Consider the following 72,089-nt stretch of genomic DNA (forward strand, 5'->3'; position numbering starts at 1 on the left):
AGGATTAATTAAGTGATCAAAAGAAGACTAATTAAATATATGGGTTGATTGTGTAAATCATCCATACTTGTATAGTGGGCTAATGCTCCATGGATAATCAAGTTGGGCTAAAACCCATAGGATGGTCCATGGATGCTCCATGGTGTATTTGTACCCATGGATCATGGAAATGAAAGGCCATGTCAATTAGGGTTTACATGGTGTAACCCTAACTATATAAGCATCTTATTCTTGACCAAAATCGGCCACTAGTGTGTGAAGTGAAAGGGCTAGCCGATTTCATGAGTTGTAGAATTCTCTCAAGTTATTCTAAGTGTTTTGGTGATTGTGATTCCATTTGAGGCTTCCACACTATTGGGGCTAGGCACTCAAGCTTCATGAAGACTTTCTACATCAAGAGGTATGTATTCTATCTTGTTACATTCATTGTTTTTGTATGCTAGATTAGGATAATACCTTGGAAGTTCTTATTTGCATGTATAATAGAGAAAACATAGCTCCAAGGTATTTAGGGTTGCATGTACACTTAGGAGTGTTAGAATGCTCAAAACCCAACAGTAGGAAGATTTAAGATGCTATGATGCGATCGAGGTAGTGAGTATCTTAGTATCTAGTTCCTAGACTATCTTAAGGAGTGTGGAATTATTTCACAGTTGACGCCAGCCATGACACCACAACTTAATGGTGTGGCTAAGAGGCACAACCAAACCTTGTTGGATGAGTCGAGCTTCGTTACCAATCTCATTATGGGGTATGCCTTAGAGACTGCCGCTCATATACTTAATCGAGTCCCACCTAAAAAATTTGCCAAAACACCTCATGAGATGTGTACAGGGAAGGTTCAGCACACATCAAGGTTTGGGGTTACGAGGCTTTTGTGAGGGGCGAGACTCACGAAAAGCTCGAACCTCAGAGTGAGCAGTTTATTTTCATCGGCTACCCATAAAAGTCCTTTGGTTATCTCTTCTACAGACCGAGTGACAATGTTGTCTTCGTTGCGAGTAGAGGAGTTTTTCGAGAGAGGGAACTTATATTCTAAGGGGACAGTGGGAGGAAAATTGACCTTCAAAAACTTCAAGCGTCAAGCGGTGAGGGAACCTCAAACACTAGCGATCAACTAGAGGAGAAAACTCTTGTTGAGCCGATTGATGAATCCATACCTCTAAGGTGTTCCAGTAGAGTTAGAGTTCCACCTATGTTTTATGGTTTCCATATTACTGCAGAAGGTGATACATTTATCAGTGATAGCACATTGGTAAACTTGGATGAACCTATTAACTACAAGGAAGTCGTGGCAGGCCCCGTGTCTATTAAATGGAAAGAGGCTATGGACAACGAGATTCAGTCCATGTATGAAAATCAAGTTTGGAACTTGGTTGACAATTTATCGGGTCATAAGATAGTCGGGTGCAAGTGGATCTTCAAGAAGAAGACCGACATGGATGGGAAAATATACACATACAAGGCGTAACTAGTTGCGAAGGGCTTTACTCAAACTCCGAGAGTTGACAATGATGAGACCTTCTCACCAGTAGCAAAGATTAAGTCTATTCGGGTTATGCTAGCCATTGCTGCATTTCATAACTATGAAATATGGCTAATGGATTTCAAAACCTCTTTCCTTAATGGAAAGTTGGCGGAGGATGTTTACATGAGTCAGTTAGAGGGTGTAGTTGATGCTAAGTACCCTAATAGTGTGTGTAAGCTTGAGAAATTCATTTATGGATTGGAATAAGCATCTCGCAGATGGAATCTTTGTTTCGATGAGAAAGTCAAAGAGTTTGGCTTTTCGAGAAGCGAGGATGAGTCCTGTGTATATGTCAAAGCTAGTGGGAGTATAGTTAGCTTTCTGGTGTTGTATGTGGACGACATACTTCACATAGGAAATGACATCCCGACCCTGCAGGATATTATGTCCTGGCTCGGGAAGTGTTTCGCTATGAAGGAGCTCGGAGAGGCTGCCTATATTCTGGGTATAAGGATATTTATAGAAAGGAGTAAGAGACTAATTGGACTAAGTCAAAGTACCTACTTGGACAAAGTGATGAAAAGGTTCAACATGCATAATTCCAAGACAGGGGACTTACTGATCCAGAGCAATGCCAAACTGAGTTAAAATTAGAGTTCGAGTATAGAGGCTGAGATAGCTGGGATGAGTCGATTACCATATGCTTCCACTGTTGGCTCAATCATGTATGTTATGACTTGTACTCGCCCTGATGTGGCCTTTGCTTTGAGCATGGTTAGCAAATATCAAGGGAATCCTGGCAAGGCTCACTAGACTACGGTGAAAAACATTCTCAAGTACATGCGGAGAACTAAGGACTGGGTCCTTACCCTTGGTGGAAGTGATGACTTGAGAGTGGTGGGGTATAGTGACACCAACTTTCAAACCAAAAAAATAATTTCCGATCTTAGTCGGGCTGGGTGTTTATCCCCAATGGAGGAGAAATTACTTGGAAAAGTTCCAAGCAAGAGACGATAGTTAATTCAACGTGCGAATCAGAGTACATAGCACCAAGCGAAGTTAAGAAGTGTTGGGTTATGAGCATTCTAACACTCCTATGGTGTACATGTAACCCTAAATACCTTGGATCTATGCTTTCTCTATTATACATGCAAATATGAATATTCCAAGGTATTACCCTATCTAGCATACAATCTTTGAAACTTGGGTAATAAAACAAGTTAGAAAACATACCTTGTTGACGTAGCTTGTCTTCATGAAGCTTGAGTGCCTAGTGCCCCAAGTGTGACACCTCAAATGGTTCACACAACACCATGAACACTTGGAATAACCTTGAGAATAAGGATACTTTGATTCTCTCTAATGAAATCGGCTAGCCTTCTTAGTGTACCCACACTAGTGTCAATTTCACCAAACAAGGACATATTTATATGGTGTGGAGATTAGGGTTAAAACCATGACCTTTTCATTTCATATGATCCATGGGTTAAACACTCCATGGACTGTCCACGAAGTCTTAGCCCAACCTAAATGAACTTGGCCCAACACACACATACACACACACACACACACACACACATATATATATATATATATATATATATATATATATATATATATTTATATATATCTAAGATTCCATATTTAAATAGTTCCTTTCGATCACTTAATTAATTATAAATTAATTCTTGATCAATACTAATTAAATAATATGATTATATATTAATATATTAGAACTTATAATATGTTAATATAAATCACTAGTATCCTTTTTTTCCTCATCTTGTCAATCCAATTGTCCCGATGCCATGCAACCCAAATGGACCATGCCGGGTCGGGTCAAGTCTTACCAATTATAGTTATGGACGTAGACATTAATCCAACAGTCTCCCACTTGGATAAGTCTAAAACTATTATTGAGTATGACTTCAAAACTTTACTAGCAATCGTAGCTCTCAAAAGCTTCTGTCGAACTCTGACCTTGTCGATGACTTGTCCATTAGATAAGTGATCATATATTCCTCCATGCTATATATCATATGGACTGAGACATGGATCATAAATCATTCTCTCTGTCCATTTGTTGTTTCCCGATTTCCGATTTATGATGAATGACTGATTAAACAAATCAAATCAGTCCTAGCTTGGCCAAGCACTCACATGTGTCATCACTAAATCATCGAGGGGCCCACAGATATCGCTTTTATCCCGAACGTAAAAGGAATGGATAAACTTTGACTCATATGGCTTGTTCTACTACTTGTTGAATCATACACAAAGGCATCATTTATAACATCAAGTTACCAATTCGTTTTCGTGCAATCAATGTATAACCAACTCATAGTAACAACTCATATCTCTAGGTTTGAAGAATATAAGATATTATCATCTCATGATCACTCGTGATAAAATCCATGAAGTGATTCAAATGAGCATGGGTTGAATCCAATACTCAGAACTTATGAGCACTCGTGAATGTTGTAGCACCTCTTGGCTATGTCCCATACCTTAGACATCTACAAACCCGATTCATGACAGTCTTGATTCATATCTACTTCCAACATATGACCAACTGTGGATAGTTTGAATAACATAGTCATTCGAGAAGAACGACCTAGTTATTCTGGAAGTCAAAACATGCAAATTGAAACACAAGAATAATCGACTCCAATATGGTCTCAGAACTTATGAATATAAATAAAACACCTTTTATTTATCACCATATAATTACACATTATTCATTGCATACTATTTCAGCTATCAACTTTATACTTGAATTAAAACAATAGTTGCCCCATTCTCCAAGCATGTACACTATGTTTTCTAAACACTAGTCATGCCATACACCAAGTATGCACACTATGTTTGTCCAAACATTAGTTATGTCATACACCAAGTATACACACTACGTTTGTCTATGATCTTTAGTTTGTGAAATAGATCGATTGAACATAATCCAACGATTCTCATTTCACAGTCCCAAATCCTTATTGCAAATGCAAGAATTCCAAATTTTTGCCACTTACCAAAACCTGTTAGATTTTAAACTTATATGCGTTGATCTTCTTGTAATGATTATGTACAAAGTCACAAAGGCTTGTCAAAAAACATTACAGAGTATTCCAATGGAGATCAACTCCCTGGAAACATCCTTGTTACTTTAAGTTTTCTAATCTTACACATATTGAATAATTTTCAACTTGAAATATTTCCATATTCCATTTTGACTATCATTTCTAAACAAGAGTTGCCTCCTCACAAAATATGTCAATACGGTCCTTCCAAAATTAACATTATACTTCCAACTGTCCTAGAGCAAACAATATTTAGTAAACCTTAGATTGTCCTTGACAATAGCTTAATCATTTTAGTCTTATCAAATTCTAGACTTTTCCCCTCTTAATGCTCTGAGCATTTGGAAAAATTTAGAAAGGATGAATATTATAGCGCATGCAATCGATCATATATCCAAAGCATATGGGACACGATTCATGATGTCTCACATAAAGACATGATACTAGACAAGTCTTTTGCTATAATATTTCTATTTCTATTTGCCAAGTTCTCATAATTCAGATTATGAAAAGGGATGCCGTAATCATAATCGAATTTAGAACGCAAATAATGGACCCATATATAGAATTTCCTTATGTTGAACCATTCCAACACAAAATTCATATATATATATATATATATATATATATATATATATATTCTTGACTAAAAATGATTAAAACCTCAATCTAAGCTTTTAGAATTGAAATCAAGTATAATCTCGCCTCCCTTAGTTTTAGCAAAACAACTTTTCAACCCCTGAACTTTTGTTTTTCTATAATTAACATTGCTAACTTGCAATACTAATCATAATTATCATGCTCCCAGTAACATGATGATTATTAGCATAACACTTATGCTCCCACTAGCTTTGACATGTACTTAGAAATCAGTTGGACTTCTAGAAATCAATACTTTATTGACTTCCTTACCAAAGTTCGTATTTCTGATACGAGATGCTTTGATAAACTTTATCAAAATCATACACCTCTCCTTAGATAGCACACATGTGTGTCTAAACGGTTTCAGAACTATGAAAAGGGATGTCGTAATCATAGTCTCAATTGTTTAGACCTTTTCCACTTCTTACAAGTTAATGTTAGTGTGCCGGTTAACCACACACGCTCCACTAACAACTTTGAGAATGCAAATATCACAATTGCTATCTACTTAAAATCTACTTAGTGAAAGTGTTTCCTCACCATCATTTTCATGAATCCAAGATAAACCTTATGAAACATAGATTTTATGGTGTATGTGTTCCTATCCATGTGAATTTGTCAAAAAACCATAATCCCAAGACAAGGTTAATGACAAATCCAAACTCATATGGATTGAACTTGTGTAGTCTTAAATTCTTGCCACCTGGCAGCTCAAGGGCCTACCATTGCTTCCACGTAGCTGTGCAACCAATTGAGAACTCTCAGAACTCCTATGCAAAGCCAACTTTAACTGGAATAGGCACAAAAATGTCAACACGATAGGTTATAAAACTCAAGTCGTGTGCTAGTGAAGAACTTCAGGTTTTATTCTCGATTAGTTCTTGAGACTTTCAAGACCTTTAAGAATCCCACTATCCTCTTGACATATAAGACTCTCTTGCCAAATATTCAAGAGATAGTGCGGATTCTCTATCAAGACAAACACTTTACACAATTGGCCTTAGTTGGTCTTTGTTTTATCCAAAACATCACAACTTACCAATTTCAAATGTATACGAGTAGACAACATTTTACTCTTACATTTTACTAGTGTTAACAAATCTTCTTTAAGATATGTGACTTTACAATCTTGGAGTATGACTCTATGACTTGTTTTGGAACGAAGTATGACTCATCTTCTTGATTTAACCACTTCAATAATTCATGACTCCTCTATTTAGTCCTAAGAATGCCCTTAGATGTCCGTAGAGGATGAATTATGATATGGTTTCTTAATCATTAAGATGATCACAAACATGATCCTAAAGTACTCTCCCGTCTTATCAGATTTGAGAAACTTTTTTTCTTTCTGGCAAATTTGATTATTCTCATTCGTTCTGCCATACATTGAAGGTTTTTCAATGTTTCAGAATTATACTTAAACTTGTAAGTATAACCATATTTACTAGGCCTTAGTAAATTCATAATGAATAGTCTTTGTGGTGGACGTGATCAGCACACACCCAAGTGTACCCGATCCCTTTCTCCTTCTCTTGACTCACATATGCATGTGAACAAGGAATTAGTATTAATATTCCAAACATGAAAATTCTCATTCATCATACTATACAACTTGCATGATTCCATGTTTCGGTCCAATTTGAAACTTGTGTGATGAAATTTTTTCCTTATTTGGAAAATTTAGACACTACCACAAAAAAAATCAAATTCCCTTTCCAATATTGCTATTACTGGAATCATATAAGCAACAATTTTTCACAAATGCCATTGTAAGGATACTTAAAATAAATAAAATCAAAAAATTTCCTTTTGTTTTAAAACTTTGCGGAAAAACTTATCCTTACAATCCATTTGAAAACCTTGTTGTTATCTATTCGTAAGCAATATATATCATAACTCTTAAGTAACAGCCCAAAATTCTGATCATCGAATCATGCGAACGAAATCCATTTTCTCGAACAGAATTAGTATATACTTCCTTTAAGTTTCCTCTCTTTTCTTTGATTCTTAAAACATCAACATGTGACCCAGTCACATAATGTAATAAGAATCTCCAAATAGAAAGTTAATAGAGTTAGACATTGGACTTTACCTGAAGTAGAGTCAAAGTTTTGACTTTACCTTCCTTATAATCTTTCAGGTAAATTTGGCAGCTTCGCAACCAATGCCGCTTCCTTTGGCAGTAAAGACATGTGGACCTTTTGGAAATAGTACATGGGACTATCACAGACTTAGCATTTCTCTTTACCATTTGGTCAACCGAGTTGACTATGGCCGATCCCTTTCCATTGGCAAGAGAAAGCTTTTTCCGGATTTCTAATGTTACCATTGCCAAATTCCATTGAAGGTTTCGAAAGTTGTTATTCTAATCAAATTTGCTTCACAAGTCCTCATATCATTGTTGATTTAGCATCACCAAGCAAATAGATAAGATCATTAAGGGTCTTGTCATAGTTTATTTCATAGGATTCCCAAAGGAATTCACTATGTGACTTAGAAAGTGATTGAACATCAACTTTCTATAGACTTTGACACCCAACTTTCCTGACTTGTCAATATGTGACTTCATCTCCAAGATGTGATCACACATAGACCTTGCTTGCCAATAGGGCTTGAGTGACCTTAAACTTTTCAAGAACTTGTGGGTTAGGTAGAATAACTAGAGGAGGTGAAAGAATTATGATTTCCATGAGACACCATCTTCATTTATGAAAACTTGTTTCAAGAGATTTGGGAAGATCATGGATGTCTAATCCATACATCTTTTGGGAGATATTCAAGTAAGTTGATTTAAGTCCTTAGTATAACACACAATATGAAATATTAAGGCTAGGACCCGACACAATATTTTTATAACTTGGAAGAGGGATGCCGTAATCCAAGCTATAAAATATATGAAGGTAGGTGAATGACGTGTCACCAATTTCCACCACGAAAATGAAATAATTTATTAGGTTTCACTTGGATTTGAAATTCCTAGATCTTTTGAGATTCATTGAACTGTTCAATGCCATGTTTCAATCTCGAGTGTGCCATCTCAAATTTTGTGAGTAGGATGCCGATCACAAAACAAGGTGTGAATAACCATGCAAATATAGTTGGTACCCTTTTACCCCTTAATCGATGTGCCGATTAACCACACGCGCTCCACTGATACTATCATAAACATTAAGTCACCCTTTTCCTACCTTGTTAAATCCACGTTAGTATGTCGGTTAACCACACACGCTCCACTAACGACTTAAGCAAAGTGCAAAGTGTAATTTCATGGGTTACTACCAAATTCACATTTTCCTAAGTAACTAAGATTGGGAATTAATAAAAGGTTTAGTTACTTAGTATTTATCATTAATAATTTTAAAGAAGGGAGAATTATAGTCCTTGTCCTACCTGTTCGGCTAACGACCCTCCGCCAGTCACGGAAGAGGCGGGTGAGAATGGACACCCATTAAGCTGCCATTTTATAGGCAACAACCTTATACCCACCCCCCTTATAGACCGGCTTCGTGAATGAGGCCTACTAATCGTAACACTGACTTGCTCTTATACTTACATATATATATATATATATATATATATATATATATATATATATTATTAACTTATAATATTATAAAGAATAACGGTTGAATTTGAACTTTTAAAATTTTAAGGGCTTAACTTGGAACTAAAGTATTCATGAGGGAAACTTTACAAATTCCAAAACTTGAGGGCAAGTTTTGAAAATATTCAAAACCGTTTAATTCCGTAACTTATGTGTTTAAAGTAGTTTTAGTTAAAAACTCTTCAAGTTCCATTACTTTAGGACAATTTATGGAAGACTTTAAACTATTAAAGAATGTAACTCTTCTTCTTTTGTAATTTATGGAACTAATTAAGGTTACACATTTTCATTATTTAATGAAGAGACTCTTGAAACTCCATAACTTGAGGACAAGTTATGGAGTCATAAAACCATTTAATGAGGACAATATTCTTCATTTTGTAGCATTTGCTAGCTTTTTATGAGTTTTTAGAAACTTAAATGTGACCTTTCATGTAACTTGAGGACAAGTTACACAAACACATTTTAGAATCAAGTCTTAGATTAAAATGGATTAAAGACACATAATCAATTAACTTTTTTATTAATCTAAGCAACTCATATGAACAAAGATAATTCACATCAAACATTTTCATGTAATTATCATAACTTTTAACCTAATACAAAACATGAATCTATTGAAAATTATCTTTGAAATTGGATTAGCATGAACATTACCACATCAAAAAACAAGTTTATAACGTCAAAAAAAGGTTAGGGTAATGTTCCTAGTCCAATTCCAGCCAAAACAGTCGAATATATGTTGTCTAGGGGTCCAAGTCGTCGAGTGCATGAACCAACTCGGTGAGTTGGATGCATTTTGCATTGGACTCATCGAGCCCCTTCATGCACTCGGCAAGTTTGCTATGCAAACAGCAACAATACTCGATTTTTTAGCTAAATTTGCAAGTGTAACAAGAAAACAAGCCTGGGCTCTGATACCACTATTGGGTTATGAGTATTCTAACACTCCTATGGTGTACATGCAACCCTAAATACCTTGGATCTATGGTTTCTATATTATACATGCAAATATGAATATTCCAAGGTATTACCCTATCTAGCACACAATCTCTGATACTTTGGTAATAATACAAATTAGAAGACATACCTTGTTGATGTAGCTTGTCTTCATGAAGATTGAGTGCCTAGTGCCCCAAGTGTGACTCCTCAAATGGTTCACAAAACACCATGAACACTTGGAATAACCTTGAGAATACGGATACTTTGATTCTCTCTAATGAAGTCGGCTAGCCCTCTTAGTGTATCCACACTAGTGCCAATTTCACCAACCAAGGACATCTTTATATAGTGTAGAGATTAGGGTTAAACCCATGACCTTTTCATTTCATATGATCCATGGGTTAAACACTCCATTGACTATCCATGAAGGCTTAGCCCAACCTAAATGAACGTGGCCTAACACACACACACATATATATATTGATATATATATATATATATATATATATATATATATATATATATATAAGAGTCCATATTTAAATAGTTCATTTTGATCACTTAATTAATTATAAATTAATTCTTGATCAATACTAATTAAATAATATGATTATATATTAATAGATTAGAACTTATAATATATTAATATAAATCACTAGTATCCTTTTTTTTCCTCATCTTGTCAATCCAATTGTCCCGATGCCATGCAACCCAAATGGACCATGCCGTGTCGGGTCAAGTCTTACCAGTTCTAGCTATGGACTTAGACATTAATCCAACAAGAAGGAGGCGATATGGCCAAAGAACTTCGTCGGAGACCTTGGAGTTGTACAAACTATAAAGGAGGTTGTGGAGATTTTCTGTGACAGCGATAGTGCTGTTGCCTTAGCCAAGGAACCAAGGGATAACTGGAGGTCCAGATACATCGACATGAAATATCACTTCATAAGACACAATATCGAAGAAGGACTCCTCGTAGCAAAGAGGGTATCATCAGATGAGAACCCGACAGATCCCCTCATGAAGGGACTGAGTATGGTTATGCATTTACAGCATGCGTGGCGCATTAGGCTGAGGGATGATATTAGCTTTAATGATTAGATAGCTGTTTCGAAACTTGTAATAGATGAACTGTAATTGACATTTGATGCTTAAATAAATGGTGTTATTTTATTTACTAGTACGGTACTATCTCATGTCAATTGTTTACTATTGTTTCATTTTGCATGTTTTGACTTCCAGAATAATTGGATTATTCAAACCATCCACAGTCAATCATACTTTGGAAGTTGGTATTGAAGCAAGACTGTCATGAATTTGACTTGTAGATTGTCAGAAATGGTTAGGCATTTCTATTACATTCATGAGTGCTCATAAGGTCTGAGTATTGGATCCAACCCGCGCTCACTTGTATCACTTCACGGAATTTATCTCGAGTGATTGTGAGATGATAATGTCATATAATCTTCAAACTTAGATATATGATTTGTTGTATAAGTTGGTTGTACATTGATAGTAAGAAACCGCATTAGTAAATCGATGTTATAAAACGTGTTGTTGTGTAAGGTTTAATGAATAATTAGTACAAGCATATACTGTCAAAGTTTATATGTCCCTTTTAGTTCTTGGAGGATTAAAAGCGTTATCTTGGGCCCCTCGATGATTTATTTTTGACTTATGTCCCAGGCCCGGTCAGAACTAAATTGATGTGTTGATTAAGTTCTATGTCAAACGAATCAGAAATCAGGAAACAAACTGCTGGACAATAAGACTGACTGCATTCCATGTGTTTGTCCGAGTGATATCTTGAGAACAAAGGATTCTATGATCACTTATCTAAAATAGTACATCTAAGTTCGACAAAGGCAATTAAAGAGACATGATTTCTAGTCGGATCCTGAAGTAATACTTACAACTATAGTTATTAGACTTATCCAAGTGGGAGACTGTTAGATAAGGTGTCTAAGTAAATAATTATATTTGGTATGTACTTGACCCGCGAGTGGCATGGCCCATTTGGGTTGCATTTCACCAGAAAAATTCATATGGATGGACTTTTGAGAAGAGGTTATTTATGATTTATTACTATATTATAAGTTCTAATATATTAACATGAAATCATATTATTTAATTAGTGTTGATCATGAATTAATTTGGAATTAAGTTTGTGATCAAAAGTGACTAGTTAAATATATAGCGGATTGATTGTGTAAATCATTCTTTCTTATAATGTGGGCTAATGATCCATGACTCCTTATGTTGTGCTAAACCCATGTGGTGAACCATGGATAATCCATGGAGGTTTAAACCCATGGAGCATGAGGAATGTGGAGAGTCATGCACATTAGGGTTTGCATGGTGTAACCCTAATCTAGTCACACTATATAAGAAGCCCTCAATTGCATGAAATCAGTCACTCGAAGAAACACGAGAGTGCTAGCCAAAAATTGAGTGTAAGTAACCTCTCTTTAGTTCTTCCAATTGTTGGTGGTGATTTATGGCTCCATTTGAGGCATTCACATTATTGGTGCTAGGCGCTTAAATCTTCAAGGTTTCAACTACTCCAAAAGGTATGTCTTCTAACTAGTTTTTTGTAGTATAAATACTCCATAGTATGCTAGTTAGGATGATGCTTTGGAAACTTTAAAGTTTGCATGTACATTAGAGAAAACATAGATCCAAAGCATCTAGGGTTGCATATACAACATATGAGTGTTCATTTGCTCAAAACCCATCATAAAAACCAATATTGAAGCTTAATAACTCATAAATAATTGAACTTGGAAACACATAATTGTCTAGAATGTGTGAAGATGAATGTTGGTGAGGCTTGAATTCTGAGATAGAGTACTAGATGCCCTTCCTATTCTTTTCCTTTGCTATAAATCACCACAAATGAGCGAAAATCAATTATTGTGTGCTAGGTTTCTAAGGGGAGTATTAGGTGGTGATTGAGGTTAAGGGTGGGCTAACCTATCCCTCACTTCCTTTAAATACATAATAAATCACCCAAAATTAGGGTTTCCTCGTAGCCAGGTCTCACATTGTGACGAATAAGGGATCAATTCATGAGTCACAAAGAGATGCATGTTTCTTCCAACTAGGGTCATGTCATGACTAGGGTATAAACAATAAAAAGTAATCAAAATTTTCCAAAACGGTCTTTACCTTGAACTGCATGTTACAGGTATAATCCCGGCCTATTAAGGGTTCGGGTGGTTTAGAACAACCACTTCAAGTTGTTATATCATGGGAAACAAATAACCAGTAGCGGATAGATTTGTTTTAAGGAAAATGTGTTAAGTCCAAATCATTGCTAATTTAGATAACTATTGGCCCAAAATAAAGAAAGTAATGATTTTTATGGCCCATTAGGGCTTATTAGGTTAGTTATGGCCCAATGAGGTTCATTTAAATATTTTGTTTCATTCTAGGCCCAATATGGCCCAAAATATTAAAATAAATGAAAGTGGGTCCAATTATAGCCCATTCAAGAGCTCTAAGCCCATGATATTCCAATTGGAAGCTTATGGGTCCATTGGGCCCAATAAGGAAGTCCTAGTCCAAAATGGACTTAAATAAGGACTTCTAGGGTTTCCAATTATTTGTTGACTATTTGTAGTGCTTTTATGAAGTGTTTAATTGAAATTCTGTTGTCATAGACTAAGCATCATGCATGTTTTCATGTTTTTGATTCATAGTTGACATAAGTGTTGTGGTTACATGTAACAACCCGAAGTTGTTCATCGCCGAAAAACCCATTCTACCCATATAACTCGTCGGAGATCGAAATGTCCCGATATCGTTTTTGGGTTTAGTTAACTAAAATTATGTGTTTATTATCATTCAATGAGGGTCCAAATCATTTAGGAACTCATGAATTTAGCCCAAATTATTTATTTCATAAGTTTTAGAAATATCCTCGCCGGGTGACGGAAACTCAATCGGGTGCGACCTAAAGCATCGTTTAAGGCCGGTATCGGGTAGAATTCTTCCGTGTCCAAGTTTTAGGAACTATATAAACGTGTTTAACCTTTCATTTGAAGCTTTTTCCTTCTCTCTCTACTCTCTGTCTAACCTCTCTCCTAAATCCAAAGATTTGGGGTCCAAAACTCAATTTTAAGGCCTCAAATCCCTAAGGTACCTTCCTAGCCTTAATCTATATCATATTTGGCTTCCAAATTCGACATTTAATCATGAAATGGGACAAAATATATGAGTTTACTGCCCAGGAGGCTGCCTAGGCCGTAAACACCAATTTGAAGGGTTTTAAGCCCTTAAACTCCTTCCTAAACTCATTTGGACTTTAGATATGGCTAAGGGACTTCAAGATATGGACTTAGAACATTTAAAACATGAATTTTGAAGACTTTGAAGGAGTTTACGGCCAAGGCACAAGCTTGGGCCGTAAACTCATATTTAAGGGGTTTTCTTGACCTTAAACCCTTCCAAATCACTAGTATGGCTTAGATATGAATTATAGAATATTGATTCTAGCATTTGGACACTTGAAACATGATTTTTGAGGAGTTTAGGTGAGTTTACGGCCAAGGCATGTGCTTAGGCCGTAAACTCCTCAAAACATGGCATAAATTCAATTCTAAGGTGTTAGAAAGCCATCCAACACTACCAAAAGCCTTAGAATAAATCATAGGACCAACCAAAAATAGTTTGAGGGCCTTAAACACATTATTTGTGGGATTTCTAAGAGTTTACAGCCAAGTCTTGTGCTTAGGCCGTAAACTCCTTGATTCATGGTGTTAGAATGCTAACTAAACACCCCTAAAGCCCTTAGATGAATTTTAGAAGTCCTTCCATGCAAGTTTTAAGCCTTAAATCATATTGTATCACTCTATAGAAGATTTTACGGCCATGAGGGGGTCTCATGGGCCGTAAACTCCATAAACTCCTCAAATGTCCCATACAAACTCATGTTAGGCCTTGGAATAATTCTATCAATCACATATGATTTGTTCTAGCTCCATTTAACACCATTTTCATGGAAAAATAGGAGTTTACGGCCATGAGTCCATGCTAGGCCGTAAACTCCCATAAGAGGGTCTATTTGATGTTTTGAAATCACTTCAAGTCCTTAAACCAAGTCTAGAAATTATCCCCTAAGTGTTTGAAGTCATTTAGCACCATAAACCACCCCCACCATGAGTTTACGGCCGTAAACTCATGGGGAATGGGTGTTTTAGACCAAAAACTCTTATATTAGTTTACTCATGGGGAGTAAACTCAAGTCCCAAGTCCCTAGTGTGATTTCACGTCCTTAAACGCCACCCGGGTCCCTCCAAACACTTGTATCGGAGTGTTTTCGTGACTTGAAGCAAGTGTCCCTAACATATAAATAAACTAAGTCCTAATTAGATACAAATGTGTATATTTACATTATAATTAGGAACCTCTTGTATTTACAAGCCCCAGATCAACTCTTAGCGTCCAAATCGTCATACTTCTCGTCCGATGAGTTCATACCCCTACCCTTTTTCACTGTTTTTAACTGTTTTCAGGGGGGGAATACAAGCAAACCATAACTGTTTTCAAATCATAACACTAATATGTTTCAAATAATATCTGGCAAATTTATAAATACTTTTACTCCTTATGTATTATGTTGAGCATAAGGAATGATTTATCAATTACAGCTAAATGGATTTTAGTTAAGAAAATAACCAAACTAATCAAATTATTATGGGAATAATTTGGGGTTTTATAACGCTTGTTTTATATCTATATAAAGTTATTAGATAAACTATGTCTGATTCAGTTTATCTCTGTATTATTTGAATATATTGCCAGATAATCTCATTGTATGTATCTATTTTCACTGTACCATGTTTCATAATCTTTGTATGTTTAGTATCGTATGAGAATTCTGTGAATAGTTTAATACTAGCTTGTGAGATAGTCACTACCCTTTATGGATGATAAGTAAATCCTCTCCGAAAGTGTAACCAGAGTCTCCTGGAGGGAGAGCGAGGAGTTTGTGAATAGATCTATTCGGGACTGACAATCGCACACCTTAACTGCTAGCTACAGTTAGGCGGGCACGCCTGGGGTGACAAATTTTGTATATCGTCCGACGTCTGACTAATGTCAAGGAGGTCTCGTTGTCGTATCAGCATGGTTACCCGACTCACAATACGTATTAATATAAATTTATTCACAGCTAGGATTTTGTTTTGTATCTATATCTTGTTCGGGATAATAATCCCATGGTTTTGTATCTATATCTTGTTCGGGATAATAATCCCATGGTTTTGTATCTATATCTTGTTCAAGATAGTAATCCCATGGTTTTGAATCTATAACTTGTACGGGATGATAATCCCATGACTTTATTCAACTATCTTATATCAAATTCGGGATAGCGATCCCATGGTTTTATCAAACAATCTTATTCGGGTTAGTAGTCCCATGGTTTTTAATCTATATTTTCTAGTATATCAAACTATCTTGTAACTGGTTCAGGATGTTAGTCCCAAGGTTTTCAAACTATTTTCTATCTACAATATGTGAATATTAAAGTATTTCATATTTATTTCGGGATAGTAATCCCATGATCTTCAATATATAGTTTTGGATATTAAACTATACTCTGTATTATTAAATCGGTCTTGAGATTAGGAAAATATGGGATTTTCCTGGGGTAATGTATGTCGCATAATTGAACTGTAACGAAAGATAACCAAACTAACTATCTAATATAAGAAAATATGGGATTTTCTTGGAAAACGAATCTTTTTGGAAAACTAAAGGAAACCGATACATTTTCACAAAACAAACCGCTTATGAACTCACCAGCTTTATGCTGATTTTCAAACTGCTTGTATTCTCAGGTCCAAGTTAGACAGGTACCCAGTGATCTATTTTGGTGAAGACGGAGTGCACGGAAGACTCGTCTCTTTTGTTCATATGATATATGTATAACTTTTGTACAATTTACTTTTGAACCAAATGTAAACTTTCAGATATATGTAATGTAATGGTTGTTTACTGTGATTACTATGTATATTGGATTTGATACACAACATGGAGTCAACCCCGGGAACGTTTCCGCCTTTGGTTTTCGGTGTGTGACATTACAAGGCACCAAAAATTTCTAGTTGTGACATCATCCCCTCGTTAGAGGGAATTTCTTCCCGAAATTCTTTTGAAAGCCAGATTTGAGAAGGCTAGAATAGATGAGGGTACTTTTGCTTCATTTGGTCTTCGCGTTCCCATGTGAATTCTGGCCCACGCTTCATGTTCCATGGAACTTTCACGATCGGGACGCGACTTTGCTTAGTACGCTTCACCTCCTTGTCCATGATTTCGACCGGTTCTTTGAAGAACAGGAGAGTCTCGTTGATTTCAATTTCGTCAAGGTGAATGATGAGAGTTTCATCGGCTAGGCACTTCTTTAGATTGGAAACATGGAACACGGGGTGTACACTGCTAAGCTTCGTGGGTAGTTGCAGTCTGTACGCCACTGGACCAATTCGGGCAAGGATCTTGAAAGGTCTAATATATCGTGGGTTCAGTTTTCCCCGTTTTCCAAAACGAATGACCCCTTTCCAGGGTGAAACTTTTAACAGTACTCGATCCCCGACCTGAAACTCCAATGGCTTTCACCGTCTATCAGCATAGCTCTTTTGTCGGTCGCGCGATGCTTGCAGTCGAGCTCTGATTTGAACTATCTTTTCCATGGTTTCACGTTTGATCTTCGGTCCCGTTAATGTCTTGTATGATGCTAGTTCCTTTGCTAGCTGGGTTTCGTTCACCTCATCCCAACACAACGGTGATCTATACTTACGTCCACATAGCGCTTCGAAAGGAGCAACTTTGATGCTCGAATGGTAACTGTTGTTATATGAGAATTCAACTAAGGGTAAGTGGGTATCCCAAGACTTCCCAAAGTCTATCACACATGTGTGAAGCATGTCTTCGAGCGTCTGGATGGTTCGTTCGCTTTGACCATCTGTTTGTGGGTGATAAGCAGTGCTCATGTCGAGATGGGTTCCCAGTGCTTTCTGAAGTGATTGCCAAAAACGTGAAGTGAACCTACTATCTCTATCTGACATAATAGACACTGGAACTCCGTGAAGCCTCAAATTTTCTCAAATGTATATTCTTGTCAGTCTCTCCATCTTGTAGGATTCTTTTATTGGCAGGAAATGAGCTGATTTCGTCAATCGGTCAACTATTACCCATATAGTGTCTAATCCATTTGACGTCTTGGGTAGCTTGGTCACAAAGTCCATAGAAATCTCTTCCCATTTCCACTCGGGAATTACTGGTTGCTGTAATAACCCCGAGGGCTTCTGGTATTCCACCTTTACTTGGGTGCAAGTAAGGCATTTGCTTACATAGGTGGCAATTTCTGCCTTTATGTTAGGCCACCAATAGTGTTGTTTAATATCCAAGTACATTTTGTCCGAACCTGGATGGATGGAGTATTGCGTCTTGTGAGCTTCATTCATGACTACCTCCCTAAATCCTCCAAGTTTAGGGACCCAAATACGGTTCATGAAATAGTATAGTCCGTCCTCTTTCACCTCGAGATTCTTCTCCATTCCGCGTAATGCTTCGCTTGTTCTGTTTTCCGCCTTCATGGCATCTGACTGGGCTGCCCTGATCTGAGTGGTTAGGTGAGATTAGATGGTTATTGAGAGTGCTTTCACACGACGATTAGATTACTCTTTCCGGCTCAAGGCATCAGCTACCACATTAGCCTTGCCTAGTTGGTACTTGATTTAACACTCATAATCGTTTAATAGTTCAACCCATCTTCTTTGCCTCATATTCAGCTCTTTTTGATTCAGGATCTGTTGGAGACCCTGTGGTCCGTGAAGATGGTGCACTTCGTACCATAGAGGTAATGCCTCCAAATCTTCAGAGCGAAGACCATTGCTCCCAATTCCAGATCGTGGGTTGTATAATTCACTTCGTGTGTCTTTAGTTGGCGGGATGCGTAAGCTATCACTTTTACACGCCGCATGAGAACGCAACCTAAACCCTAATTTGACGCATCACAGTAGACCGCGAAATTTTGCGTTCCCTCTGGTAGAGATAGTACTGGGGCACTACAGAGTGCTCTCTTCAGAGTTCGGAATGCAACTTCTTCTTTGTCCGTCCATTTGAAGGGTACGCCCTTTTGTGTAAGCGAGGTAAGTGGCTTCACGATCTTAGAGAAGTTCTGAATGAACCTCCTGTAGTAACCTACTAGGCCTAAGAATTGGCGAATTTCTGTGGGTGTTGTCGGGACTACCCATCCTTCGATGGCTTTGACCTTTGAAGGATCCATATGTATTCCTTCGTGACTAACAACATGACCCAAAAAGTTCACGCTACGGAGACAGAACTCACACTTGGAGAGTTTTGCGTATAGCTTATCAGTTCGTAGGGTTTCCAAGATTTGTCGGAGATGTTGGCCATGCTCTTCTTCGCTTCGGGAATAGATTAGAATGTCGTCAATGAAAACAATAACAAAGTTGTCGAGGAATGGTTGGCAAATTCGATTCATTAGGTCAATGAATGCGGCAGGGGCATTCGTTAGACCGAAGGGCATTACGACAAATTCATAATGTCCGTAACGAGTTCAGAAAGCGGTTTTGGGAATATCCTCTTCCCGGACCTTGAGTTGATGGTACCCAGATCGTAGATCTATCTTAGAGAAGTAACTAGCTCCTTGGAGCTGGTCAAATAGATCGTCGATTCGTGGGAGTGGATAGCGATTTTTGACAGTGAGCTTGTTTAGCTCCCTATAATCAATGCACATCCTAAAAGATCTGTCCTTCTTTTTGACAAAGAGAACCGGAGGTCCCCATGGCGAGTAGCTGGGTCGGATGAATCCTTTGCCCAGGAGTTCGCTGAGTTGGCTAGACAATTCCTGCATCTCAGCAGGAGCTAGTCGGTAAGGTGATTTAGCGAGGGGAGTTGCTCCTAGAACAAGATCAATTCAGAATTCAACTTGGCTCTCTGGGGAGGTACTCCAGGAAGATCTTCTGGAAATATGTCTGGGAATTCACGTGCTACTGGAATGTCTCGAACGTTAACCTCTTCCTTGGTTTTATCGACTATATGCCCCAAGAATGTCAAATCGTTCTTTCGCAAATGCTTTTGTTCCTGGACGCACGAGATGAGGCGAAGGTTCGTGCTAGGTTTGTCTCTGTAACTAACTAGGGTTTCACGATCAGGAAGGTGAAGGCGAACGGCCTACTCGTGACACATAATTTCAGCATGGTGGGGGCTTAACCAGTCCATGCCAATAATCACATCAAAACTCCAAATGGAAACAGACATTAAGTCTATTCGGAAGACGTGTTGGTTTAGAGTTAGGGTACATCCGATGTAGACTTCCCCACTGGATTCGGTTTTCCCATTGGCCATTTCCACCATTAATGTTTCACTGAGATTTTAGGGTTGTTGTTTTAACAAATGTTTAAACTTATTGCTCACAAAACTTCGCTCTGCTCCAGTATCAAATAGGATGCATGCATAAGTGTGGTTTAGGAGAAACGTACCGGTAACAATAGCGGGATCCTGAATCACTTCTCCCTGACCCATGGTCAGCACCCTTCCTGTTCCTCCATTTCCGGGATTGTTGTTGTTGGGGCAGTTTTGACGGAAATGCCCAGTCCTTCCGCATCCATAGCAGGTGTGGCTAGGTCCTGCATTGTTGCCGCCATTGTTGGTGTTGTTGTTGTTGCGGTTATTGTTGTTATTGTTTCCCTATTGTTGATTCTGAGGTGGGTAAGTCCTGCAGTACTTTTCCGTGTGCCCCTTCCGATTGCAACTGGTGCACTGCATCTCTCTACATTCTCCATTGTGATGAATACCGCACTTGTTGCACTTGGGGAGATTACCAGAATAAGGCCTAGGAGCACTTGGAGCAGCTGAGGCTGGAGCATGTGGTGTGGATGGAACTTGAGTGGTTGCAGCATTAACTGCCACTGTTTGCTGCTTCTTGGATGATTCGGAGCCTTGATGTCCGTTTCTCTTGTTGTTCTTCCCCTTCTTGCTATCATTTTCCTTCTTAACTTCAGTCTCCATTGGCTTCTCACCCTTCTTGTTGTTGTGGTCGTACAGCTTCTTGGCCAATCTCTTGGCACTATCGAAAGTTTCGGGATTTGCAACTATCACGTTTCCTTGGATCGGGGAGGTTAGTCCCCAGATGAATCGCTCGACCTTCTTACCTTCTGAGGTAATCATGTCAGGGCACAACAGAGACAGTTCGCTAAACCTTGATATGTATGCATCTATATCGGTGTTTCGGACAGTGAGATTCCACAACTCTTGTTCCATTTTCTGAATTTCACCCCGAGGGCAATACTCGGCCATCCACATTTCTTTTATCTCTATCCATGGCATGGAATTGGCTACGGGGAGTGTCATGGCTTCCACATGTCCGTTCCACCAAGTGAGCGCTTGGTCAACGAAAGTGCATGCGGCAAACTTCACCTTCATCTCCTCAGGACAATTGCATATCTTGAATACCGATTCCACCTTCTCGATCCATCGTTTCAGGTTGATCATCCCTTGTCACACCCCAAAACTGGAACGGCGGAAACGTTCTGGGGTGGATGACGTCATGTCAAGTAACACAACACATGCATATAGTAATCAAAGTACAACAAAACATTGCATTAATAGAATAATTTTACATCGTTACATTACATAGTATCAAAGTAATACAAGCAACATATATAAAGTGCTGCAAGGTACTTAAGCTATCTTCTTCAGCAGCTCCAGGGGATGTACCTGTCTAATTGCTGACCTGAGATTACAAGTTATTTGAAAAGCGAGTATCAGCATTTTTTACAAATGCTGGTGAGTTCATAAGCATTTAGTGACATTTCATTCAAATAACTTAATAAAGAAATAGTTTAAGAGGTTTCAGTGTATTAGAGTCTTTTCCCAGAAAATCCTATATTTTCTTTAAATAAAGCAGTCTTCTACCAAGACTGGTCAGTGTGTTGAGGTAAGACGTAGTTTTCCCTTTAATTGCTATTATTATCAAAATACTGAATTTGATTATTAAAGAATGCAAGAGACATCAGGGAGTAACATATGCCCCAGCAGTGAGGACTGCTGACTAAGGCAAAGAATCGTAGACTCCAGGAGGGTATCGAATTACGACACGCCTGGTTTAGTCTAACAAAGTGGAGACACAGACCCCAGAAGGTACCATATGAAAAGTACAGCTGGTAAGGTCCAAAACAGTGAACATAGACCATAGACGATACTAAATAATAAGTACATCTCACAGGGTCAAAACCAAGACTACAGACCCCAGACAGTATCAAATGAAGGATACATCTAGCAAGGTCGAAACAGAGAATATAGACCCCAGACAGTATCAAATGAAAGATACAGCTAGTAAGGTCAAGACTGAGACTATTGACCCCAGACAGTATCAAAGGAAAGATACAGCTAGCAAGGTCGAAACAGAGAATACAGACCCCAGACAGTATCAAATGAAAGATACAGCTAGCAAGGTCGAAACAGAGAATACAGACCCCAAACAGTATCAAATGAAAGATACAGCTAGCAAGGTCGAAACAGAGAATATTGACCCCAGACAGTATCAAATGAAAGATACAGCTAGCAAGGTCGAAATAGAGAATATAGACCCCAAACAGTATCAAATGAAAGATACAGCTAGTAAGGTCAAAACAGTGTAGATCTGAAAAGTGACATCGGCATACAGTGTAAATTGCTGACGACATACCGTTACCTTAAAGCCATGAATTATAAGGCAACCCAGGATACTCGTAACCATACTGACTAGAGTTCCAGACGCTCTACAAGCGTCTATATAATGTGACATTTGTCACCCCTTGGCTTGGTGGGCCGTGGACTGTAGCTACCAGTCAGGGTGCGGGGTTGTCAATCCCGTATAGGCCTATACACACAATGTCCGCTCTCCCTACAGGAGACTCTGGTTACCAACTAGACGACGGAGAAGGCCGCGTCCCGAAGATGCATCCCAAATAGAGGGTAGTGTGTTTCTTGAGGGGAGTGGGTTTCTAATGCAAGTGATATACTAGAGGTAGAGACTTCCAAACAGTGGGTAGTGTGTTTCTAAAGTAAGTGTAGAATAGATGAAGAGACTCTTAATTGACTTGACTAGAGAATTCCCTATATGTCCATACTCATATACATAGTATTTAACTAATGGACCAAACGACCTTCGGACGGCTACCCGATCCCACCAGACCACATCTCAACGAAGAAAAGGAAATAGGGCCGATGAGCCTTCCTAAGTCTTTCAGTCATTACTTATATATACCTATATAAGTACGGACATACATCTAACTATGACTAAGTGGGTTTTAAGTAGAAGTGATCCTTGTGAAGTAGTAGCGCCTAATAAGTGAAGCAAAAGCGTTCGCAAGTGAAGTAGAAGTGTCGCACAAGTATAAGCGTATCATGAAGTAGAGGCGGCAATAAGTGAAGCGAAAGCGTATCAAGTATAAGTGAAGTAGAGTTGATATCAAGTATAAGCGAGGAAGAAGTCGTATCACTAAGTAAGAGGGTGAATAAGTATAAGCGTTATCAGATATAAGTGACTTCAGGTATAAGCGAAAGCATTACAGAGTAGGAGTATAAAATAAGTATAAGCGAAGCAGCGGTATCTAACAATCAAAAGTGTTCATGAAAACCTTTGAAGACTTTATTACTCAGGAAACTCGCATTTGTATTCTTTGATAAAATGGGTGTGAAAACCTTTAGAAACCTTTGGGAATATTTTGTAAATCAGTTTGAAAATGAATCTTTGATAAACTATGAAAGTAAGGACTTGAACAATTTAAAAACCCTTTTTGAAAGTCGTTTATAGTGTCCTACTCGGTAAAACAGTGTACAGTGGTAAAATCTTGTGCATGCGGGTTATCAATCACATGTGATTGATATGATAACTGGCATGTTTAACTTGTAATCCCCCCTATGAAAACATTTAAAAGCATTAAAAAGGTTCATTCAGGGGTATGAACTCACCTGGTGTAAGTAGGTCCGACGGTAGTGCCGTTTAGGCGTTCGGCGTCACGCAAGGACTTGAACACACACAAGGACCTATTTTAACATATGATAACATATGTTCACATACAATTAGCATATAATATACTAATTAAACAATTATACACACTCAAAGGAGTGTAAAACACTTTTGGTTGAGTGTTTGGGGTCCCGGGTAGCGTTTAAGGGTGCTAAGGGTCTCCTATCAGCTGTGGGACTTTGCTATACTCAAGTATCAAGGGTGTAAAGGGGTTTAAAGCATCAATATGGACCAAACAAGGAGTTTACGGCCCAACCTAAGGGAGTTTACGGCCGTAAACTCCCAAGGTCATAATCCTTGGTGTTTGATGCTTCTAGCTTGTTCCTTGATTTATTCTAAGCACTTTTCCCAAAAGGCATGAGTGGATTTGAGGCCTCTAAGGGTATTTTATTGGAGTTTACGGCCTAAGAACTCTCCCAAGGGAGTTTACAGCCGTAAACTCTCAATCTTTGAGTTTAGTGAAGTTTCAATTCCCTATTGCCTTCCTAGAATTTCCTTATGAAGTTTGATGCCATTTTGGGTGATTAAAACCAACATTTGAGGGGGTTTTGGGGAGTTTACGGCCTAGATAAATGCTTGGGCCGTAAACTCCAAGAAATGTCTCATTTTATTGGGTTTAAGTCCTTAGATCCCCTCCTAGTAGTTTATGGTAAATGTCTAAGGCCTTTAGGGGGGCAAAATCACACTTTTGGGCATGATTTTAGGGAGTTTACGGCCTTGACCAAGTCTGGGCCGTAAACTCCTTTCTTAAATTCGTTTTGGAGTGTTTAAGTGTCCTAAACTCAAAGGAATAAGTCCCTAAATTATGTAATAAGCCCTAGAATGAGTTTGGTGCACATTTTGGGACCGTGTCTTGTGGAGTTTACGGCCTAAGCATGTGCTTGGGCCGTAAACTCTTCTTTGAGTCCTAAATCCATGCATTTTAGTGTTCAAACACCCCTAGGCTATAACCCCTAATAGTTTCTAAGCTTATGGTCAAGTTTAAAGGCATTTTTGGCACCTTTTTAGGGGTTTACGGCCCTAGAATGTTCCTGGGCCGTAAACTCCTTATCCTATGCCTTCTTGGATGATTTTTGGGCTTTAAACATAAATCAATACGCTTAGAATAAGCTAGGGTAAGCGGACTTACAATTTGGAAGCGTTCGGTTGCGAATTTGGGGCGAAAACGGGCCTAGAGAGAGAGTATAGAGAGAGAGTGTAAAAAGTCTCCAATGGACTTCACTCACTCCTATATAGGTTTCACAGTCGGGGCTCAGTGGAATTTTACCCGGTACTGCCGTTAAACGGGGCTTTTGGTCGCACCCGATTTAGTGGTCGTAATAATAAAACTTGACATTTTCTAAATGAATGAAAATGTGTGTCCTGTGTTTTTATTCCCTTTTATCACGACTTAACGGCATGTTAAAGGTAATCAATGGAAATGTTTATTAAGTTGATGCCCTCTAATTAACGGAACTTTTATACAGTGGAATATTCCGTTAACGGTAACGGGGAAATGTAACGGGACAACTTGGGTTGTCACATTATCCCCCCGTTAGAGGGAATTTCGTCCCGAAATTCAAGTCTAGACAAGGAAGTAGGTATGAATGGACAAGTAGAGATGAGGGAGTACTTCTTATATGGTTGCCCTCGCATTCCCAAGTGATCCCTAGTCTGTGTTTGTCCTTCTCACAGACCTTCACATAAGGGATGTGGATTCCGTCTAGTGTAGCTAGCGGGTTCCAACTAGTGTATCTATGAAGTCAGGGTTCTCGATGGATTCTATCAAGATGAGCGAGGCACGAAGAGTGTTTTCGGATAATCGCATCTCAAGTCTAAGAAGTGGACCGGTCGAATGTGAATCTTGTGGTATACCCGAAAGTAGTAGTGGTCTGAAAAGGATTGGACCAAATCTCCATGAGTATTCTCGGATGGTCCTACGCTCTCGGAAGGGTAGAGCCTTTCAGTACTTAGAACATAGTGTACTTCTATGGCAAGATCATCACTAGCGTGATCGCCATTCCGAAGTTCCTAACGTTCTCTCTCGTACTGGTAGTGTAGTCCTTCGGGTTGGTTCTTAGGAATCTCAAATGGTCTCAAGTTTCATGCTTTCTTTCCACTGGATGATAGAGGCTTCCTAGATCGTCAAGTGGGTCGAGCGATTATGGTTATCGGTTTGCTATAGAGTGTCCATCCCAAGCTTGTGCAAAATGGACCCGCACTAACGACGCTTGAGATACGGAAACCCTGAGAATCGGGGAGACAGGGCTTCACCAGACGAGTGTTGGACCACTTCGGGAGGTGGTTCTACTATCTCTGCTTGAGATAGGATTCGGGGAACACCTATTAGTCCAAGGAATCTCTAAGACAGTGGTTTATTCTAGCGTGGAAAGTGCGTGCTCCGACGTAATCCCTCGACTAACACCAAGGCTGGTGTCGAGTCTCTAATCTTTTCGGGATCCGGGTCATGAGATTTAACGCAACTACCTTCGCACTTGACCAAGTATTCTTGGCTGCGAAGGTTACCCTGCGGTTCTCGGTATTCTAGTGTTTACCTCGGAAAATATAATTCATCATCTACAAGGCGACGACGATTTTCCTCCTTGTGAGAGGGTGGAGGATGATAAGCACTACCTGCCTATAACTGGGTGGGCAAGGTGCCTGAGTAGTCAGAGCATAAATTGCAACTACTCTTCCGAAGGTTCTAAGTTTTCTCGGTCTAAGTCAAATCTAGTGGGTATAGGGTCTCTTCACTCAGAACTTTACTAGTTCAATCCGTAGTAGTTCTCTTGATTTCTGCTCCTATGTTATCGAATGGGGTGAGAGTGTTTTGCGAAGAGGTTTGGGGTAGAGCTCATGCTTGGCCTAACCGCCAATACTTGATGGATGCCAGCCGTATACCTGGTTATAGTGGTCAGCCTCATGAGTTCTATTCTCTGGGTTCACGAACATGATGTGCGAGGTGAGAAGGGTCTCCCAAGGGACTCAACGGAGTATGCCTCGGATGGTTGTCGTTTTCTGAGGTATCTGCAGTGCCTTTCACTTCGGTGTTCATTTGACTACGAGGGGTCAGTCGACGGCGTGGGGTACCCTCACTTGAGTACTTCGGAAGGTTTGAGATAAGAGGGATGATTGACGAATTTCATTAGATGTGATTATTTGTGTTAGGTTCGGGTTCGGAGGAACTTTTATTTGCCGATATGGCCATGGAGAAAGCTCGCAGCACGAAGAATATACACATGGTTGCACGAGGTCAAACCATGATCAATAGAGTCGCCGAAGTTGGCACACTTCGACATGATATAAAGTGAAGATCGATAGAGTCATGTGCCGAACAGGCACACAAGTTCTAGGCGTCTCGGGTTTCGTCCTATATATCGCTACCGCAGATACTTGGACCGATAGAGTCGACGCGGAACTATAGAGAATTCTAAGTGTTTCCGAATAGAGTATCTTTTCTTGAAGGGATTCTCACGAGGCATTTCTACAATCGCCTCACATATACTAGTCATGTATATTTAAGGTGGGGAGGACTGTTGACTGAGCGACCCCGCCCTAAATCCACAACCAAATGAGGAACAGGAAATGAGGCGGCATTCGCTCACTCTAGGTCTGTCCATCTCGAATATACATGGCCGTAACGTATATGTTTAGCCATCATAGTTTTACCTAATCAATTTTAAATTTTATAATAGTGCTGCGACTTTCGCCTTACTGGAAAGAATTTATACTTGAATTAGTCTTTTATTGTTCTTAGCTTAGTTATCCGAGGTCGAGTGACGTACCAAAAATCTAACGAGTTTCTTTGCTGCTTCTTCCTAAGCAATAGTGTCAGGCTCCTTCTGTGTCTTTGTCTTTCTCCTCAGTTGGGCAGTCCCTCTTAAAGTGTCCCATTTTACCACATAGGTGGCAAACTATACGGGTCGCCACATTGGTTGTTGGTGTAATGAACTCAACCGGGGTTCTGCAGACACGAGCAGTATGCCCCAGCATGTGGCACCTAGCACAATAGAGTTCCCGGCAGATACCATGATGATGGTAGCTGCACTTGCTGCAGTGGGGAAGGTCTCCTAGGTATGGTCTTCTTGAGGTCGGGAGGGAAGGATTGACAGGGGTATAGACCGCCTCAGGTCGTTGCCCTTCGGAAGGTCCTTGAGCCGAGGTACTTCCCTCCTCCAACTTGAGTTTTCTCTTTAGTGGGTTCAGTGGAGGTTCTTGGGTGGCTGAGTATGGAAGAGTAGGTTGCTGTCGTCCATTGCCAGAATTGGAAATCCCGACAGGGCCCTTGCTAACATTGGCGTTGTTAGCATTCAGGTGAGCCATGACAGCTGCTATGGCTGCTGAGACTGCAGCTTGGAACGTAGCTTCATCGAATAAGAGGCCAGGTTTCTTGCTTGCGGATTGGTTACGCTTCTTCAGTGGCATGGTTTTTCCTACACGGGGAGGAATACAAGGTAATGAGAGACGATGGTTAACCCTGTACATTTCTGTCCTGAACGTATTAGGCATAAATTTTTCCCGTGCCTCGGGTTCTGACTGTCTGAGTGTCAACTTACATCCCTATGATGTAGTCCTGGTAATCAAGGTAAGAGTATGAGTGTCGAAAAAAGGCCATAAGATGCGAGTCGTTCCTACTAAGTTACCTTTACACTGGGAAGGTTCCACTCTCCGGCCTGGAGAGAATTGAGAACGGTTCGGAACGAAATCATGGAAAGGGAAGCTCACAAGGGCAGATGGCTAAAATGTTCTCAATAGAGATGCGGGGATCCGCCCTAATCGTGTATCTGGCAACGGGAAACGACGATTTACCTAACACGTAGCGTGAGTAGTGTAACCACACACATCACTAAATTGCATCATTTTAAGGGTGAATTATCGTGACGAATACGAGGAAAAGACAACTCCCGGGTTCCATGTATTAGCTCCCTCGGTCTGCCTCGTATCTTTGACTAGAATTGGCGTTGGCTTCCTTTGGGGTAGTTTCCTAGGGTTATCTTCTCATATGGACATATCAAGTTTCTACTCCGCCTTCCTTCTGATTCCAACTGGCGGTGTCATCACTTCATGATGGATGACTGGGATTCTCCGAAGTTTAGGCGAATTTCTTACCACTGTCCCTAAGAGAATATGGGCACTTGGTGCATTCAATAGTCCCAACCCGGTTCATTTATTTCCGAACAGGAAATCTTCTCAATGAATCTCCTTGGGGTCGGAATCAACTCTTCTGTCAAGCACTGAAGTGGGTAGGTTTTTCTATAGGGTTCGCGCGAGAGTGGAAATGTCTAAAGAATCCTAAGGGATTATTAACATTTCACTACATGATCCATATCGAGTCCTGCTATGATTACACAGGGTATACAAATCCTATATAGTTTAGATCTGATAGGCCTTCGAATATGTGATACTACTCTAGGACCACATCCCAACGAGGAAAAGGAAACAGAGCGAAACCACACATTCTTAGCCTATGGGATCCTTATTATATAAAATCTTGGAAGTACACCCTCTGTAGTTGTAGGTATATCGATAAGGGTCTTTTTAATTATTCATGCAAGGTTGTTTATGGATTCTAAAATACCCCTATGGTATTTTAATTCTTGATTGAGTCTTATCTTCTGATTATGTTTCTGGGATTAGTGTGGATCTTTTAGCGTTCTAAAATACTCCTGTAGTATTTTAACTTTATGTTTGGCTCTAGACTTCCTATTTGGTAAGTTTCAGATCTGCTGCACACCACTATCACTCCCGAGCACACGTTCATCGCATCTCGGATAAATGTAGTTGATCAGGATACATTTATCCCAGCTTATGATTACATAACTGCCCAGGTTTGACTGTAGTGCTCAACATCCGAAAACTTTTATTATTGTTCTTCTTGTGATACTTTTGTTCGAGTATTTAGATTCTGGATGTTATTATACTTTGGTAAAAGATGGTTATATTTTAAAGTATAATTCTTGGTCAGAGTGTTTTATCCCATTGCATTTATAGGCTGTATATCTTTTATGAATTGATATACTTAGCTCACTATAAACAATGCTCTGATACCAATCTCTCACACCCCAAAACCGGAACGGCGGAAATGTTATGGGGTGGATGACGTCATGTCAAGTATCACAACACATGCATATAGTAATCAAAGTACAACAAAACATTGCATTAATAGAATAATTTTACATGGTTACATTACATAGTATCAAAGTAATACAAGCAACATATATAAAGTGCTGCAAGGTACTTAAGCTATCTTCTTCAGCAGCTCCAGGGGATGTACCTGTCTAATTGCTGACCTGAGATTACAAGTTATTTGAAAAGCGAGTATCAGCATTTTTTACAAATGCTGGTGAGTTCATAAGCATTTAGTGACATTTCATTCAAATAACTTAATAAAGAAATAGTTTAAGAGGTTTCAGTGTATTAGAGTCTTTTCCCAGAAAATCCTATATTTTCTTTAAATAAAGCAGTCTTCTACCAAGACTGGTCAGTATGTTAAGGTAAGAGGTAGTTTTCCCTTTAATTACTATTATTATCAAAATACTGAATTTGATTATTAAAGAATGCAAGAGAGATCAGGGAATAACATATGCCCCAGCAGTGAGGACTGCTGACTAAGGCAAAGAATCGTAGACTCCAGGAGGGTATCGAATTACGACACGCCTGGTTTAGTCTAACAAAGTGGAGACACAGACCCCAGAAGGTACCATATGAAAAGTACAGCTGGTAAGGTCCAAAACAGTGAACATAGACCATAGACGATACTAAATAATAAGTACATCTCACAGGGTCAAAACCAAGACTACAGACCCCAGACAGTATCAAATGAAGGATACAGCTAGCAACGTCGAAACATAGAATATAGACCCCAGACAGTATCAAATGAAAGATACAGCTAGTAAGGTCAAGACTGAGACTATTGACCCCAGACAGTATCAAAGGAAAGATACAGCTAGCAAGGTCGAAACAGAGAATACAGACCCCAGACAGTATCAAATGAAAGATACAGCTAGCAAGGTCGAAACAGAGAATACAAACCCCAGACAGTATCAAATGAAAGATACAGCTAGCAAGGTCGAAACAGAGAATATTGACCCCAGACAGTATCAAATGAAAGATACAGCTAGCAAGGTCGAAACAGAGAATATAGACCCCAGGCAATATCAAATGAAAGATACAGCTAGTAAGGTCAAAACAGTGTAGATCTGAAAAGTGACATCGGCATACAGTGTAAATTGCTGACGACATACCGTTACCTTAAAGCCATGAATTATAAGGCAACCCAGGATACTCGTAACCATACTGACTAGAGTTCCAGACGCCCTACAAGCGTCTATATAATGTGACATTTGTCACCCCTTGGCTTGGTGGGCCGTGGACTGTAGCTACCAGTCAGGGTGCGGGGTTGTCAATCCCGTATAGGCCTATACACACAATGTCCGCTCTCCCTACAGGAGACTCTGGTTACCAACTAGACGACGGAGAAGGCCGCGTCCCGAAGATGCATCCCAAATAGAGGGTAGTGTGTTTCTTGAGGGGAGTGGGTTTCTAATGCAAGTGATATACTAGAGGTAGAGACTTCCAAACAGTGGGTAGTGTGTTTCTAAAGTAAGTGTAGAATAGATGAAGAGACTCTTAATTGACTTGACTAGAGAATTCCCTATATGTCCATACTCATATACATAGTATTTAACTAATGGACCAAACGACCTTCGGACGGCTACCCGATCCCACCAGACCACATCTCAACGAAGAAAAGGAAATAGGGCCGATGAGCCTTCCTAAGTCTTTCAGTCATTACTTATATATACCTATATAAGTACGGACATACATCTAACTATGACTAAGTGGGTTTTAAGTAGAAGTGATCCTTGTGAAGTAGTAGCGCCTAATAAGTGAAGCAAAAGCGTTCGCAAGTGATGTAGAAGTGTCGCACAAGTATAAGCGTATCATGAAGTAGAGGCGGCAATAAGTGAAGCGAAAGCGTATCAAGTATAAGTGAAGTAGAGTTGATATCAAGTATAAGCGAGGAAGAAGTCATATCACTAAGTAAGAGGGTGAATAAGTGTAAGTGTTATCAGATATAAGTGACTTCAGGTATAAACGAAAGCATTACAGAGTAGGAGTATAAAATAAGTATAAGCGAAGCAGCGGTATCTAACAATCAAAAGTGTTCATGAAAACCTTTGAAGACTTTATTACTCAGGAAAATCGCATTTGTATTCTTTGATAAAATGGGTGTGAAAACCTTTAGAAACCTTTGGGAATCTTTTATAAATCAGTTTGAAAATGAATCTTTGATAAACTATGAAAGTAAGGACTTGAACAATTTAAAAACCCTTTTTGAAAGCCATTTATAGTGTCCTACTCGGTAAAACAGTGTACAGTGGTAAAATCTTGTGCATGTGGGTTATCAATCACATGTGATTGATATGATAACTGGCATGTTTAACTTGTAATCCCCCCCTATGAAAACATTTAAAAGCATTAAAAAGGTTCATTCAGGGGTATGAACTCACCTGGTGTAAGTAGGTCCGACGGTAGTGCCGTTTAGGCGTTCGGGGTCACGCAAGGACTTGAACACACACAAGGACCTATTTTAACATATGATAACATATGTTCACATACAATTAGCATATAATATACTAATTAAACAATTATACACACTCAAAGGAGTGTAAAACACTTTTGGTTGAGTGTTTGGGGTCCCGGGTAGCGTTTAAGGGTGCTAAGGGTCTCCTATCAGCTGTGGGACTTTGCTATACTCAAGTATCAAGGGTGTAAAGGGGTTTAAAGCATCAATATGGACCAAACAAGGAGTTTACGGCCCAACCTAAGGGAGTTTACGGCCGTAAACTCCCAAGGTCATAATCCTTGGTGTTTGATGCTTCTAGCTTGTTCCTTGATTTATTCTAAGCACTTTTCCCAAAAGGCATGAGTGGATTTGAGGCCTCTAAGGGTATTTTATTGGAGTTTACGGCCTAAGAACTCTCCCAAGGGAGTTTACGGCTGTAAACTCTCAATCTTTGAGTTTAGTGAAGTTTCAATTCCGTATTGCCTTCCTAGAATTTCCTTAGGAAGTTTGATGCCATTTTGGGTGATTAAAACCAACATTTGAGGGGGTTTTGGGGAGCTTATGGCCTAGATAAATGCTTGGGCCGTAAACTCCAAGAAATGTCTCATTTTCTTGGGTTTAAGTCCTTAGATCCCCTCTTAGTAGTTTATGGTAAATGTCTAAGGCCTTTAGGGGGGCAAAATCACACTTTTGGGCATGATTTTAGGGAGTTTGCGGCCTTGACCAAGTCTGCGCCGTAAACTCCTTTCTTAAATTCGTTTTGGAGTGTTTAAGTGTCCTAAACTCAAAGGAATAAGTCCCTAAATTATGTAATAAGCCCTAGAATGAGTTTGGTGCACATTTTGGGACCGTGTCTTGTGGAGTTTACGGCCTAAGCATGTGCTTGGGCCGTAAACTCTTCTTTGAGTCCTAAATCCATGCATTTTAGTGTTCAAACACCCCTAGGCTATAACCCCTAATAGTTTCTAAGCTTATGGTCAAGTTTAAAGGCATTTTTGGCACCTTTTTAGGGGTTTACGGCCCTAGAATGTTCCTGGGCCGTAAACTCCTTATCCTATGCCTTCTTGGATGATTTTTGGGCTTTAAACATAAATCAATACGCTTAGAATAAGCTAGGGTAAGCGGACTTACAATTTGGAAGCGTTCGGTTGCGAATTTGGGGCGAAAACGGGCCTAGAGAGAGAGTATAGAGAGAGAGAGTGTAAAAAGTCTCCAATGCACTTCACTCACTCCTATATAGGTTTCACAGTCGGGGCTCAGTGGAATTTTACCTGGTACTGCCGTTAAACGGGGCTTTTGGTCGCACCCGATTTAGTGGTCGTAATAATAAAACTTGACATTTTCTAAATGAATGAAAATGTGTGTCCTGTGTTTTTATTCCCTTTTATCACGACTTAACGGCATGTTAAAGGTAATCAATGGAAATGTTTATTAAGTTGATGCCCTCTAATTAACGGAACTTTTATACAGTGGAATATTCCGTTAACGGTAACGGGGAAATGTAACGGGACAACTTGGGTTGTCACATTATCCCCCCGTTAGAGGGAATTTCGTCCCGAAATTCAAGTCTAGACAAGGAAGTAGGTATGAATGGACAAGTAGAGATGAGGGAGTACTTCTTATACGGTTGCCCTCGCATTCCCAAGTGATCCCTAGTCTGTGTTTGTCCTTCTCACAGACCTTCACATAAGGGATGTGGATTCCGTCTAGTGTAGCTAGCGGGTTCCAACTGGTGTATCTATGAAGTCAGGGTTCTCGATGGATTCTATCAAGATGAGCGAGGCACGAAGAGTGTTTTCGGATAATCGCATCTCAAGTCTAAGAAGTGGACCGGTCGAATTTGAATCTTGTGGTATACCCGAAAGTAGTAGTGGTCTGAAAAGGATTGGACCAAATCTCCATGAGTATTCTCGGATGGTCCTACGCTCTCGGAAGGGTAGAGCCTTTCAGTACTTAGAACATAGTGTACTTCTATGGCAAGATCATCACTAGCGTGATCGCCATTCCGAAGTTCCTAACGTTCTCTCTCGTACTGGTAGTGTAGTCCTTCGGGTTGGTTCTTAGGAATCTCAAATGGTCTCCAGTTTCATGCTTTCTTTCCACTGGATGATAGAGGCTTCCTAGATCGTCAAGTGGGTCGAGCGATTATGGTTATCGGTTTGCTATAGAGTGTCCATCCCAAGCTTGTGCAAAATGGACCCGCACTAACGACGCTTGAGATACGGAAACCCTGAGAATCGGGGAGACAGGGCTTCACCAGACGAGTGTTGGACCACTTCGGGAGGTGGTTCTACTATCTCTGCTTGAGATAGGATTCGGGGAACACCTATTAGTCCAAGGAATCTCTAAGACAGTGGTTTATTCTAGCGTGGAAAGTGCGTGCTCCGACGTAATCCCTCGACTAACACCAAGGCTGGTGTCGAGTCTCTAATCTTTTCGGGATCCGGGTCATGAGATTTAACGCAACTACCTTCGCACTTGACCAAGTATTCTTGGCTGTGAAGGTTACCCTGCGGTTCTCGGTATTCTAGTGTTTACCTCGGAAAATATAATTCATCATCTACAAGGCGACGACGATTTTCCTCCTTGTGAGAGGGTGGAGGATGATAAGCACTACCTGCCTATAACTGGGTGGGCAAGGTGCCTGAGTAGTCAGAGCATAAATTGCAACTACTCTTCCGAAGGTTCTAAGTTTTCTCGGTCTAAGTCAAATCTAGTGGGTATAGGGTCTCTTCACTCGGAACTTTACTAGTTCAATCCGTAGTAGTTCTCTTGATTTCTGCTCCTATGTTATCGAATGGGGTGAGAGTGTTTTGCGAAGAGGTTTGGGGTAGAGCTCATGCTTGGCCTAACCGCCAATACTTGATGGATGCCAGCCGTATACCTGGTTATAGTGGTCAGCCTCATGAGTTCTATTCTCTGGGTTCACGAACCTGATGTGCGAGGTGAGAAGGGTCTCCCAAGGGACTCAACGGAGTATGCCTCGGATGGTTGTCGTTTTCTGAGGTATCTGCAGTGCCTTTCACTTCGGTGTTCATTTGACTACGAGGGGTCAGTCGACGGCGTGGGGTACCCTCACTTGAGTACTTCGGAAGGTTTGAGATAAGAGGGATGATTGACGAATTTCATTAGATGTGATTATTTGTGTTAGGTTCGGGTTCGGAGGAACTTTTATTTGCCGATATGGCCATGGAGAAAGCTCGCAGCACGAAGAATATACACATGGTTGCACGAGGTCAAACCATGATCAATAGAGTCGTCGAAGTTGGCAGACTTCGACATGATATAAAGTGAAGATCGATAGAGTCATGTGCCGAACAGGCACACAAGTTCTAGGCGTCTCGGGTTTCGTCCTATATATCGCTACTGCAGATACTTGGACCGATAGAGTCGACGCGGAACTATAGAGAATTCTAAGTGTTTCCGAATAGAGTATCTTTTCTTGAAGGGATTCTCACGAGGCATTTCTACAATCGCCTCACATATACTAGTCATGTATATTTAAGGTGGGGAGGACTGTTGACTGAGCGACCCCGCCCTAAATCCACAAACAAATGAGGAACAGGAAATGAGGCGGCATTCGCTCACTCTAGGTCTGTCCATCTCGAATATACATGGTCGTAACGTATATGTTTAGCCATCATAGTTTTACCTAATCAATTTTAAATTTTATAATAGTGCTGCGACTTTCGCCTTACTGGAAAGAATTTATACTTGAATTAGTCTTTTATTGTTCTTAGCTTAGTTATCCGAGGTCGAGTGACGTACCAAAAATCTAACGAGTTTCTTTGCTGCTTCTTCCTAAGCAATAGTGTCAGGCTCCTTCTGTGTCTTTGTCTTTCTCCTCAGTTGGGCAGTCCCTCTTAAAGTTTCCCATTTTACCACATAGGTGGCAAACTATACGGGTCGCCACATTGGTGGTTGGTGTAATGAACTCAACCGGGGTTCTGCAGACACGAGCAGTATGCCCCAGCATGTGGCACCTAGCACAATAGAGTTCCCGGCAGATACCATGATGATGGTAGCTGCACTTGCTGCAGTGGGGAAGGTCTCCTAGGTATGGTCTTCTTGAGGTCGGGAGGGAAGGATTGACAGGGGTATAGACCGCCTCAACTCGTTGCCCTTCGGAAGGTCCTTGAGCCGAGGTACTTCCCTCCTCCAACTTGAGTTTTCTCTTTAGTGGGTTCAGTGGAGGTTCTTGGGTGGCTGAGTGTGGAAGAGTGGGTTGCTGCCGTCCATTGCCAGAATTGGAAATCCCGACAGGGCCCTTGCTAACATTGGCGTTGTTAGCATTCAGGTGAGCCATGACAGCTGCTATGGCTGCTGAGACTGCAGCTTGGAACGTAGCTTCATCGAATAAGAGGGCAGGTTTCTTGCTTGCGGATTGGTTACGCTTCTTCAGTGGCATGGTTTTTCCTACACGGGGAGGAATACAAGGTAATGAGAGACGATGGTTAACCCTGTACATTTCTGTCCTGAACGTATTAGGCATAAATTTTTCCCGTGCCTCGGGTTCTGACTGTCTGAGTGTCGACTTACATCCCTATGATGTAGTCTTGGTAATCAAGGTAAGAGTATGAGTGTCGGAAAAAGGCCATAAGATGCGAGTCGTTCCTACTAAGTTACCTTTACACTGGGAAGGTTCCACTCTCCGGCCTGGAGAGAATTGAGACGGTTCGGAACGAAATCATGGAAAGGGAAGCTCACAAGGGCAGATGGCTAAAATTTTCTCAATAGAGATGCGGGGATCCGCCCTAATCGTGTATCTGGCAACGGGAAATGACGATTTACCTAACACGTAGCGTGAGTAGTGTAACCACACACATCACTAAATTACATCATTTTAAGGGTGAATTATTGTGACGAATACGAGGAAAAGACAACTCCCGGGTTCCATGTATTAGCTCCCTCGGTCTGCCTCGTATCTTTGACTAGAATTGGCGTTGGCTTCCTTTGGGGTAGTTTCCTAGGGTTATCTTCTCATATGGACATATCAAGTTTCTACTCCGCCTTCCATCTGATTCCAACTGGGGGTGTCATCACTTCATGATGGATGACTGGGATTCTCCGAAGTTTAGGCGAATTTCTCACCACTGTCCCTAAGAGAATATGGGCACTTGGTGCATTCAATAGTCCCAACCCGGTTCATTTATTTCCGAACAGGAAATCTTCTCAATGAATCTCCTTGGGGTCGGAATCAACTCTTCTGTCAAGCACTGAAGTGGGTAGGTTTTTCTACAGGGTTCGCGCGAGAGTGGAAATGTCTAAAGAATCCTAAGGGATTATTAACATTTCACTGCATGATCCATATCGAGTCCTGCTACGATTACACAGGGTATACAAATCCTATATAGTTTAGATCTGATAGGCCTTCGAATATGTGATACTACTCTAGGACCACATCCCAACGAGGAAAAGGAAACAGAGCGAAACCACACATTCTTAGCCTATGGGATCCTTATTATATAAAATCTTGGAAGTACACCCTCTGTAGTTGTAGGTATATCGATAAGGGTCTTTTTAATTATTCACGCAAGGTTGTTTATGGATTCTAAAATACCCCTATGGTATTTTAATTCTTGATTGAGTCTTATCTTCTGATTATGATTCTGGGATTAGTGTGGATCTTTTAGCGTTCTAAAATACTCCTGTAGTATTTTAACTTTATGTTTGGCTCTAGACTTCCTATTTGGTAAGTTTCAGATCTGCTGCACACCACTATCACTCCCGAGCACACGTTCATCGCATCTCGGATAAATGTAGTTGATCAGGTTACATTTATCCCAGCTTATGATTACATAACTGCCCAGGTTTGACTGTAGTGCTCAACATCCGAAAACTTTTATTATTGTTCTTCTTGTGATACTTTTGTTCGAGTATTTAGATTCTGGATGTTATTATACTTTGGTAAAATATGGTTATATTTTAAAGTATAATTCTTGGTTAGAGTGTTTTATCCCATTGCATTTATAGGCTGTATATCTTTTATGAATTGATATACTTAGCTCACTATAAACAATGCTCTGATACCAATCTCTCACACCCCAAAACCGGAACGGCGGAAATGTTATGGGGTGGATGACGTCATGTCAAGTATCACAACACATGCATATAGTAATCAAAGTACAACAAAACATTGCATTAATAGAATAATTTTACATGGTTACATTACATAGTATCAAAGTAATACAAGCAACATATATAAAGTGCTGCAAGGTACTTAAGCTATCTTCTTCAGCAGCTCCAGGGGATGTACCTGTCTAATTGCTGACCTGAGATTACAAGTTATTTGAAAAGCGCGTATCAGCATTTTTTACAAATGCTGGTGAGTTCATAAGCATTTAGTGACATTTCATTCAAATAACTTAATAAAGAAATAGTTTAAGAGGTTTCAGTGTATTAGAGTCTTTTCCCAGAAAATCCTATATTTTCTTTAAATAAAGCAGTCTTCTACCAAGACTGGTCAGTATGTTGAGGTAAGAGGTAGTTTTCCCTTTAATTGCTATTATTATCAAAATACTGAATTTGATTATTAAAAAAATGCAAGAGACATCAGGGAATAACATATGCCCCAGCAGTGAGGACTGCTGACTAAGGCAAAGAATCGTAGACTCCAGCAGGGTATCAAATTACGACACGCCTGGTTTAGTCTAACAAAGTGGAGACACAGACCCCAGAAGGTACCATATGAAAAGTACAGCTGGTAAGGTCCAAAACAGTGAACATAGACCATAGACGATACTAAATAATAAGTACATCTCACAGGGTCAAAACCAAGACTACAGACCCCAGACAGTATCAAATGAAGGATACAGCTAGCAAGGTCGAAACAGAGAATATAGACCCCAGACAGTATCAAATGAAAGATACAGCTAGTAAGGTCAAGACTGAGACTATTGACCCCAGACAGTATCAAATGAAAGATACAGCTAGCAAGGTCGAAACAGAGAATACAGACCCCAGACAGTATCAAATGAAAGATACAGCTAGCAAGGTCGAAACAGAGAATACAGACCCCAGACAGTATCAAATGAAAGATACAGCTAGCAAGGTCGAAACAGAGAATATTGACCCCAGACAGTATCAAATGAAAGATACAGCTAGCAAGGTCGAAACAGAGAATATAGACCCCAGACAGTATCAAATGAAAGATACAGCTAGTAAGGTCAAAACAGTGTAGATCTGAAAAGTGACATCGGCATACAGTGTAAATTGCTGACGACATACCGTTACCTTAAAGCCATGAATTATAAGGAAACCCAGGATACTCGTAACCATACTGACTAGAGTTCCAGACGCCCTACAAGCGTCTATATAATGTGACATTTGTCACCCCTTGTCTTGGTGGGCCGTGGACTGTAGCTAGCAGTCAGGGTGCGGGGTTGTCAATCCCGTATAGGCCTATACACACAATGTCCGCTCTCCCTACAGGAGACTCTGGTTACCAACTAGACGACGGAGAAGGCCGCGTCCCGAAGATGCATCCCAAATAGAGGGTAGTGTGTTTCTTGAGGGGAGTGGGTTTCTAATGCAAGTGATATACTAGAGGTAGAGACTTCCAAACAGTGGGTAGTGTGTTTCTAAAGTAAGTGTAGAATAGATGAAGAGACTCTTAATTGACTTGACTAGAGAATTCCCTGTATGTCCATACTCATATACATAGTATTTAACTAATGGACCAAACGACCTTCGGACGGCTACCCGATCCCACCAGACCACATCTCAACGAAGAAAAGGAAATAGGGCCGATGAGCCTTCCTAAGTCTTTCAGTCATTACTTATATATACCTATATAAGTACGGACATACATCTAACTATGACTAAGTGGGTTTTAAGTAGAAGTGATCCTTGTGAAGTAGTAGCGCCTAATAAGTGAAGCAAAAGCGTTCGCAAGTGAAGTAGAAGTGTCGCACAAGTATAAGCGTATCATGAAGTAGAGGCGGCAATAAGTGAAGCGAAAGCGTATCAAGTATAAGTGAAGTAGAGTTGATATCAAGTATAAGCGAGGAAGAAGTCATATCACTAAGTAAGAGGGTGAATAAGTATAAGCGTTATCAGATATAAGTGACTTCAGGTATAAACGAAAGCATTACAGAGTAGGAGTATAAAATAAGTATAAGCGAAGCAGCGGTATCTAACAATCAAAAGTGTTCATGAAAACCTTTGAAGACTTTATTACTCAGGAAAATCGCATTTGTATTCTTTGATAAAATGGGTGTGAAAACCTTTAGAAACCTTTGGGAATCTTTTATAAATCAGTTTGAAAATGAATCTTTGATAAACTATGAAAGTAAGGACTTGAACAATTTAAAAACCCTTTTTGAAAGCCATTTATAGTGTCCTACTCGGTAAAACAGTGTACAGTGGTAAAATCTTGTGCATGTGGGTTATCAATCACATGTGATTGATATGATAACTGGCATGTTTAACTTGTAATCCCCCCCTATGAAAACATTTAAAAGCATTAAAAAGGTTCATTCAGGGGTATGAACTCACCTGGTGTAAGTAGGTCCGACGGTAGTGCCGTTTAGGCGTTCGGGGTCACGCAAGGACTTGAACACACACAAGGACCTATTTTAACATATGATAACATATGTTCACATAGAATTAGCATATAATATACTAATTAAACAATTATACACACTCAAAGGAGTGTAAAACACTTTTGGTTGAGTGTTTGGGGTCCCAGGTAGCGTTTAAGGGTGCTAAGGGTCTCCTATCAGCTGTGGGACTTTGCTATACTCAAGTATCAAGGGTGTAAAGGGGTTTAAAGCATCAATATGGACCAAACAAGGAGTTTACGGCCCAACCTAAGGGAGTTTACGGCCGTAAACTCCCAAGGTCATAATCCTTGGTGTTTGATGCTTCTAGCTTGTTCCTTGATTTATTCTAAGCACTTTTCCCAAAAGGCATGAGTGGATTTGAGGCCTCTAAGGGTATTTTATTGGAGTTTACGGCCTAAGAACTCTCCCAAGGGAGTTTACGGCCGTAAACTCTCAATCTTTGAGTTTAGTGAAGTTTCAATTCCCTATTGCCTTCCTAGAATTTCCTTATGAAGTTTGATGCCATTTTGGGTGATTAAAACCAACATTTGAGGGGGTTTTGGGGAGTTTACGGCCTAGATAAATGCTTGGGCCATAAACTCCAAGAAATGTCTCATTTTCTTGGGTTTAAGTCCTTAGATCCCCTCTTAGTAGTTTATGGTAAATGTCTAAGGCCTTTAGGGGGGAAAAATCACACTTTTGGGCATGATTTTAGGGAGTTTACGGCCTTGACCAAGTCTGGGCCGTAAACTCCTTTCTTAAATTCGTTTTGGAGTGTTTAAGTGTCCTAAACTCAAAGGAATAAGTCCCTAAATTATGTAATAAGCCCTAGAATGAGTTTGGTGCACATTTTGGGACCGTGTCTTGTGGAGTTTACGGCCTAAGCATGTGCTGGGGCCATAAACTCTTCTTTGAGTCCTAAATCCATGCATTTTAGTGCTCAAACACCCCTAGGCTATAACCCCTAATAGTTTCTAAGCTTATGGTCAAGTTTAAAGGCATTTTTGGCACCTTTTTAGGGGTTTACGGCCCTAGAATGTTCCTGGGCCGTAAACTCCTTATCCTATGCCTTCTTGGATGATTTTTGGGCTTTAAACATAAATCAATACGCTTAGAATAAGCTAGGGTAAGCGGACTTACAATTTGGAAGCGTTCGGTTGCGAATTTGGGGCGAAAACGGGCCTAGAGAGAGAGTATAGAGAGAGAGTGTAAGAAGTCTCCAATGGACTTCACTCACTCCTATATAGGTTTCACAGTCGGGGTTCTGTGGAATTTTACCCGGTACTGCCGTTAAACGGGGCTTTTGGTCGCACCCGATTTAGTGGTCGTAATAATAAAACTTGTCATTTTCTAAATGAATGAAAATGTGTGTCCTGTGTTTTTATTCCCTTTTATCACGACTTAACGACATGTTAAAGGTAATCGATGGAAATGTTTATTAAGTTGATGCCCTCTAATTAACGGAACTTTTATACAGTGGAATATTCCGTTAACGGTAACGGGGAAATGTAACGGGACAACTTGGGTTGTCACATCCCTATAGTGCCGTTAAAGATTCGTGGTTTGGCGTTGGTGAAGTCTTTTTGGGAAAATGTTTTGGAGGGTCCTTGATCCATCCCGTTGTTCGAACTTCCGACCCCTTGTCCGTTGACTCCTCCTTTGTTCCCTTGGTGAATTTGTGCCATTGTTGCGGTGACTGCAGCAGATACAGCTACTTGGAATGCAGCTGAGTCGACTTCGGGTGGGGTTGGCGCAGGGTTTCCACGAGTGGGTCGTTGAGGCATCTTTCTGTTATGGAACGGAAAGATGTTGAGTGTCTGTGGTTTTCGTAAGGTTGTGATCCTATAGACTAGGTGCGTGGCACAAACTTAAGTAATTCTACAATTTAGCATACAATCATGGATACGTAACAGATAGCAGATTATAACGTCACAATAAAACATGTAAAATTTATCATTTCTATTACCCGCACTTTGATACATGAAAATTTTGCTTGAAGGAGCATACATAAGCGGTACTAGTTTGACAGCATAACAGCTCTATGATTAGTGTAGTCACTTAAACATAGAGTCGGGGTACATAGCATAGATCTTAATGACATAGTAAGGTAAGTCTATCCCTAAAACTCTATGGAGTGTCTTAAGATAGTGGCGATATCATATGCCGAAGTGTTGAGCCAACAACTGGGCCATCTCAGTCATGTCTCCAATGACCTCATCCATCTCATGCTCAGCTGGCACTGCACGTGCTTCCATGGTGAACAGCTGTTGCCGCAGGGTGGCAATCTCAGCTTCGAGGGAGTGATTCTCCGTTGTGGGATTCACTGGTGGGGCGGCGTGGTCCTGTTGCGCCTCGCTGATAGAGGACGTGGTGTGATCTTTGCCCGAGTCTTGTTCTTTCTCCATGTCATCATCAGCCTCCTCGAACTCGTAGTCGGTGTCCGTGTACTCGTCAGGCCCGACGTCGTGTGCTTGCCCTTGATTCCCTTCAGGTTCATCTTCAAGCATCCCGTGAGCCTCTAAGACATGATGAAACTGAATGCCCTGCTGCTCTTCTTCCATGAAGACTTGGAGGAGGTATACGAATAAACTATCATTACTCCTATGACTTTACAACTATTGCATAGATTGAGTTGAGGTTCTCTTCTTGGGGGTAAAGGGCTATGTTTTTAGGTTCCCTAGTCATCACGATTTCATCGGGACATGTGATAGTTGTACCTTGGAGGAAATGTAGTTGATCAGGCTACATCCTTAATACGACTAAGAACAGTCTTGGCTTAACCGAGATACTAGCATTATCTTGTTTGGTTCGTTTTATGTTCTTTTTCCTAATACAAGTAAGGGTGTTTTTATTGTTATGTTTTACTTGTTTTGTTCAGAGTTATGTTAGTCCCTCTTTTTGGTTCATACTTGCATATCAATGTGTGGTTAGATATGCTAGTTCATTATAAACAGAGCTCTGATACCAACCTGTCACACCCCCGAACCGAACGGCTGAAACGTCCGAGGGCTCTTGTGACTCAAATTGAATACCATCACAATGAATATACATGAATCAGAGCACAAATCATCACCATGCATTGGAATATTACAACTGATATTGTTTACATTTAGTACATTGTTTTAAACATTACAATTCCATAACATAGACTGTCTGATAGATAATTTAAGCAAAACACCATGACATTTCCTGATACTTATTCTTCGGCCTACCTGTTACCTAAGAATACAAGTTATTTTGGAAAAACGTGAACATATGAAATGTTGGTGAGTTCATAAGTAATGTTATGGAAAAATGATTTTTGTGATGTTTGAAAAACCCAGAAAATCGGATATTTTCTGAAAAGAGTATTTGTTTATAAAAAGTGTGAAGATCTGTAAATATGATTTTCGATTTTGAAAACATTTATAATTGTTGAACTTTGTATACATCACATAAGTGAAAATGTTGAACTTTCCGCGAAAACCCGATGTTTTCCCAATACGCAAATTAGATGACTTGTTTATTGTTATACCGATACGACAAATGTTTTTGATTACCTATGTGACATTGGATTAACTAGGGCTTGTGAGTTGTTACAATCACGCATTAATGAAAATGACTAGTTTATAACTACAGGTTACGAATGATCCTTAAGGCGTCGTCCGTACTACTCACATAATCCAACCGCCCTGACTTCTCTTGATTAACGCCACAAATCTGTTTACTTGAATTCTCATAAGCCGGTCAACCGAGGAGAAAGGAGGGTACGAAGCCCCCTTTATTTCGATAAGTTATTCAAGGCTATCGGGAATGCGAAAGGCAGTTGGCCCAACTCGCATTTGACTTCTCGACCTCACTAGCAGTACTAATGGACCATTAGGGCCCAATAGCACAATAGAGCTATTGAAAGTCCTTTTACATGGAATTGGGTCATCGGAGGCCCATTAACATGTAAGCGCGTTCCCTTCGGGCCCAAAGATCAGGCTATTGGGCTAGCAAGGCCCAACAAGCATGATTTGAAACTTTCAAGCCCAAAGTTTGAATGTTGACTCATCATAGTTATCGCGTGTTTATTGAAATACTTTGGTTTATTGATTTTTGTTTTGTTATTGATTCGAGACCGAATCAATTCGTTTTGTAACGATATTTGTTGTTGAGAGTGTATTTGTTTTTCCGTTTCGTCGGTAGTTGTGGATCATGTATTTTGTCTTAGTGAATTAATTTGTTTAAATGTAAGATTTTTACCTTTTCATAACCTTTCTTTTATAAAAATAGCACTTTTAGTCCTTTATATAAAAGAATTTCATTTTAGTCCTTAAAACATTATTTTGACAATTTTGTATCATAAACTTATTGAAAACACATTTTTAACCCCAAATTTATTTTGTAAACAGCTTTAGCCCTTACAGAATGATGTTTTATCGGTTAAAACCCCTAGTTTTGTAACTTTTATAGTTTTGGCCCAAAATAGAAAATTTTTACATTTTTTATCGTTTTTGAATTTGAAAAGGATTTTTGATCTTTGAAATAGTTTTAATACACTTCAAATCCCCTGTTTTACAGAAAATTGCATTTTCAGACCCTCAAACTTAGAAATCTCGCATTTTGAGGCTTATTGGGCCGAAAAGCCCAAATCTAGCCCATTAGGTTCAAAATTTACACTTTAAGTCCCTTAAAAATGTTTTTGTTCAGAAAAATTATTATAGAAACTGTTTGGAACCTTTTGACCCTCCAGAAACTATAAATTTGTCAGTTTGTACCCTAAGTTTTGTATTTTTGAGATTTTAAGCCCTAAAATGTGTTTTATGTTAGGATATGTTCGCCCTAACCTCATAAATTATTTTTGTTGACTTGATTACTGTATAATAACTTAAGATATGTTAATTTCCTTTCTCATGCCTTAGATCTCAGTTTTAACACACTTTTTGATAACATATTCATCACAAAACACATGATATCACACACATACATGCATCAAATCACACATAGCATACATTTACACATAGATCTACACATTTGCCTGTATTCTCTCCCATAAAACTCATAAAAACCAAAAAGGAAGGTGTATGAAACTCACCTTGGGTGTGGTTTCGGTTTTGGAAGGAAAAGATGAAGAATTCGATCCTAGCAACCTTTCTTGGAGGATCTCGAACTTGGATGCTTCTAAGGTGCAAGATCATGAGTTTGAATGAATTAAGAGATGATTCTTGAATGAAAAGAAATAGCTAGCTTATGGATCTAACATCAGCTTACCTTAGATGATGTGTTTATGGGTTAAATCTCCTTGAAAGCTTCCTTAATCTTGAAAATATGGAGAGGAGTGGAGAGAGTTTTCTTGACAGAATTGTGAGTAAATTGTGTGTGTGTTTGTTTGGATTCGGCCGAGAGGGAGAGAGGGAGAAGAAGAGTGAGTGAGCTTGCATGGAAAGATGAGAAGTGCATGGATGTTTGAAGTGTAATGCCTAGTTATACCCCATACAAAAATGATGTGGCATGCAAAAAGTCAACTCTTCCCTTTGTCTTGGGCTTTGGCCGAGATTTGGAGAGAAAAAGGAAGGAATTGGGCCCTTAAATGCCTTGTCCAAATCATAGCTAATTTAGATAACTATTGTCCCAAAATAAATCAAGTAATGATTTTTATGGCCCATTAGGGCTAATTAGGTTAGTTATGGCCCAATGAGGTTCATTGAAATACTTTATTTCATTCTAGGCCCAATATGGCCCAAAATATTAAAATAAATGAAAGTGGGTCCAATTAGAGCCCATTCAAGAGCTCTAAGCCCATGATATTCCAATTGGAAGCTTATTGGTCCATTGGGCCCAATAAGGAAGTCCTAGTCCAAAATGGACTTAAACAAGGACTTCTAGGATTTCCAATTATTTGTTAACTATTTGTAGTGCTTGTATGAAGTGTTTGATTGAAATTCTATTGTCATAGAGTAAGCATCATGCATGCTTTCATGTTTTTGATTCATAGTTGACATAAGCGTTGTAGTTACAAGGCACCAACAATTTCTAATTGTGACAGTTAAGTCAATTAAAAGAAAAACAGAAATTACCTATTTAAATTAATAGTTTATTAGGTTAATATTATAAAGGGAAAATGACATTGTAACCCTATAATGTTTTGAGTTTTGGTTGATTCAATCCCTTAAATTAATTTCTTGCTTTTTTAGGGATTAAAGTCCATAGCAACATGCCCATTTCCTCACCCTGACCAATGGTAGCCGGTTACACATGTCGTCACTACTAGAAAAACAACCTTTTACGAAGCTCATTGCGTGTCGTAAAAGGCACAGATGACGCGTAAATGCGCGTCAAGGAAGGCCCTGTCAAAAAGAGAGACAACGTGCTTTTGCGCGTCGTCTATAGACGACGCACATTTACAACGCTCATTTACGATGTGCAATTACGACGCACGTTTACGACACGCAATGCGTATCAATGAAGGCCATGTCGTAAAGGAAGACGACACGCATTCACGTGTCGTAACCTTACGACGCGCGTGTTAATGACACACAATGTGTATCAAGAAAGCCCATGTCAAGAAAGGCCATGTCATAAATGAAGATGACACTGTAAGCTCAAAAATGTTGTAATTAGTCGAAGGGCTTAGGTCTTTATACGAAGGGTCTCATGTCTTCGTATGTTATGTAATGTATTTTTCTAAGGCATTATATTCAAAACTTAATGTTTAGTCCTTAGAATATTTTTTGTATGCTTTTCCTCTCCTATAAATAGGAGTGTTTACTAGAGTCATAGCAACGAGGGCTTTACAGAATATTCATTTGTACTCTGTAAAAATTGAGAAGCGTAATAGAGTTGAATCAGAAATTATATTTACATATGTGTTCTAATCTCGTAAACAACTGTTTGATCATTTGATACTCTGATTGATTTCATACTCGATTCTTTGTTACAACAATTGGTATCAGAGCAGGAATCATTTCTCTGATCTGATTTTCATTTCTTTTAAAATTTTTAAATCAGTTGTCTGGTTTAAAAGTTTCTGCACTTTTGTGAAAAGTGAAAAATTGCATTAGATCTTTGTCTGTGATTCGATTCTGCTATTGAATCTTAGAATCGAGTGTTCTATTAGTGATTCCCGTTTGAATCATATAGTTTGTTGTTAATTACTCAAAGATTTCTTCAAAATCTCAAATTTTTTCTTCCATACGTCAATGGCGACTTTCAATTTGAATTCAATGACTTCATTCTCTCATCTTCTAGGATCATCCACTAAAATTCCTATGCTGATTCCTGAATATTTCGATCAATGGGTGGATCGTATGCAGGATTATCTTAATGGTCTAGATGAAGAGCTATGGAACTGTATTTCTAGTGATCGCAATCCACCATCAAATGTTCAACCAATTGGTGCATCGTCTAGAAATTCCAAGGTAGATAATCAATCCACTCGTCTTAAGAAACTGGAGAAAAGATGTATGATGGAGTTGCGAGGGGCTTTGCCTCCTGTGGTGTACAATTATGTGAGATCATGTACTACTGCAAAGGAAATTCGGAACAACTTGAAGGATAAATTCCAGGGAAGTGAAAAGACTAAAATCACTCCAGTCAAACAATGCCTGGTGGAGCTGAAAGATTTTAAGCAAAAAGATGGTGAAACCATAGAAGTTTACTATGATCGTATTAATGAATAGATCTATTGATGCAATCGATATGGTATCACCAGGTCAGCCATGGAGTACAATTTGATTTTGTGATGGGTCTTCATAAAGAGTGGCGTATTGTGAGCATGATGGTTAAGAATCAACAGAGCTTTGATACATCAACTCTGAATGATGTTTACAATCAAATGAAGTCACACTAAAGTGAAGTAAATGAAATTGCTGAAGTGTCAAAGGCAAGCCTAGATGGTCCACTAGCATTGGTTTCGAAGATTTCTGAAAGAGAAGCTGAGAAAGACGGTTCTGATGATGACGAAGGGTTTATCATGAACTCTGATGATGAAGCGATTGCTTTGTATTCTAACAATCGGGTGAAAAAGTTTTTCAAAAAGCCATTCAATTTGAAGGCAAAGTCATCAAATACAAAAGGAAACTTCGCAAGTAAGAGTGTTATGGATGAGATGAAGAAAGAGGAAGAGAAAGAAACGAAACTTACGTAAGGAAAAACAGAGAAAAAGGAGATACTGGTTTGGATTGTCATTACTGCAATGGTCCTAATCATTTAGCAAATGATTGCATGTTGAGGAAGAGGGGTGAGAAGAAGAACAAGACGAAGGATGAAGCGTACTACATGGAGAAGCTTGAAGAGCTGCGTGCAAAGGCAAAGAATCTTTCATTGGTTGCTCATGGTGAAGAAGAAGGGGATGGTACATATCAAATCTGGTCATCTAGATCAGATGATGAATAAATTAGACATCCAACTCATGGAGCAATGTATGCAAAACTGGAAGAAGACTCAAATGAGGAAACAAATGCAGCTTATAGGAGATGCTTTGTGTCGAAGACAGCTGACAAGTCGCCAATGACTACAAAGGTACGTAACATTCTTGAATCCTTTGATATTCCAGTACATGCTTCTAATTCTGAATAAGTCTCATTTGATGAAACTGTTACTTATTTCGATTCAATTGTGATATCTGCTAGCAATGAGGCTAAGAAGCTGTCTGATCAATTGCTAGAGACTCAAAAAAGATTTGATTCAAAAAAGGCTAGAATAGAGTGTTTAGAACTACAAATCACTAATATCATGGTTGATAGATACAATTTATCTAGTGATTCAAAATTGTTGTTAGCCCAGAGAAACATCTACTGTAATTCGACTAAACGATTGTATGGAAAATTAACTGAACTTCATCATTCATGCGAAATTAGCGAACAACAACATAGAAAACTATTGCCTTTTTTAGCATACGGAAGAGCTACAGTAGATAACATTTCGTATGACTGTGAAAAAGAAATTGTTGATTTTAACAATGTTCCACATGATAGATATAAATATGGAATAGTTAAAGTAGATGAATATCTTGATTCGAATGAATTGGTTAACATTGTGAACGAAACTTTGACCAAGTCTGAACAAATTAACATCTTGAAAAAGACTGAGAATTCAACATCTAATTGTCAATCAAATTTTGCTGATATTGAGGATATTTCCGATAATATTAGTAAAATCAGTGATCTTGAGGATGTTGATTGTTCTCAGTTGTCTATTATAAATCTTGCATCATCATTCAAAGGAAAAGAAAAGGTTAAGGAATTTTTGGTTGAAAATGACACTGATCAACCCTCAACTTCAAAAGTTTGTGATGAGAACTTTGTAGAAGTCAAAGACAGTCAAACCGATGATAGTGATGATGAACAAGAAGAAAAACATACGAAGAAAAAGGAAGTTTCAAATGAAGAAGAAATTCCACAAGTTCTAGTTGAGAAAGTGTATGGCGATACACAACAGTTTGAAAAAGTGCTAACTAAGAAAGGAGCTCATTTCTTAGAAACGAATACTGTGGTTTATCCAATTTTCAAGTGTTCTGATGATGTTGTTCTCCCAAACCAAGTCTTTGTGACAACTGGAAATCCCAAAAATATCAAACCAGAATTCAAGCAAATGGTAGAACAAGATAACACAAAATCATCCGAAGAAGGATTTTTTGCAAATCAGAGCACAACTGAAAACAATTTAACCAAGAATTCATATGTTTTTCAAAGACAAAAACCAAAGCGAAAATGGGTTGAAAAATATAAAGTTGAAAAAGAAATTATTTAGCCTTCGGTTGAAGACATTAAACAAGGATCAAAACTTACTTCTAAGGAATTCAAAGAACAAATTGTCAAACTTTCAAACGCAAATAACATTTCAAAAAGACAAGCAAGAAAGAAAATCTTTTGGCAAACAATTGAAAATTGGAAATTGGAACATGAGAAATCAAAACCGGTTCAGTATAAGAGTTCAAAACGTTTTTCAGACAAAAAGAAGAGTTTTAATCCAATAAACAAAATAGGGTCTGATGCTAAATTGCCAAAACTTGTTTACAAAGTGAAAACCTCTCAAAAGATTTTGAATGAGTCAAAGCCTAATGTTTCAAATAAGGTAATAGAAAAACCGAATACTTCAAAGTTTTTTTTTCTCAAAAGCAACATTTTAAAACCATTGTGAATACTTCTTCTGCTGAATCTTTGATAACTAAACCAAAAGTTGATTTTATTCCTCAAAAACCAAATTTATCTAATAATACGAAGAAACAAACATTAAAGGCTTTGCATGCAAAAGGGATAACTTCAAGGAAAAATGTAGATCATTGGCTCGAAGGACGAGGCAAGGTTTATCAGCCAAGTAAATTTTCAGAAGAACAAATCAACGAAGCTTATGAAAAGTATGTCAATACATGCATAAAATCACACATAGCATGCACATACACATAGATCTACACATTTTCTTGTATTCTCCGCCATTAAACTCATGAAAACCGAAAAGAGAGGGGTATGAAGCTCACATTGAGTTGTGGTTTCGGTTTTGAAGAATATTGGGAGAAGTTTGGTGCTATTTTGGATCGTAGCAAGTTTCTTGGATGAATCTCGAACTTAGTGTGCTCTAAGATGCAAGATCATGAATTTGAATGGATTAAGAAATGATTTTTGATGAAAAGAAGTGAGTTAAAGCATGGATCAAACATCAACTTACCTTGGATGATGATTTTTGTGGAAGAATCTCTTTGAAAGCCTCTTAGATCTCGAAAATTTAGAGAGAAATCAAGAGAGTTTCTTGAGAGTATTTTGAGTGAAGTGTGTGTGTGTTTGTTTGGGTTCGACCGAGAGGAAGAAAGGGAGAAGAAGAGAGAAGGGTGATGGGATTGTTGCATGGAAATCCACTAAATAAAAATGAGTTGGCACCACCAAGTCAACTCTTTCTTTCTTTGTGGGCTTCGGCTGAAAATGGAGAGGGAAAGAGAAGATTTTTGGGCTTTGAATGCTTAAGCCCATTTTGTGGTTAAGTTAGGTGATTTTTGGCCCAAATAAATAAAAATATGATTTTTATGACCTATTAGGGCTAAATTAGGTTAGTTATGGCCCAATAAGGTCCATTTAGGTAGTTTATTTCATTCTAGACCCAATATGGCCCAAAATATTTAAAATATATGGAAGTGTGTCCAATTAGAGCCCATTTAAGAGTTCAAAGACCCAGATAGTCAAATTGGAAGCTTATTGGCCCATTGGGCCCAATAAGGAAATCCTGGTCCAGAATGGACTTAAACCGGGATTTCTAGGGTTTCCAATTCTTTGTTGACTATTTGCAGTACTTGTATAAATTGTTTGATTGAAATTTTGCTGTTATTGAATAAGCATCCTACATGCTTTCACATTGTTGGTTCACATTTGTTATCACAGTTCAATGTTTACAAGGCATCAAAATTCCTAGTTGTGACACCAAACACATTGCTCTTCGTTATCACTTTATAAAAGATCATGTATAAGATGGGAACATTGAAGTTCATTTTGTGAAAACTACTGATCAATTGGCTGATAGTTTCACAAAAACTTTGGATGAAAAATCATTTATGAGAATTTTGGAAGGACTTAGAATGGTTGACGGAAATTCGATTTCATACGAAAAAGAAGTTTGACATTTCTTGACATGTCATCATTAAATAAGGTTATTGTTCATGGTCAACTCTTCGTACGCTTCGTATTCGTATGACTGTCACTTTGGAGAACTACAAACTCTTCGTGTATTTGCACTCAGTATCCTTTGAACATTTGTGGGTGTTAATTTTCGTGTGTTTTGTTTTTATTTTCGAAAAATCAAAAACCCAAAAAGATTTTCATTTGTTTTGTTATTATTTTCGAAAAGTCAAAAACTCAAACATATTTTATCTTTGTTTTGTTCTTTCTTTTTGAAAAATTAAAAACAACAAAAATATTTTGTTTCAACTTTCTTTTAGGTTCTGAGTTGCAGATATTCATCATCGTCCGAAGACATAAATGCTTGCTAGGTTCAAGTATCACATTTCGCATCTTTACATGCTACTCATTTTGAACTAGGTAGGATGTCCCTAGAAACATGCTGATGTATGTCGACCAAAGCATCAAATTGATTTAATGTTTGATAGCCTTAATGAAATTTTTCGTACGAAGATTTCTTCCCAATCAAGCTTACATTCACATTAATCCAATGAGCTACCTTACTCTTCTCACACGAGTTAAGAGTTTTCTGTTTAGTCCAATATAACAGAGGTACACTTCGTCTCTTATACCAATGTTTTTCAAATCAAAATTCTTTCTTGATTACATACGAAGGGATATGTCCTTGAGGTATTTCATAAAACCAATCAAAACTTAGACATCATCAAACTCTGTGTTTATGATCTAACATCATGAGACCGTGATGAAGGTGAAACCCACAAATCTATCCATTCAAGGAATTGATTGTCACAACTAGAAATTTTTGTTCCTTGTAGCTACAACACTTAAGTTAAATTGTGAATCAAAGACATAAGAGCATGTATGATGCATACTCTATGACAATAAAATTTCAAACAAACACCCCATGCAAACATTTCAAGTAGTCAACAAGCAATTGGAAACCCTAGGAGTTCTTGTTTAAGTCCATTTTGGACTAGGACTTCCTTATTGGGCCCAATGGACCAATAATCTTCCAATTTGACTATCTTTGGTTTAGAACTCTTAAATGGGCTCTAATTGGACCCAATTCCATGTATTTCAATATTTTAGGCCATATTGGGCCTAGAATGAAATAAATTAATTATATGAACCATTTTGGGCCATGATTAACCTAATTTAGCCCTAATAGGTCATAAGACTCACATTTATGATTATTTGGACCAAACATCACTTAACATAACTATAATATAGGCTTAGGGGCAAAAAGCCCAAAAATCTTCTCTTTCCCTCTCCATTCTCGGCCCAAGCCCACAAAGAGGAAGAGTTGACTTTGTGTGTGTGCCACCTCACAATTGCCTAAAGGATTTCCATGCATTTCCCATACTTCCATGCATGCACTCTCTTCTTCTCCCCCTCTCTCCTACTCTCGGCCAAATCCAAGCACACACACACACATTTCACTCACAATTCTCTCAAGAAACTCTCTCATTTCTCCTCCATATTTTCAAGATATAAGAAGTGTTCAAGGGACTTCTTCCATAAAAATCATCATCTAAGGTAAGACATTGCTCAGATCCATAAGCAAGCTACTTCATTTCATTCAAAAATCACCTCTTAATTCATTCAAACTTATGATCTAGCACCTAAGAAGCATCCAAGTTCGAGATCTTCCAAGAAAGGTTGCTATGATCGAATTCTTCTCATCTTTTCCCTCCAAAAACCGAAACCACACCCAAGGTGAGCTTCATACCCCCTCTTTTTCGGTTTTTATGAGTTTTTATGGGGGAGAATACAAGCAAATGTGTAGATCTATGAGTAAATGTATGCATTGTGTGATTTTTATGCTTGTATGTATGATTTTATGTGTTTTGTGATGAATATGTTAGCCAAAAAGTACCTAAAAACCGAGATTTACAACATGAGGAATGAAATAAACATAAATTATACCATTTTTCACTAATCAAGTCAAGAAAAATAATGTATTTGGTTAGGATGAACATTTTTGGACATAAAACCTATTTTTGAGTTCAAATTGTCAAAAATACAAAAACTAAGGGCCCAAAACGACAAATGCAAATTTCTGGAGGTTGAAAATGGTCCAAACAGTTTCTAATATAATTTTTCTGAATATCAACACTTTTGAGGGGCTTAAAATGTAAATTTTGAACATAATGGGCTAAAAATGGGCTTTTCGGCCCAATAAGCCCCAAATTGCGAGATTTTTGAAATAGAGGGGCTGAAAATGCAAGTTTCTGTAAAACAGGCGATTACAAGTGTATTAAAACTATTTTAAAGGTCAAAAATGCTTTTCAAATTAAAAAGGGATAAAAAATGCAAAAATTTTCCATTTTGGGCAAAAACTATAAAGATTGCGAAAAATGGGGGTTCCAACCGAGAAAAATTCATTTTTGAAGGACTTAAGCTGTTTATTAAGTAAATCTAGGCTGAAAATGTCTTTTCAATAAGCTTTGATACTAAAGTGTCAAGAAAAATGGTTTAAGGACTAAAGTGGAAATTCCTTTATATAAAGGATTAAAAGTGTAAATTTTATCCAAGAAAGGTCATAAAAAGGTAAACTGTTACTTATAAAAAAATAAATCCCATAATATAAAATACGAGCACTACGACTACCGGCGAAACGTAATAACAAATACACCTTCAACACCAATGTCGTTACCAAACGATTTGATTCGGTCTCGGATCAATTACAAAACAAAAATCAATAAACGTTAGTACTTCAATAAACACGTGAAATTTACGAGAAGTCAATATTCAATCTTTGGGCTTGAAAGTTTCAAATCGTGCTTGTTGGGCCTAGCTAGACCAATAACATGATCTTTAGGCCCGAAGGGAATGCGCTTACATGTTATCGGGCCTTCTATGACCTAATTCCATGTAAAAGGACTTTCAATAGCTTTATTGTGCTGTTGGTCCTAGGGGTCCATTGGTACTGCTAGCAAAGTCAAGAAGTCAAATGCGAGTCGGGCCAAGTGCCTTTCGCATTCACGATAGCCTTGAACGACTTATGGAAATAACGGGGGCTTCGTATCCTCCTTTCTCCTCAGTTGTGGGGTTATGAGAAGTCAGGGTGGTTGGATTAAGTGAGTAGTACGGACGACGCCCAAGGGATCGTCTGTATTTGGTAGTTATAAACTAGTCATTTTCATTAATGCGTGATTATAACGACTCACAACCCATAATTAATCCAATGTCACATGGGTAATCATAAACAATCGTCGTATCAATATAACAATAAATATGACATGTAATTCTATGTATTAGGAAAACATCGGGTTTTCCCGGGAAGTCAACACTCTTACCTATGAAATGTATACATGGTTTAACAATTATACACGATTACAAAAAAAATCAACAAGCATACTACGGATCTCCACACTTTTTCTTATATACAATACTTGTTTCAGAAAATATCGGATTTTCTGTGTTTTCAAAATTCACAAAAATCATTATTTTTCAAACATGACTTATGAACTCACCAACATTTCATATGTTGACGTTTTCCAAAATACTTGTATTCTCAGGTAACAGGTAAATCAAAGAATAGGTATCCAGTGATGTCATGGTGTTTTGTTTAAATTAGTATCGAACGGTTTAAGTTATGGAAATGTAATGTTCAAAACAATGTACTGAATGTAAACAATATTTGTTGTAATATTTCAATGCATGGTGATGAATGATGTTATGATTCATGTATAATCATTGTGATGGTATTCAATTGAGTCACAATAGCCCTCAGATGTTTCCGCCGTCTGGTTCGGGGGTATGACATTGACGGGGAACAATGTTCCAGAATTTACGAAACTTTTGTTTCTGTACCTGTTTTTTTTAACTCCAAATCATATTCATTTCTTTTGTGAGGTCTTGATCAAACATTTGAAGCCCAGGATGTTTTTCGCCCACCAAGATCCAGTAAACATTTTTTTTATTAATATGGTTTCAGTTTGAGTTTACTTTGAAAATTCTTGTCACTTTCAAAATACATCCAGATCCACTTGTCACTGACTACACTGGTCTAACACGTAATTTCTGTTACAATTACTCACCTTATGTTTAGGATGAAATGTAACGAAATTTTAAGCTACCCACGATGCTTATCAAAAGACACCATTCAAAACTTATCAAAAAGTTATCGATTGTATTTCACGGGACAACACACAAGCTGTTGATTATCTCTCTTGATAATTAACGAAGCAACCTTTTCCGAGGGTTACACTGCCTTCGTGTCAAATTTATTCTTGACATCGCAACTTTTCAAATTTTTTTAATTTGCTTTTGATCTTATTTCTTTGACACAATGCACACACGAAATCCTTGAGGTTCTGAGTCATACCAACTCAGGCTGATGATTTCGAAACTATGGCAAATGAATTTACTTTAAAACCAGAAGTAAATGAGCCTAACCTCCATCCGACGGGTTTTAAGAGTTACTATTCCATTGAGGTCATCAATACAGGTTGATTGAGTAGACGTTCTGGTGCCACATCAGCATGCATTCAATGCGCATCCCACTTTGATTTCAATTTTCAGAGTTACATATAAAAGGGGATACAAGGGGTCTTCATCCGTTTACGCTCACTTTATCTCAAATACTCTGTGCAACTCAAAATTCTCTCTGTTCTTCATCTTCTTCAAAACCCTAAAAATGGGGAATGTGGAGAATGTTGTGGTTGAACCTTCACACACCACAAAAGACGTTACTTCATTACCAATCATGAAAATCCAAAGAACAAATTATCAGGTGGAGTCAAATGTATCATTGTATCCGGAAGAACTGAAGATGCTGATTGTTGCTCTGCAACACTCTGTTCTGTCTAAACCCATGTTCAACACTTTTGCAGTTCCTATTTCCTGGTTATCTCAAGCAGGATCAACTGCTACTTATTCAAAGGCCTTGGATACGGTTACATTTAACCTAATCAATGATAAAAAGGTTAGGTTAACCCAAAAGCTTTTATGCAAAATACTTGATATCCCAAACTCATCTCCATATGTGTCATTCACTTTTCCCCAAATTGTCCACATGCTCAATGAAATGGGACATTAACCGCAGTTAACCAAAATAAGTGATTTCAAGAAATCAGGACTTCCTTGTGTGTGGAATTTTCTTTCTGGTATTTTTCTTCGGTGCTTGAGTAGCCGAACGGTGAGGCTTGATATGGTTCGAATGGAGGTGTATGCCATGGTAACAGGGCTTTATTACGATATGAAAGCAGAATATTCGACTTAGTTATGGAAGGAGTTTCAAAAGAGTATCGAGAATACGAATGTTGTTCGAGTCATTTCGTGTGCTAGATACTGGAACCTGATATTATAGTATTTCTATGAAAAATAAGGGATATTGGTACCAACTGATGAGGAGAAAGCTATGTTTCATACATACCATTGTCCAAAGGATGCATCAGATGATCTAGGTGAGTTTCCATTTGCAGCACATATTCCTGATGCGATTCTCAAAAGAATTGATCATTCGAATCCTGTCTTGGTTTCGTATTTAGCAACCATTGATTCTTCTGTGGAAACAGGTATTCTTCTACAACAGTCATCTGAGAAGAAGTCCAAGAAGATGAAGAAAACTAATATTGGGTCTTCGAATGTCAAAGTCACAACTTCGAAGAAAACAAAGCAGGTTCTAGTGATTGAACCTTAACCAATTCAACCAGAGCTTGTTGTTCCTGATACCCAGGTCATAGAAACTAAAGTAATTCCTTCGAAGACCGGTGTGTTCAGACGTATTAAAATGAAATCGAAGAACAAGAAAAGATCGTCAGGTACGAAGGTGGTTCCTAAAACACAAGTTTCTCACCAAGGAGTAATTTTTAGGGAAGTTCCTGCTCCTATTTCTCCTTCGACCAAGAAGAGAATGGCTGCAGATATGGCTAAACATATTTCTCAGAAGAGGCAGTGAAAGTTGATCATTTCTTCCGATTCCATAGCCAATAACACCGAAGTTATTCCCGAGACTCCTGAAACCACTCTCATTCTTGATTCTTCTAAAGTTGATGCTTCAATGACACAACCACCCAAAGTTTCGTTAGGAAAGACAATTTCTGTGGAGGCTCGAACTTCAGACATCACTGTAAACATATCTGATATGGGTACAAATGTCATCATGGGTGAGGATAATACGAAGACTGCAGATCAAGGTATCGCTTCAACTCAGGTTTCAGATTCCTTCACTTCTTTACCTCCACAGATTACTCCCATTTTTCCAATCACATCTACAACTGATTCACCCACTTTCCAACATGTCATCAATACCCCATTCACTTCAATTTTTTCATCTCAATCTACTGATCCGCCAAAACCCAATTCACCTGTTGATGACACTATGCGTTTTGAGACTGAAACAGATAAAGAAGGTTTTGGAGGAACCTTTGAAGATTTGAAGTTTGATGCAGAAGAAGAAGCTTTTCCGGATCATATGTTAATGACTATGAAACAGTTTAAAATTCTCAATTCAAAATTGAATTCAATTCTTCAGTCTCAAGTTGATATTGGGGGAGGTTCTTTAGTATCAAGTTTGGAGGTGGATTCTCTATTGAATGTTTTTGAATCCAGGGTCATAAGATAAGTGTCTGGTATACTAAGGGATTCTAAGGTACGAATTTTGGAGAAATTTGACTCTTCTGATCATTCGAATGAACTTCGTCTAACTTCTTAACGCAAGGATTTCTTGGGTGAAGTGAAATACTTGAAGTGTGTAACCAAGGAAAGACATGTGCTTTTTGTCCAAGAGGTAAACAAAGTGCGTGAGGATGTCAATATGCAAATCAGGGAACTTTGTGAAGATATGCAAAAGGAAGTTTAAGCGGTTCAACAAGATTATGCATTGGTGAATCAAAAGATTGACATTATATGTGATGCAGTGACCAGATTTGTCAAACTTTTTGAAATTATGAGTCCTCAATTAACTTGTCTTTCTGAAAAAGATGATAAACATTTTGTAGAGATGATAGTGTTGCTACAAGAGTTAAAGGATTTAACTGTCAAACCTGTTCCTTCCTCGGTGATTACTCCGGAATTTTTGTCTCAGAAATTTTTGCAGTTTGAAGCAATTTTACACAAACAATTATCACCACTGACTCGCATATCCAGCCTTCTTCCAGCAGTATAAGATGCCCCATCTGGTTTCATAGGGGTGCATGGGGGAGAAAAGAAGATTGAATCTACGAAGGCTGGGGAGAATATCAAAGAAAGCCAAGTTGATTCGATGGTGGTGGGAAAGGTGTTCCCTTCGAAGATTCCAACTTCAAAACCAATAATTGTTTCAGCTGGTCCAATCTCATCAAATGTGGTTACAACAATACCTGTAACCAGGCCAATACTAAAGGGTGTTGTTATTGGTGAAGCAGTTGGAAGTGCTTCAAAATCAAAGACTGTGGTGACAGAGTCAGCTTCGAAAGATAAGGGGAAAGGGGTTTTGATTGAGAAATCTAAAGAAGAGAAGAAAGCTGAAATAGAGGGCGAGATGGGGAAGATGAGACAGTTGCAGAGCATCATGACACGTCGTGCTCAAGATCCTTCAAGGTTGGATAAAGTTGATCCTTTGAAGCAATACAATTATGAAACTATTGAAGCCATAGTGATGTTTGACCACATATATTTATTTGAGAAGATTCCGAAGAAAAGTTATGTGGTGACAAATTCTGATTTATGTCAGCTGAATTTTCCTGTAAATGAGATGATGTTTATCATGTCTCAGTTTCGAGCAGAAGTCAAATGTAAAGATGTTGATGAAGGGAAGAAGATGAAAATTCGCTTTCATGCAGTTTTGGGAAAAGCTCCTGAAGAAGTCTGGTCACTGGAGAAGATAAAGAAAGTTGTAAGTATCAAAAGGGATGTGATCTTTGAAAGTGTCATCCAAAATCTCAGATACACAGTGATCAGATCCAATGGAAAAAATTGTGACTTTACAATAACAGACTTTCCTTTGATGAACTTGTATGACCTTATACAAGTTGCATTATTGCTAAGAGACAAGTTATTTTCCTTTATTCATGAAACAGAAGCTGGTGTTTTCAAGCATGGATGCCAACACATCAAGATCTTTATAGAGAATTATTTTGAGTGTCTTGCTCAAATTGATGTTGAGTTGGCAACAAAAAAAGGGATTGAAATTAGAGCACCAATGGCTCCCACGAAGAAACAAGCAGGTCTGAAGAAATACGAAGACGGAGAAATCTGCTTAAAGCCATTGGATATTGTTTTTGCTGGGAAAGATAAGGCAGGAAGAGCAAAACGTTTTTTTGTTTCAAACAAGTGAAGTGGAGAGATATGCAACTTCTCAGTATACAAACTTGATTGTTCGTATGAACTATTGTAAAAAGAATAACGAAGGAGACGAAAAGGAGATTAGGAAGATCATAGGGTGGTATACGGAGATAAGAAGGGTTATGATGTATTCAATTCAATTGTTGACCAACTGAAGACTTCAACTTTAATTACAAAGGGGAGATTGTAAGGGAAAAAATGTTGTAATTAGTCGAAGGGTTTAGGTCTTTATATGAAGGGTCTTATGTCTTCGTATGTTATGTAATGTATTTTTCTAAGTCAATATATTTAGAACTTAATGTTTAGCCCTTAAAATATATTTGTACGCTTTTCCTCTCTTATAAATAGGAGTGTTTACTAGAGTCGTAGCAATGAGGTCTTTACAGAATATTCATTTGTACTCTGTAAAAAAAATTGAGAAGCGTAATAGAGCTGAATCAGAAATTATATTTGCATCTGTGTTATACTCTCGTAAACAACTGTTTGATCATTTGATACTCTGATTGATTTCATACTATTTCTTTTGTTAAAACAGACACACATTTTTGCGTATCATAATTTTAAATGTTTAAAAAAATATTATTTATAGATTTACTAGTTTTCAAATTAAATAATACATGAAAAATCTCATAATACAAAATAAATACCATATATAACAAAGATAATTCATTTCACTAATATGTCAAATACAAATAATTATTCCAATAGTGAATAAATGTTATAAAAAAATGAACTCATTTATATACAATTGCATTATCTAGCTTACTATGTGCCAACAACTCTCTGTGTGTGTACTTTTGCTTGAGCCTCATTTCCTCCAAAGCTTCTAGCCATGCAAAAATATGATATCTTAAATTCATCAAGTCCTTGGCGTGAAGTCTTAGATAGAAGCTTAACTGTAATCTCCAATCCTTCTAGCAGACCCTAAAGATCATTACTTGCAGCATCTTCTTGATGTTTGACCAAGGTTGTGCCTTCAGCAGCAACATGCTGCATTGCGTCAAAAAGATAAAAACAGATGAGAACAAATACAAATAACTGCATTCTACTTTAATAAAAATAGAATCCAACTCCTAAATCACAAACATATTTAAACATACTAGAGAAAGGATCCAATCCATGGGGTATTTTGTAAAATAGTATGAACATTCTTGACAAATCATCAACCTGCAAGTGAAGGGTAGAAAGTGAAGAAACAAATGTTCACAACCAGTAAGAAATCTAAACACTAGAAGTTTCAAAGTGATTGTTGATTCCTATAAACTCAAATGTGAGATGAGAGGCATGTTCACAACCAGTAAGAAATACTAAGTATAATGAAACTAGCACTTAATCCAGTAAGTTATATATGAGTGTTTCTTTACTTAATGCATAAAGTATTGGAAAAGGAGGCTTTTCCATTAAGTGCTAACGTTTTACAATTCCATTCCTTCATTTTCTCCAATATTTTTTAAACATCCTTTATCCAGACAACACTTAATGAAAAAGAAGAGTAACAAAGCCTAAGATGGTCTCTAAACAAGATTTCAAGAACCAACATCACCTTCAATCACCCAATTAAACTCTAATGTTGGTAGACTAAGAGTTCCAGAATCAAGTTTACATTCATCACCTTCAATCACCCAATTAAACTCTAGATCTTATGCTGTTTGAAAGAAATTGGTGTTTGTAATCGATGAACAAAAAACGCAAAGACCAAGGTTAACATTTGCTATATAGAAAGCATAACTGGACATATGAATATATAATACGCAACATAAACATTTTCATGAAAATGATATAGACAAATAAGTAAGAGTTATGATATTGATACCTTAATTACGCCATTGGTGAACGAAATTTTAATTGGTTGATAGCAATACTTGACCTCTGAAAACAAATAAACAAAGGATCGCATCATAATTAGCTCAATGAAGTAATTCTTATACATTGTCTCTACCAAAAGATTCATCATGGAAACATTTTTGTTGGAAATAACTAAACAAAAACCTAAATACTAAGCAAAAAAATTATAGTAATCACCATTTAGAGCAGGATGAGGAGTCCAATCAGGCCATATGAGACCATTTTAGCATAAATTTAAGTAATTTGGTGTATATCCAAAGTCACCTCCATATGCCTACTATTTGCTACCATTTGCATTTACCTTGAGTAACCCCTGAAAGCAGATGCAAATATTTAGAACTACCCTTGCACCACATTTACAATTTTATAAAATTTAAGAGATGAGTTTCAAACCTAGCAACCCAATCCCAAATAAACCCTCCTTGCCTACTTGACATGATTCACAGTCAATAATGTTGCCTGATGCATCTTTTAGGGTGACAACTAATGTATACACATTTGGCCGCATGCAACATAATCTAATGTTATTAGATGAAGAGGTGAAAAGAAAAGTAATTTGTTTGATTAAAAGACAAGATTTCTCACTTGCTTTGCAGAACAAAGCTTGGGATTTTTCAGTTTTCCTTCTAATCGATACCCATGAAACCCTAAAGGAAAATGAGGGGGCTGCTGAAGCTCCTAACTGGCCACGTTAGTTGATAGCAGATTGGAACCCTCATTGGTATTGATATCAAACAGTGTGGCTTCAATTTTGACATCTGTAATGTAATTGATCTTCATAGACTTATCAAGTATTACTTCAACCTAGTGTATAAAAACAAAAGAATTCCACCATTATACAACTCTTCTTACTTTCAAAGATCACGAAATTATTGAAGGCGAAAAATCAGTTGTGAAGATGTTAATTACCCTTAAATCTACATAGGTAGAACTTTCGGCTAAACTTGATCTGAAGAAATAATCTGCAATGAATACCTTAACACATGCAGACAACATCAGTTTGTGTGAAAGAATAGAATTAAACACGTTAGCTGATGTAAGAAAACTCAAAAACCTTTGGCTTGGATAAAAGGAGCACATCTCTATGGATGCCAGACAACCACCAATGATCTTGATCTTCAAGATAAGAACCATCACTCCATCTATATACTTTTACAGCTACAATAGTCTTCTTGTCAGATCCACACTCATGACAAAACTCAGTTATTTCAAATTCAGCAGGTAGTCTACTATGCTGGCTGACCAAACACCAAAACCCCTTCTGATGCTGGTTTAGAAATTTGAACATTTAAAGTTGTTGCCATTAATAAAATAACCTAAAAAAAATTCAATATTTTACAACAACAACATGATAATATGAAATCAATAATCAAATAAATAAAAATGAACTTACAGTGGGTCGAAACCTCTTTCCTTCAACTCCCATTTTAAAGAAGTACTTAGCTGCTGAAGCAAGCTTTGGCACCTGTATAATTCCGTTAATTACAAATATAACCTTCATAAATAATGTTGAAAGAAAGTAGTTTTTGAAAACGTACCTCAACAACCACCATTGATCGCAACTTATTAGCTACAATTTCTATCATATCTTTGAATAGCTGATAAATGCCTCAAAGAGTAAACTTTTTGTGTCTGCAAATAAGTTATTTGATAAAATGCCTCAAAGAGTAAACTTACTTCCAACTTTTTCCATGTTTTGATAATATTTCAATCATCAACATATACTTTTGTAAAGCGATTGAGAAAAGATTTAGGAAGGCCTTTCCTCCCACCCCCTTGACTCGTAGGGTTTAGGGTTTAGTAGTAATTGTTTTTACCTGTAACAGCATGCCCAAATAGATATACCCTTCTCTTTCTCAAACACCACCAAACATCAACCAACTCGTTAAAAAACGCACTTCCCTCAACATCGATATTAGCAAAAAGAAAGAATTTCTGCAACTTGGAGACAACAACAACAGAAAGGCATTCAAGTTCTCCAGCTGCAGCTTCTATTATATTCACTACTTGCTGCACTACCGCATGAACATTGTTGCTATCTAAGTATTTAACATCTCTTGTTATCAGAAGAAGCTCTGAAACATGTTTGACTCTTGAGACCTCTTCTTCAGTTAACCTAAACCTATCTGGTACAAGTTCTGAATCAAGAATTGGAGAAAACGAGTAGGATTGAAGGGTGGTGTCACTTGTTTCCTTAGCTTGAGCATAGCACCAAGAAGCATAAGAGATCCATGACTTTCCCATAGTGGGACAAAGTCTTGAAGAGAGCTTAGTAGTTGTCCCATCACCAGCATTCAGACCTTCTGCAACATTGAGGAATTCATGAAGACCTTCTGCTGCAAGTTCCACTGTCCCATCACCAGCATTAATATTGCTAAACAATGGCAATGCCCATGCTATAAATCTATTAACTAAATTTCCAAGAATTACATGGTTTTGTCTTCCATTTGACCCAATATGGAGTGAACATAAGACTGCACACAAGGCACCATAGGCTGTTGTAGCAGCTTAGTTTACCGTATATGATCTACATAAAGTAAACACAATAAATATAATGATTACAAAAAAAAGGAAATATAAGTGTGAATCTTGCACAATAAGTTCCATCACAGAACAAAAAACATTCAAGTAAGTGAAAATCAGATCTATAGCATAGGGAAAATAAAAGTATACAGCATAACATGTCTTTAGCTGATTCGTCCATAGAGACAGTAAAATTCTGTAAATACTTAACACCAAGCGATTAGGTTTAGCACAAAGCATGGTTAATTCGTGCATACACATAATAACGATTGTTTACCCACTAACAACACCTAAATGAACTGATAACCTAAAAATTTAATCAAATTTAACACACACAAATTTAATTAGCAATCATAAAAGGTTTATCGATCACTATATCCAGCAACAAAGATAAATAAGCACGTGTATATAATGAAGAGTTACTTACTTGTCTGCAATGAGTTGCGAAAATCCCTAAGCGAGAAACGAGGCAGTGTGAGTGACAAGGAGTGAGTTATGAGGATAAGCATCCGAAAGACATCCGATTTCTGATCCAAATTTAAAAAAAAAAAAAGCAAAATATTAAAAAAAGAAAAAGATGAAGGTGTTGGATTTACTATAGTTTCTGCCTTGGTTAGAAGTACTGGTAACATAATCGCGACCCAAAAGACATCAACATCATAGCTAAAAGACATTAGTACAATCGGGAAAACCCTTTTCCCAATTCTAGGGCTTCACATTATCAAAGGATCCTTGACCAAATAACAACAAAATGAATTATAAAAAATATAGAAAAGGGGAATCAGATTCACATACGGCGGAAGAATGACCGGCGGCTCCAAGGGTACAATCGACAAATCTGAAGTTTGTGGGAATCAATAACCTCCAATACCTCACCGAGCATCACCGGAATATGATTCTCGGTGTCACCAAATTGACAAAAGCTCTCCTCATCATACTTTTTATCCGATCGAGTCCTCGTCTTCACTACAGAATCTATTAGAACTCGACGACTAGTACTAGTAATGGAATTATCTTTTCAGTTTAGCTTTTTCTTGTTACGAGTAGAAGCATATAAGGTAGTGGAATAATTGGAAAATGCGAGAAGGGAAGAGGAAATTTGGCAGCGGTAGCAATGCAACGGAGATAAGGTGAATGAAGGATGAAATAATAGTTGCTTAAAGCGATAAGCTGAATACATATGCAAGGTTTTGACTCTCGATTCAGTATAGGGAATGAACCAAACAAGAGCCATCAAATAACCCTAGGTGTGAAATTAAAGAACCCGTGAAGATTTTAGTTGTTTATGATATTAGGGTTTTTTGGTTATTGATCAGTGAGAGAGAATAGCGATGGAAACAAGGTAGAGGATAAAATGGCGGACTTTCAAACTTTTGTGATTTTCATTTCCCCCAAGCTGGAAAGAAGAAAATATTTCCCCCCAAGCTGCATTGTTGACAGAAAAACATTGAGACACACTTGAAGAAAAGTTAGAACAAGTATTAAGCGGAATAGTTAATCTCAGAGGATCTATGAGCTCAACAATAATATTAAGTTAGATAGTTAGATGGTTAGATAGTTAGATGTGGAAAATAAAGAAAAGACAATGACAACAATTGTTATATAAGGTATACACATAATTTGATTCATAACATGGAATGCATTCAAGCCAATGTTAGTGAGTGAGATCAAACTTAGTGATTAACTCACAAAGACTTGCTCCGATGAGAGATTGTAATCTGCTATGTAAGATTAAGTAATATGGTCGAGTAAGAAAGAGATAGAAAGGATAAATCCAGAGAAGTGTATTAGAAAGTGATAGATGTGTATTTGATACAAAGAGCATGGTCTCTATTTATAGAGACGCATGAATTACAGCAATAAAGTTCTCTATGAGTAGCGATGCAAGGACTACTAGACAATAGAGAGAAAAAATAGACTAAGTACAAAACTAAGACTGCGGATCCTTTGGACTTCTGTGACAACCCCAAATCTAATTCCGTTAAAAATCCCATTTTTCACTAACGGAACGTGTCACTATAAGTTAAGTTATGTAATATTTGAAATCGTCAATATCCGAATGTCTAAATTTAAACATGGTTGGATATTATCATAAGTAATACAACTCATATGTGTTAACCCCGTTTAACCTAATAGAGTTGTTTTACCTTTCCAACCACTTCACCCGGGTAAAAAGTTTTAACCCAGTTAAATTTAAACATCGGGTAGCCGTGTATCGGGTGCGTTCCCCAAGGCATAAGCAATGGGTGTGCCCAACATTTGAACACTCATTCACTACACACCCACTCTCTCTCTCTACTTTCTCTCTCTAGACTAAAAAACGACCCCAATTCTGCTAATTTCCGACTTCCAAACGTAAGTACTCATCCCCTATCTTATTCTAGACATGCTTCATTGAATTTGTGGGCCAAAAATCATAAAAATCAAGGACCATAAAGGAGTTTACGGCCTAAGAAGCTCCTTAGGCCGTAAACCCCCAAATCCAAGCCAAAGACCAAGTTTTTCCTTCTTGTGAGTTAGTATACTAATTAAGGCATATAACTAGAAGAGTTTGGACCTTAGAACACAAGAGAATGATGCTTGAAAAGGAGTTTACGGCCCAAACATGTGCTTAGGCCGTAAACCCCTCAAACACCCCACAAATCCATGTTTTAAGCCCCAAAAACACTTCTAGGGTGTTTGGTGAATTAGACTTGACTCCAAGGAAGGCTTGAGTGCATTAAACATCAACATTTGAGGCCAAAAAGAGGAGTTTACGGCCTAGCATAAGCTTGGGCCGTAAACACCCAAGAAATTGTGTCAAACAAGTCCCTAAACTACCCTAATGCATGAAAGGAATTAATCTAAGGCCTATGGAAGTGTGTTGTACCATTAAACACTTCATTTTGACACCACATGAAGAGTTTACGGCCAAGGATGTTCTTGGGCCGTAAACTCCCCATAAATATGTACCAAATTGCTCCAAACTCACTATAGGACCTTCTAGGATTTTTCTAAGCCATTTGGGACCATGTTGTACAAGTAAAACCTTCAACTAGAAGGACTTATGAGAGTTTACGGCCCAAGAACAAGTCTTGGCCGTAAACTCCCCTAAAATATCACAAATTTAGATGTTTAATCCTTCCCTCTTGGTCCAAAACACACACCACTAAATCAAGGAAGTGAGATAAGGCCTTAAACACACATTTTGGAGTGTCACAAGAGTTTACGGCCAAGCCTAGGGGGCTTATGGCCGTAAACTCCCAATGGATGGCTTTTAGGCCATAAACTCTAAGAGAGTGAACTTAAGGACCCTCCCGTAAATCATTCATGGCCTTGTACCACTCCCGGGAACCCTTTCTAGGCCTTAAAACCCCGAAAACGACACTAGAATGTCCAAATACTATAATGAGAAGCATAAGATGATTAACCTCTTGTAAAATACATATTTCATATGACATTAGGGTCCTAAAAGGTGCTCAAGTGGTTATTTGGTACCAAACGCTTAATCGACACTATTACCCGATTTACCCGATTCACCCGATTTCCGCGATTTCAGGTGAGTTCATACCCCTTTAATGAACCTTTCAAGTGTTTTACATGTTTTAGGGGGGAGATACAAGTTGCTTACAAATGTTTATGTAAAGTTTTACAGAACGATTTCCGAGTTACAAGGATTAATCACATGTGATTCGCTACTCTGAGTTCAAATCACATGTGATTTGCCCCTATGCCTAAAAAACGGGTTTTACCCTTTTCAAACTATTTTTAAACATTGAACCAGAATTTAAATATTCATTTGGCAAAATACTTTTATTTAATCAATTTGCTTATAAAATGTAACCACTCTGATATATTTATATAAATAAGACTTGGAGGACTTAGGACCGATATCTCGCCTTATTTCCTGTTCTTGTTTGATTGTGGGCTTAGGGTAGTCGTTATCCGTCCGACTGTCGTTGATTTCTTACTTATATAAAATCTGTATATCAGAGTGGGATACGAATATTACTGCTTTCACTTAATGCTAAAGTCACTAACGTGCTAAGAAACATCCCCACTAAGATAACCATAATAGGTATGGTTAGGGTCGCTACCGCTACTACTCGCTAAAGCTATTACTAACTACACTATAATACTCACTATCACTAGACGATACACTAGTAAGAGAATACACTATGATCAATACTAAAAGATTACTACACTATAACAACAGAGAAAAACACTAAACAAACAATAATACACTAAACCACTACGAGATACTCTATTCGCTATACACTACGCCCAGAGTGTTCCAACAGGAGACGACTCTACATGTATAGATCTATACGGGGGCAGACGCTATTACATCCCGACTGTTAACTCAGTCCGCGCCGTACAGGCCCAGGGATGCCACTACTTCACTACACTATGCATGACCGGGAAGGTCATGGGATTCTCTATTATTCTCACTATTGGTAAATTACAAGGAATACCCTACAACTACACTAAAATACTACACTAAATGTTAAACCACATCCCGAAGTAAGTAAGTATCTATCACTAAAGGAAGCTCGCACCTCTATCATGGATCGCGGGCTTAACTTATCCTGTCACATTTGATATTTGGAGATTTGCCAAAGAATTTTTACAATAAATTGTTTTCAAAGAGATAAAGAATGCATACTTTTCACAGATTGTTACTTACAATGTATTTCCTGGAAAATATGGGATTTTCTAAATTTCTACTACTTATGAACATAAAGGATACATTCTTAACACTAATGCTTTGTATACAAAAACTCACACTAAACTCTTATGAACTCACCAGCTTTATGCTGATAATCGCTTGCAAAATAACTTGTATCTTCAGGTCAAAGATAGACAGGTACAGACGCAACATTTTGGAGAAGGTGGAGTACACAAGACCCATCTCTTATTTTTGAATTACTTTTGAGTGATTGTTAAACATTACAAAACACGCATGTAATCAAATTCACTATGTAATACTACGGTTGTATGATTCTTGTTTCTACTATTATGCAATTGTGATGATACTGTTCACTACGTCATCCACCCCAAAACGTATTCCGCCGTTATCGGTTTTGGGGTGTGACAGATTGGTATCAGAGCATTGTTTATAGTGAATCAAGTATATCAGCCTATAAAAGATATACGAACTATAAACACTTCGGGACTAAAACACTCTGACCAAGAATATATATACTGTTAAGTATCTAAAAGATCTAACTAAGTATATATACTCACATCACTATAAAACACAGGAATCAGTATCATCCTAGAACAAAACAAAAGTATTAAGATTGTTGGACAGCACAATTGGGTTTAGAGACATATAGTCACATTCAGGATGATGTAGCCTGATCAACTACGTTTTCCTGGGAGTGACTAGCATGTGCCTAAATTTGGTTGTGATGTCGCAACAAGTCTAAAACTTACCAACAATACCACAATAACGCTACCATAAGAATACTATAGGAGTATTCTGTATCTCTAGATTATACGTATGTGTTAACAAAAACGGTCATTACTAGTAGGACAATAGTTGCTAAGTGGATACACCACGATTACATGTGATTAGGGCGCTATAGACTCAGAATCTGCAGCCTTTGCTTCATTCCCTGTTCTTGTTTGATTGGGGGTCTGAAGTTAGGGTGGTTTATTCGAAGGACTATCTTGCTTCGATTACATGTAATCGGTATGCACTATGCAAGTATTGGGTCAACTGGTAATGATTCCTTCTATAAGTACCTTAGAATAGTACGTCTATTAATCTTCTTTCCCCCTTTCTCGCGTAGATAGCATGGCTGGCCTCCACCTACCCGGTGATCCGTACTTTCCGAACCAGGGCAATGGAGGATGGCTCGAAGAAGAGTCTGACGACGATCACCCTATTCCTTTGGATGATCATCATGCTGAAGGCTTCTCGGATAGCTCGAGCTCCGAGCCAGAAGTCAACAACCAACCTCCTGATGCCCCGAACCCTAACCCCCGACCCGCAATGTCCTTGCACCGATGGAGCGAGGAGCAGGGTCAGCCCTTGCCTTACAATGGAGACCGAAGTTTCTACAACGTAAGCGAAGGAGGATCGGTAGATAGGGTTCTACCCATCATGATCCGAAGGATTGCCAGGAATGTTGAACAAGGTCAAGCTGCCATTGGTCGAGTGGTAGAAGTGGATGCCAACTCAAACCTCAACACTGTTCGCATCCGCCAACTCGAAGAAGCCATGGACAGGACAAGGAGGACCAACGAGGCTCTGCAGCATCAGCTAGCAGCATCCCGAGCTGAAGTTAGGGAACTCCGAGCACACCAAAGGACTCAGGATCGACACCTTCAAGAAGTTATGCGTCAACTGGAGGATCTGAGGATTCGCCCGACAAGCAGCCGTCGCCAGTAGAAGACATCTAGTTACCTCACTCTTTTGTTTAAAGGACTAGCCTTTTATCTCTATGTTCCGTAGGTCCCTTGTCTGTAAACATTCCTAGTTTAAAAGTACTCTAGCTGAATTTCTAAACTGCCAACATTTTCTCTATGGTGTGATGTAAGACCTACTGCTAGGTCAATTTTCATGAACTTGTGTTGCATCACTAATACTAGTATAATGGCAGTTGATCTCTCTATTGCTATAACTTTTACCCTGATCTTGGGTTATGATGATATAATCCATGAGACACTCTATTCATGTTCGCAATAGGCTCTTACTATTGCTATCATTTCTATGATCTTCCAGTAAAGGATGCCTCCACGAAAGCGTCCCAGCAGAGGAAGACCTGAAACTCAAACCCCTCCCCCACCACCTCCTCCTCCACAGTTCGATCTGGTGTTGTTCCAAGCGGCTGTGACTGCGGCTGTAACAGCAGCCATGGCCCAAATGAACTCGGGTGATGCGAGCGGTGGAAATTCTAGATTTGGTGAAGTCCACCAGCGAGTGCAGGGCTGCACTTATAAGGACTTCATGAATTGTAAACCTGCTTTCTTTGATGGAACCGGAGGAATTCTGGCATTGTCCCAATGG

The sequence above is a fragment of the Lactuca serriola genome, chromosome 2, assembly GCF_051521515.1.
Source record: "Lactuca serriola cultivar US96UC23 chromosome 2, Lser_US96UC23_V15, whole genome shotgun sequence".
NCBI lineage: Eukaryota > Viridiplantae > Streptophyta > Magnoliopsida > Asterales > Asteraceae > Lactuca > Lactuca serriola.